The 72,089-nt window shown below is 41.6% G+C and overlaps 2 protein-coding genes across 2 annotated transcripts; both read left to right on the top strand.

Moving 5' to 3' along the window:
* Positions 1 to 13,654: 13,654 nt before the first annotated feature.
* Positions 13,655 to 31,528, top strand: tfr1b (transferrin receptor 1b). Its single transcript, XM_071524747.1, has 19 exons — positions 13,655 to 13,701; positions 17,104 to 17,156; positions 17,977 to 18,190; positions 18,872 to 19,205; positions 20,851 to 20,988; positions 21,630 to 21,714; positions 22,485 to 22,607; positions 23,133 to 23,228; positions 23,662 to 23,801; positions 24,482 to 24,651; positions 24,847 to 24,966; positions 25,114 to 25,199; positions 25,296 to 25,359; positions 25,477 to 25,544; positions 25,633 to 25,700; positions 26,199 to 26,289; positions 26,442 to 26,669; positions 27,106 to 27,246; positions 27,892 to 31,528. The coding sequence occupies exons 2-19, from the start codon at positions 17,124 to 17,126 to the stop codon at positions 28,102 to 28,104; spliced, it is 2,412 nt and encodes an 803-aa protein (XP_071380848.1). The 5' UTR covers positions 13,655 to 13,701; positions 17,104 to 17,123; the 3' UTR covers positions 28,105 to 31,528.
* Positions 31,529 to 41,082: 9,554 nt separating this feature from the next.
* Positions 41,083 to 57,770, top strand: tnk2a (tyrosine kinase, non-receptor, 2a). The gene is given in 21 exon segments (XM_071524749.1): positions 41,083 to 41,245; positions 42,261 to 42,331; positions 42,477 to 42,514; positions 42,516 to 42,681; positions 44,129 to 44,278; positions 44,559 to 44,654; positions 45,440 to 45,621; positions 46,512 to 46,638; positions 46,830 to 46,851; positions 46,854 to 46,975; positions 48,540 to 48,634; positions 49,248 to 49,442; positions 50,261 to 50,352; positions 50,901 to 50,945; positions 51,047 to 51,282; positions 52,896 to 53,099; positions 53,332 to 53,990; positions 55,200 to 55,332; positions 55,458 to 55,553; positions 56,135 to 56,262; positions 57,677 to 57,770. Coding segments are annotated over 21 exon segments (3,027 nt in total). The 3' UTR covers positions 57,684 to 57,770.
* The last annotated feature ends 14,319 nt before the right edge of the window (positions 57,771 to 72,089 follow it).

Below are 72,089 nucleotides of genomic sequence, written 5' to 3'. Positions count from 1 at the left end.
TTCACCTCTGTTCGTTGTCTATCAAAAGCACGTACGCATGGCATGATGGGATAGGTGGCAACGCGAACCATGCCCGCGATGCGACAAGAAATGTTGAAAAAATGTAATATTATGCAAATGAGCACGATACTCAGCAGCAAGGGAAAAGGCTCTTCCTCAATATGCGTTCTTGTGTGTTCTTGTGTCCCCCATGCAGTGGTGGAAAGTAACTAAGTACATTTACTCAAGTACTGTACTTAAGTACAATTGTGAGATACTTGTACTTTACTTGAGTATTTCCATTTGATGCTACTTTATACTTCCACTCCACTACATTTCAGAGGGAAATATTGTACTTTCTACTCCACTACATTTATTTGACAGCTTTAGTTACTTTTCAGATGGAGATTTGACACAATGGATAATATAACAAGCTTTTAAAATACAACACATTGTTAAAGATTAAACCAGTGGTTTCCAATCTTTTTGGCTTTTGACGTCTTACAAAAAGCAGTGTGTAGTCGGTCACATTTCAGATGTCTATGAGTTGTTAACAGTTCCACCAAATAGTGATTTTTCCCTCTAAACCTCACATGGTTTCATTTCAATAAATGTTCAAATGATCCAATATTTCAGCAAAAATCAAAGATTAGAGAAAAAGTCCAAAAACTGAAAACAGATTTGTGTATCAGAACTTTGTTTTTTCTTCTTTCCTCTTCCATTAATCATCTCACGACCCCTCAGATTTATCTGGTGACCCTTTGGAGGGGCCCGACCCCTAGGTTGGGAACCACTGGACTAAACTAGCTAACTGGATATAAAGTAGTTCAAACTAGCTCCACCTCCAGCAGCTACAATAGTAACATGCTGCTTACACACTGATGCTTCAGTATTAATAATCTAATGATGTCATATATAATAAAATATCAGTCAGAGGGACCAAACCACTACTTTTTGCTGCTAAGACTTATGTACTTTTACTTAAGTAGGATTTTTCATGCAGGACTTTTACTTGTAATGGAGTATTTTTAGTTTTATGTAAAACCGCTGAATCACAATTCCACAACAAAAGAATGCATGGAGGATAGATGAAGGATGGATAAAGATCCCGGAGGTTTCCTTGCCAGCTGAGGACGCATCGGACGGTGAGTTGCCAGAGGAGAACGAATGGGAAGCCCCCAAGATTCATTGCGAGAAGGACGCATCAGGTCCGAGCAGCACCGCGGTCTCCAGGACAGAACCGGTCAAAACAGCTGGGAAGAGTAACAGCTGTGCGTCTTAATTGATTGTGCGTGCAACGTCAAGCACACAGTCCATCTCACACTGTAAGGAAGCGTCTCTGTGCTTTACTTTTCATGAGAAGTTTGTTCTCTCCAAGACAACTTGGGAAGACTTTTCTCCACAAGGTCACAAGTATCAATTTCGCATTCCTGGATTTGATTGGTTGTCTTATTCAGGCAAAAATCTGGCTCTCAAATTCTCCCAGTCTTTAAATCTTTGTTCCTAGTTCCACTCTGTCTTTGAATAGAAGACTGTGTCAGGCTTTCCTGAATTGTTTGACCCAGTCTCTGTCAGATTATACAGATCTTGACAAATGAAGTAATGAGTGGAGGAAAGTGACAGAGACTGTTGGTCTTCAGCTGCTAACTTCAGCTCTGGTAGGCTAAACAAGAAATGTTAACTTGCTAGCACCTATCCCATCACATCCAAATAGCTGTAGCCACTTAGCTAGCCAGCTCGCTAAAGTAAAGTGTGGTTTCAAGGCTCCCAGATACATAATTGTGGATTTTATTTGGTCATAATGAAATAAATAAAATGATACAAAGCAAAATAGGCCCACATAAACAAATAATGTTAAACAAACCCGATGCTTGACCCAAAAACGCCAAAGGCCAGTGAAACGGCAAAAAGCGACAACTTTTGATATAAGCAACGCAAAGCGAAGTGGTCGTAGTGGTGTGTGTGAGTGTGTGTGTGTGTGTGTGAGTGAGTGTGTGTAGCCTGTTGGCAGGGTTAAGGATAAAGGGGGGAGGACCTTGAGATGAACCAGACAAGAGAGAGAGAATCTTTCAAAGCCTGCAGACAAAACACACTCCCACTCAAGTGGTCAAGAAAGCACACACACACACACACACACACACACACACACACACACATAGGAATCATAAGATGGATCTCTCCCTACCTCTGTCTGAACAGCTGCAGTGGGTTTAGATAAGGGCAAACCACACACACACACACACACACACACACACGCACACACACACAGGAATACACACACAAACTTTGCAAAGGCGTGTTGACATTTTACTGGTTTACATTGGGCCTGTGTTTGGTTGTGGCTATGTTGTGGTGGTGTTACGGATGATGTCGGGACCAGCTGTGTGTTTCTCTCTGTAAAACATTCAGGCTGGACCGGGGCCCACTGGGAGTCAAACCCACCCACTCTGGTTCAGACTGTGGATCAGATTCAACCAAACTCTCCCACATTAAAGGAAAAGTCCACCTCAGATTCTCTTACGCTGTTCATCAATCTGTGACGATCAACGGATTCCAGGAGTGTCGTAATTTACTTTTTTGTCGTACCCACTTTCCCTCGACCTGCCTCGTCTGCTGCTACTTCAGTTAGCGATTTCCTACGTTTCCCAGAATGCCTTTCGATAACCCCCAGAGAACGGGCGCCAACTTGTTGCTTTCAGTGTGTGTAGTAGGTGGAGAAAGCAATAGTGAGAGTGATAGCACAGTGAGAACAAGAGAGTGAGAGTTTTCCCTGTTGAGAAAAAGCGAGTCACGCCCCTTACTCTAAACGCTACATGTCTTGTGGCTGCATTGCATTCTGGTCTATACTGTCGGTAGAGAAATTGGTCTCTCTGCCTCTTCAATGAATTTCTCCCTGTATGACTGTTGAACATCGGTGCAAAATGGCAGCTCTAAAAAGAAGCTCTCGCTCTTTGATTCTGAGGGACTGACACCAAAATCTGAAGTTTAATGTTGATGTTTCAGACAGCTGAAAATGTTTCTGCTATCAAACTGCATTGTAGCTGCTGGAAATATCTCAACGTGACGTCACATCATCTGAGTTCGGGACAGTTATCGATGGGAATAAGAAAAACACAAAACCAAACAACACACTGGACACAGAAATACAATGCCAAAAGATGTTTTTGTTACCAGTGTGTAAGTGTTTCACGGTGGATTTTTCCTTTAAAGCCTGACCTTCCCAAGCCAAGCTCGACTATCCTCCTCCAAAAACACAGGAATGGCAGAAAAAATTACTGCTCTCTCTCTCTCTCTCTCTCTCTCTCTCTGTCAGTGTCAATTCAGTTCAAACTTCTTCATTGGCATGAATAGGATACAGTAAGATGAAAACAGTCTTGCCAAAGCATCTAAAAAGGCCTACAACTGAATAAATAATCATAATAAATAACTAATAGGCTGCATGGCAATAAACAACTGTTCCACTTGTATGACTGTGTACAACAGTGTGTGTGTGTGTGTGTGTGTGTGTGTGTGTGTGTCTGTGTGTGTGTGTGTGTGTGTGTGTGTGTGTGTCTTCCCCTTGAGGCGAGCCGTGCATTGTTTGTGATGCGCACCGCCGGGCAAATGATGGCGATGATGAGAGAGGCAGAAATAGAAGAATGCCACAGTCAGGCCTACTTCATCCAACATGCAGAGAGAGAGGGAGAGAGAGAGAGAGAGAGAGAGAGAGAGGGAGAGAGAGGTACTGTACAACACAATGGACAGACAGACAGAGAGTGAATGTAAACGTGTCAACATCTGTAACTCATCAATGTGACCGGCTGCTCTCCCCTCTCTTCGCTCGGCCGCGCCGCGCACGCCCACGCGCAGCTTTATAATCATGATAAATAAAGGATCGGAAGCGTTGCAAAAATGAAATGACTGTACCTACCATGACACTGGCCTGCACGGGCCCTTACAAACATGCAGCTATGTAGCGACGTCAGGGGAGGTGGGGTGGAGGAGGTGGAGGTGGAGGAGGTGGTGGAGGAGGGAGGGGGGGCTGAACCGAGCGCATCTGGACCGGGCGTTTTATTCCAGCCTATCCAGATGCGCAAACGGGCTCCAGGCTATTTTTGGGTATTCTCCAAATTAGAAAAAAAAAGAAAAAGGAAAGAAATAGAAAAACGTCACATCTTACCCATTTATGTGTCCCGGTGCGCCGGTAGTGCCGCTGCAGACTGGTTGGTCGGGCTCCTGTGATTGTTTCAGACCGGGGGTTTGAACCGGACCGAGCCCCAGCCTCCTCCTCCTCGTACTGCAGATCCGCTACAGCGCCGAAACGGGAGGAGCGTCGGATGAAACCATATTCCTTCCTCCTTTTTTTCCCCCCGGTGACACGAGAGAAGAGGCAGCGCGAGAAGCCCAGAAAACGGAAAAAGCGCTGATGTACAGATCTCTCTCTCTCTCTCTCTCTCTCTCTCTCTCTCTCTCTCTCTCTCTCGCTCTCTCCCTTGCTGCCTTCAGGTGCTCCTCGTAGGCTCCGACTTCTGAGTTCGTAACGCTGCGTTCACGTCCTAATGCTCCGCTGGTTGGGCGGAGACCGGAAGTCGTTCATTCCAGGGGAGGATGTTTTGACGGACAGTAACGTATTACACTTTGTTTATTTCACATCTTTTGCTGTTGTATTATTGTACTGTCATTCTCAGCGCAATAGTCACTGACACACATAGGCTATAGTCACCATGTTGAGTTTGTGAATGCATGAACAGACACATGTTGAATGCATGAACTGTGTGTTTCCCCCTATGTCAGAATCAGTGGAAAGATAGGCCTACCCTTCATTCAATATGGAAAATGTTCCATTATTGAAAAAGGAAAATATCAAAATAGCCGTTACTGTCTGTCAAAGCATCCTTCATTGGAATGAATGACTTTGGAGCATGAAGATGTAAATGAAGCATCCCCTAGTGCAGTGGTTCTCAACGTGTTGTCCGGGGACCACCAGGGGTCCTTGAGGGCATTCCAGGGGGTCCCCAGCAAATTGATGAATTGTTAAACTTCATTATTTTGTCATTTTAGAATCACTATTTTGATCATAGTTTCACTCTTATCTCTCTACTTACAATACAGATAGTCATGGAACTCTGGACAAAATCATATCTGACAATAAAAATATTCTCAGATTTGGGTCAAAGAGACAAAATCTCATCAAACGGGGGTCCGTGGCCCTAATTTGGACTAAATTAGGGGTTCTTGATATGAAAAAGGTTGAGAACCACTGCCCTAGTGGATGTCAGATAGCCTACTTTTGATTTTTCCTAACTGTGTTGTTAGCAGAGCGTCAAAACAGCTGCATGTGACAAAAAAGATAACTGAGCGCTATTTTATGGGATGGCAAAGTGTAAACAAAAACCAATACAAAAGTCAATAGAAAATATCTTTAGCTCTGTTTTCACAGCAAAAAAGTTTTTTGTTACCATATTGGTTGATAGTGATGATGCTATCATTATATTTTTGCTATTTTCATTTGTTAATAATGAAAATGTAGGAATAAAACATTTTCCCTCTGGAATGAAGGGTGTCTTCCTGCTAAGTCTGACATGATTAGTCAACTTTCCTTGGGGCGACATTAAGTTCATTTCAGTCGATTTCAATTTCGATATTTCCGACAGCAGTTGAACGCCGCATCACTCTGAGCTCACAGCCTCGCACCTATGCAGCGTAAATCTCGCGAGAATCCCTGAAAGTATCCCAAAATAGTGCACTGTGAACACAAACTGAACAAATGTTGTAGTGAACGCCCTGTATGTCTACTGACCGAATCTTTATTACTAATCTATTTTAGCTTATAATACTACATTCATAAAATGAAACTTGCCCATAAAAGCCTCTTTTTATATTACATTGACCTTAGAAATTGTCTAAAAGCCTTATCAAACATACAAAAACTATCTATCACTAATCTATCAGACTTCTTGAGCTTTTCAAATTCATGTGAACGCCTTGCCTTTGTTGACATTTATTTATTTTTTTAATTAATTTTAATGATATATTCTTAATATTTTAAAACTCATAGTAACTAAAACCAATTCCCTCTAAATTGACAATATTTGTAAGATCAATTATTCTATGTAAGAACTACACTTGCAATAAAAAAAAAATAAAAGTTATAAAAAAGGAACACACCACCTTCCGTTTCCTGTTGAGTGGTGGTTCCCAATGGAGGGTCCGGGGTCCACCCAGGTGGACTTTCCAGCAGAATGAGGAATAGTTCAGCTTAATTATTATTTTTATTTGAAGATAGGACAGTGAGAAAAAATGTAGGAATGGCTGTTCTATCCAGGGGCATCAATTCACCAAAATCAAAATCAAAGCAAAATCCCTGCATCTAAAGTCATTTGCTACCAAAACTTTGAAACCTGCTTATATAAACAGACTAAAATGAATTTAAATGACTGAGAAGATGTTAAGTGATAAATTATTAGCCGTAGGTCACCAAAGCTTAGAGGCAACATTGGTCCTGAATGTTCTCCTGATGGGATTTTTTTTTTTTTTTAAAGATATGGCTTTCAAATTAATTTCTTGTGATTTTTGCTTCATCTTCACTCTCCGTTATAATGATGAAAACTAGGTCGACAAGATCACAGTTGGATTCACTGAGGCTGAGCTGTGGCTGGTAAATATAGACGAAGCCGGGTCCCCCAGCCAAATGAGCAGTACTTTAATTTCACTATAATTTAATTCAGTAGAAACAATCCCAATTACAGAATGTATAAGAATGACTGCTTTAATTATAGGTTTGACTCTCACCACTATTATCTTTCCCACGCACACAGAGTAGATGTAGTAGTGTGTGTGTGTGTGTGTGTGTGTGTGTGTGTGTTCCTGATGCTAAGCCCTGTAGTTTTGTTGTCCCCACTGGGCCGAACCGCATGCAGCAGAGAATGTGCTGTAGGCAGCAGAAAGAGGGCAGTGGAAGGATGAAGGGATGCATTCAATTTTTTTTTTTTTTTTGTTATCTACTTTCACTGGGTGGTGTACAGTGAAGGCAGGCTGCTTTAGGTCAGAAGGAAAAGAGAAGTGTGATAAGATAAAACAGAGTAGGCCTACAATTTGTAAATGCCATTCATATGGCCTTGTGCAGGTTAGTCTAGATTTGTGAATGAAAAACAAGGGAGGTGACACTAGACTGACTTTGATTGAACTGTTAACTGATTTTGTGGACTTTATGACAGCATCTAAGGTGTTTTTCCACGAGTAATGATATATTATCTGGTTTAAAACAACCATTAAATAGAGCTCATTTGGGTTTAAAAGCTCAAAAAGTCTCAGATTCAGCCTCCTATTCATTGTCGAAGGAGCAGTTCCACATAGTGTCTCTTGATCACAAATAAATCACAAAACGTCACAACTCAAACTAGAGTTGTGACCGTTGAGTCTGTAGCTTTGGAACATGTTCACACATATTCATTGAACTGACCAAGTTCACAGCAATAATATTTGGGAAATTGTGTTCTTATTTTCCCATTAAAATTGCGTTCAAGAGTGGATTTTCCCTATAAAATGTCAACAGTTTGAAAGAAAATGCTAACTTTAAGCTAAACCTTACTGTTTGGTCCATCCTGTTTGTCATTACTGAGGTCTGTATGCATAATCTTGCACTTCTCACAATGTCTGCATGATGTATGCAGTATTTCTACCCTGCACTCTTTTAGACTGAGGAATTATTTCCCTTCACGGGTAATGCTCAAAAATTATTTTCTTTTCTTTTCATCCTGTACTCAGTATACAGTAGGAAGAAGGCAGTAGGCCTTGCTCAAGGACACTTCAACTGGACTCCTAGCTGTTGTTGGGGATCAAACCTGTGATGTTTTGGTTACTAGACACTCTCTGATCACTCATTCATAACAATAATAATCGTCCCAGTCACATAGTCAGATATCTCTCCAGGCAGATATCTCATCTCTCTAGACCACCATCCATTAGAGAAACAGTCCTGTAACCAAAAGGTTGCAGGTTTGATCCCACAACAGCTGAAATCTGAATGTAACGAATCACACAGATTATATTTCTGTTCCCATGCATAGATGCCATCTGTGGTTTTGTCTGTGATGCGTTTTCCTGGAAAGCAACAGTAATTCTTTTCACATCCACACAACATGAGCAGTGATGGAGCCTCTCTCTGGAGAGGAGCGGTACTTTCAATACAGAGAACTAGGGTGACACCATCTGGGACAATGCTGCTATTGCAGGATGTGCTCCAGTTACATTTTGCCACCTACATGTTTAAACACACACACACACACACACACACGTCTGGTCGGAAGGCTCAGTGGCGCAGACAGACTATTTCCAGCATTCCCGTCCCTCGCTTGCTCACACACACACGGTCTTTGTGCTCCAACTGATGGAATCTGCCATGTTGCATTCAAGTGAGGTCAAGTCAAAATTATTTACAAAGCCCTAAGTCACAGTTACAGCCTCAAATGGCTTCACACTTCCATGTTTTAACGAAAAACAACCTTGGATGCTCAATGAGAACAAGGACAAACTCCCATAAAAAGCTTCCTTACCAAGAGAAATTCCTTGCACATTGTACTACTTGGTGAATAAAAGTTTCTGATTCTGAATGATTAGGAAAAATAAATGGAAGGAACTTTGGGAAAGGCCTCAGAGGGAGGGATCCCCCCCCCCCTTCCAGGATGGTCAGGGGTGCAGCGGGTGAACAAAGATGAAATATTGGTAATGTAAAGGGTTAAAATGTAATTATAGCTCATAGTATATAAAGGCTTAAAAAGACAAAGATAAAACAGTTAATGGAGTATAAAGTTAAAAATTTGATATGCATTATTAATGTGAATTTAAAAAGATAAAGGTTTATAAGAAGATAAATAGACTTTGAAAATTTAGGGATATGTTAAATAGATTATTTAAAAATAATAGATAAAAAAAATAGACACCCCTTAATTTTTGTGGTTTTAGGCTAAGGAAATATAATTTCATTGTACAGTACATTCTGTCATCTATCTCAAGCGTAACTCATTACGTCACTAGGGGGCGCGCGGCGCTTGGGAGGTAAACAAAACCACTGAGACGCACTACCACAGAATAAATCCTGCCGTCAAGTTTACCACAAGCTCCTGATGTGTGTCTCTTGTTTCGTAACTACAGGTGGGTTAGTATTGCTCCACAGGGCTGCCAACCCTCACGCATTGACCGGGTTAGGGTTAGGGTTAGGGTTGAGACTCACGCAATTGACACTTTTCACACGCTCTCACGCCACAAGTCCATTTTCTCACGCAGTGAAAAACAAATTCATACAGACATGTCATACTGACATACATACAGACTTAACCAGAATTGCAAAACACGCCTGTGTTTTTCAGATTTTGCACACAGCTGCACTGCCACAAGAATGAGTCACATGTGCAGGTGACATAAAAAAGGCGCTTTTAATAGATGCATGACATTTTTAAAACTACACAAACTACACTTTTCCATAACACGGGTCAGAATGGCCGGGGTCTGAAACTGTGCATTTCCCTTTGAAGAAGGATGTATTTTTTTTATTTGTACATGCAGATGAACATTATGGCATGTTTTCACGTTCATAGAATTTATTGTTTTTTACATTTGAACTTATTTTATTGCACAAAATTAACAGCTAATCTATTTTCAATATCGAAATCATTAGCTTATCTATCCCTGTCAGTTCATCAGATCACTATATTTAGTGAATTTTCAAATGTGATAAGAAAGAGCAATCTACAGCATATACTGCTAACATTTAGCACTGCAAATATCATAGCAAGATATAGTAGATATTGTGTTACACAGAGAAGACATGATTAGTATATGTCTATCTACTGCATCTTGCTATACAGTATCTTTCTTGCTATGCAATTTCTATCATATCAATATAATCTCTTAACATTTTAAAGATAATTACAAATGTCAAAATGAGTACTGATCATAACAAATTTAATCATACCAAAATCATAACAAAAATCTACTGTTTTCTATTGATGGATGCATTAAGCTAAGTTGAACTTTGTAAGTTGAGTGTAAAGGAAATTGAAAGAAGAAGTTGAACTAAACCAAAGAAAGTGGTTGAGGAATATTGATAGTGTCACAACTAAAACGAAAGGACTAAATATATACTTTCAAGGACCAAATTGAACAAGAGAGTTTATACTGTTTAAGCACTTTGTGTGTTATTTTGATATTTTGTGTTAAAGGGATATTTCAAACAATGAAACAGAAGAAACATAGACATTCATTTTTGATACAATGTTCATACTGATATTGAATGTATTTTCCTGAGTATATGAGTACAGGTTATTGTGTAGTAATGTAAAGAGTGACAAGTTATACCTTATTTGGTTTTGTACTGTGTCATGGAGCATTTGAGTTACAGATCTCTGGGGTCAAAGTCATTAGTCAAGGTCATTGTCATAAGTTTAAAGTCATAGTCAAGAGTTTGATATGATATAAAAGAAATGTTCTTGTGTGCATAATAATTATGCAGAATAAATCATGTGGTCAAGCTTAACACAAGCTCCTGATGTGTGTCTCTTGTTTCCGAACTACAGGGAATTGTGGGATTTATTCTCACACACACCCTCCTGGCCACCACTACTGTAGGTCACGGGGGCAACAGTAACAGATGGGACATAAACAAAATAGACAGAAGCACTGTAACAGAGAGAATATGAATGCAAAGGGTCAGTACTGGTGCGACATGAACAGTGATGTCTGCTCCAGTTTGTACAGACAGAAAGAAGACTGGTTAGAAAACATCTGATGCAGTTAGAGAAGTGGGCGTTTCAGTTCTCCTCCTCCTCAGGAAGAGGCAAGTGGGGGATTATTGATAAAGAGAGAGCATTAGCATTGATTTCTCCTTTCTCACTTTCCACTAACAGAGCAGAATATTTCAGCTGCTGCTGCTCTCGCCCGGCTGTAATCTTGGTTGTTTACAGTTTATTCTCCTGTTTGTTGTCAAAGAGGAAGTCATCTCAGCAGATTATAGGTAAAAGACGCCACCAGAAACAAAAAGAGCATAGGGGATGTAGTGAGCCAAAGCAAACTGAAGCGGATTAGACATTGTGTACAAACGATTTTAGAGTCGTACCTTGAAGGATTAGTGTCAGGAGAAGTCACAAGCATCAACAACTTGTGTCTCCACCTCTACCCACTGAACAAACTGCATTTCTGCGGTCCTATCTCAGTGGGTAGATAGTGGCATTAACACAGCCAACTGTGCCAAGGTTAGAGGCTTGACTGCCAGTGGGGCTTCCCAAGCATGAAACGAATGCACTCACCAAATAGTTTTGTCTGGTTCTGGGTGAGGCAGGTGTTATTTGCTTCCTGGGAGGTCACAGTTGGGAAATTATGTAGGTAATTCTGCTTCAAGGAAATGATTTTGAGTAATGTTTTTAAAGGAGTGCACAGCCTGTGCTGTAGTGGAGATTTCAGTGAATAGAGAAGAGTTGCTCCATTGTCAATATATTACAGCTAATTTCCTGTGACCCATACTATTTAAACACAATTCATTCAAGAGAACAGAGAGACCTTATGAAGACTCTCATGGGTTGAAACATTGTGTTTTAATTAATAAAAGTGATTTTGGAGCATAATGTGCACTTCCAGTTGTACTTTTGCACTTACATAATGTCTGACCTTCTTTCTTCCTCCTGCCCCGTGTTTCTCTCTTTTCCCCTCTTGTTTTATTCACTATTACGTTGTTACTGACCACTACTGCTACTGTTTATGCCATGCAATTTTTTTTGTGCCTTGCTTTATTGACTTACACCTTGTTTTTGTTTGTTTTTATTTAGTTCAACATAGGCTCGTTATTTTTTAGTATAGTTTTTATACTCACTATGTATTTGTACACTGATTTTATTTATGCTAATACTATTTCATGTAAAGTGTCTTTGAGTAGCTGGAAAAGCACAATACAAATAAAATGGATTGTCATTATTATTTACTTCTTAGTGGTCGTAATGGTCTCCTATTCACTGTCAATGGAGCAGCAAAAATGCCCCTTAGGATATTTCATTGTTTTAATTGTCTTGCTTTGGGAAATGACTTGTTAATGTTTAAAAATCTTGACTAGTTCAAAACCACAGGTAATCTCTGTTGGGGTGTTTTTGCTTTAAGTAGCTTTACTCTCTGAAGACTTAACCAGAATTGCAAAAATTATGTCTTCACAAGGAAACACGCCTGTGTTTTTCAGATTTTGCAACAGCTGCACTGCTGCAAGAATGAGTCACATGTGCAGGTGACATAAAAAAGGCGCTATTAATAGATGCATGACATTTTTAAAACTACACAAACTACACTTTTTCATAACACAGGTCAAAATGGCCGGGGTCTGAAACTGTGCATTTCCCTTTGAAGAAGGATGTATTTTTTTTATTTGTACATGCAGATGAACATTATGGCATGTTTTCAAGATCATAGAATTTATTGTTTCTTACATTTGAACTTATTTTATTGCACAAATTGCACAAATTATTACTGCAACAGCTAATCTATTTTCAATATCGAAATCATTAGCTTATCTATCCCTGTCAGTTCATCAGATCACTATATTTAGTGAATTTTCAAATGTGATAAGAAAGAGCAATCTCAAGCTACAGCATATACTGCTAACATTTAGCACTGCAAATATCACAGCAAGATATAGCAGATACTTTGTTACACAGAGAAGACATGATTAGTATATGTCTATCTACTGCATCTTGCTATACAGTATCTTTCTTGCTATACAATTTCTATATCATCTTTATCATATCAATGTAATCTCTTAAAATTTTAAAGATAATCACAAAATTCAAAATGAGTACTGATCATAACAAATTTATTCAGGAATACACGGAATGACAACAGTATGAGTGTATTTGTTGCAGACGTATATAAAAATAAATGTTATGCTAAATGTTATGTTATGCATCTAAGGTTAAAATATAAGGGGGCAAAAGAATTCAAGTTATATGAAGATATTGGTACTTTTAAGGAAACACAGAATGAACCCATGCTTTTCTGAATGTCTAATTGTTTTTTGTTGATATTGGTAGTTGTTAGGCCTGATGAAGAACACTGCTGAAGGTCATATCTAGTGCTGCCTTCAAGCACTCCTCATAAACTACATCCGAATTAAGATGTTGTAATACAACTTGTCGGTGCATTCTTACGCTTTTTGGTCAGAGATTATGACAAAATGGAGACTGTAACAAAAGGAGTTTTTCTTTTACTTTATAAACTAAGTGGCACAGAGCTGCTTTGTGCCTTTGCAGCAAAATGAAGATGAGAAAATATGCACCAGGCTGTATTATTTAAGTTATTGGCCGGAAACTATAATGCATCACTTTTTAGCATCAGTTGTTGACATGGTCTCATGCTGTTTGGCCCCTAATAGTCACATCTCTGCAGCTGGGCTATCACTGAAATGTCATGTAATTATTTCAGACAGCACTTGAATGCAACAATAAAACACCCATCTTCCTATCTGTTGCTGTATCACTGATCTCACATACTTACTTTCACCAGAAATAGGCTAGTATGTGAAATATGTTTTTAATGTGCATGACGTCACTCGTGCTTGGCGCGCTCTCCAGTTGCCTACGTGACTTCACGGTGAAATCACGTGATGCGGAAATACTAGCACAGCCGTATAAGGACACCGGGGGGGCGGTTAATAGGCACAGTAGGGCAGAGCTGCTGGTGGCTGAGCGGTAGCTTCACTGGACCCAAAAGGTGAGATAACGAACAGCTTTTTTTTTTTCCAGCGGTATCATATAAGTCAGGATAAGATAGATATCGAGCTGTATATCCTTGTTGAGCAGTCGTTTCAGAAGAGACCGAAAAGTTATGAAGGAAGAAACGTTTATCTTAGAGATGCTGCTGCTGCTTTCCAGATGGCTGCTAGCTAGCTAGCTACTTATGTCACCTGTCAGCTGCCCTTGTGCCCAAATTGTGCCTAAATTGTGCCTTGTGCATAAATTCCCAGTAAGTCAGCTGTGAATTGACGCGATACTGTGTATATATATGCATTTTTCTTTTTTTACATTTGCGTCCAGCATCATGACAGACTCCACATGTATGTTTCATCAGCCTCATGCTGTGCACATTGGCAACGACCAGGAAATGACAGCAGGGTTTGGCATAGTTATCTCCTTAGTAATCTTGATAATGTTTGTGCATTGTTCCTGCAGCTAAATCATCACAGCTAAATAATGTTTACAGTTTAAATGTGTGTTCTGTGTCCTTATTAACCCCATTAGTCTATCTAGGCCTAATGGGTTGGTAGGTCGATGTGTAGGCTACATTTTTTATTTTTGCTACTTTTATATCCCCAGTGGTCCTGAAACATTTTCTCTGACAGTGAAAATGATTAAGGTTTCTTGGCCCCAGGGCCCCTGAAATCATGCTAGTTCTCTTTTCCTATTGAGGCCCCATCAGGACCAGACTCACAACTCATTTACTGTCTTCATCCATTCAGGAAACACTGCTGTAAGAAGCTGAATCATTTATCCTTCCTTCCCGCCCTAGCTCGCTCTCTCTCTCTCTCTCTCTCTCTCTCTCTCTCTCTCTCTCTCTCTCTCTCTCTCTCTCTCTCTCTCTCTCTCTCTCTCTCTCTCTCTCTCTCTCTCTCTCTCTCTCTCTCTCTCTCTCTCTCTCTCTCTCGATAAGTATTCTCACGCCCTCAAAAGCTTCCCCCTCCCAAAAAATATTGTCAGCCATCCAAAAAGCTCCTTTTATGACTATCACATGATGGAGAGAATAACCGACTTTCTTGATAGACGCACCCTAGTTATCTGAGACATGCACATGCACACTCATATAACCTCCTTTCAGTCTTATTTTCTCCTGCAAAACGGATAATTCGAAAGCATGTAGCTGATGCTCTTATCAGGGGCTCCTTTGTAGGTTAATGGTTCACTGTCTTGCTCAGAGAGACGCTGAAGGTCTCTCTCACCAGTAGGGACCAGATGGACAGAACGACAGGCCGAGATTATGCTCATAGATTTAGATTATAACATAAGGGAAGGGACGGTGACATCAGATCCTGTGTATCGGTGGTAATGTGCCGCCTCGGCCTGCCAGACAGAAGCCTCAGGAGTAATTTGAAGGGGCGTGGCATGACTTTTAGACTCTGTTGTAACGTTCATATTTGTGTATTCCCATCAGTGTTTCCCACCCATCCACAGAACAGGTCAGGCAGGCCATGCAATGTTTTGTTCTGGTATCTACTTAGAGGAAATTCTGAGGAAAACTGACTCTTTGAGCTACTTGAGCCAATGTCTATCCCTCCTGTTGCAGCTGTAAATGTGCGAAATGGTGAACTTTGAGACCGAATGCTTTCTATTTTCAATTATCAAGCTGTTTTCCTTGATTGATTATTGGATGAAATTAGAGCTGCAACCATTAATCGATTAGTTGTCAACTATTAGCTAAATTAATCGCCAACTGTTTTGATAATCGATTAATTGGTTTGAGTAATTTTTTAAGACAAATAAGTCAAAATTCTCTGATTCCAGCTTCTAAAATGTGAATACTTTCTGGTTTCTTTACTCCTCTATGACAGTAAACTAGTCTTTGGGTTGTGGACAAAACAAGACATTTGAGGACGTCATCTTGGGCTTTGGGAAACACTGATCCACATTTTTCACCATTTTTCACCATTTTCTGACATTTTATAGACCAAACAACTAATCGATTAATCGAGAAAATAATTGACAGATTAATCGACAATGAAAATAATCGTTAGTTGCAGCCCTAGATGAAATCTAGATGCTGGAAATATTCGTTATCTTTTTGGGGGGGAGATGATTTGTTAATTATCTGCAGTGCTGTCACTGCTTTCTGCTGCCTGGTCTGTCTCAAACCTCAGCAGAAGACAGAGGAGGAAGAGTGCTGCTGTCTGCTACTCTAATGGATGCTTCTATCAATAATATTTACAGGAGCAACATATTTTTTTTTCCAGTCACCATTTCCTGCTACCGTTCACTGAAGGGCGTGCGGTAATGATTAAAACCGATCAGCTAAGGACACCTCGCAGGTGTCACCTGTAAGGAAATGAAAATGTCTAGAAAATACGAGGAAGTTGCAGATAGTTAGTTGGAACAGACACACCTCTTCTCAAGCCTCAGCCGACACTTGTCTGTGTCTTGAGTGTGTCTGACGTGTTTATAAGTGAAACAAGGCTGAAACAAGGCTATCATTGTTATGATGTGGAAACAGTGTCTTTAAGTCAGGAGTCTAGTTATTGTCTACTTGTGTCCTGTCTCCAGTGAGTATGCAAGATGTGCAAGATGCATATTTTTGCACGTATTGCATTAATAGTATTCTGTTACATCACCACACGGCCATCCTGGTTGGAAAATAACAGGTGATTGTAATTAATTAACAGGTGATAACAATCAAATGACAAGCACAGACAATGAGCTGTGTGTATTGTGAAACACCATATTGGTTGGAAATGCTATGAATTGATTCAGGTTGGATTGCGCAAGTTCCTGCAAGATTAGAGGTGACATTTCAGAAGATAATCTCATTAAATGTCAAGTGTGTGATATCCCTGTCCTTGTCTAATCATCTAGTGAGAGCGTATTGAGACCAGTGAAATTCATCGTTATGTCTGTGGTTCAGTGCGTTTTTAGAAATATAGGTTACGAAGTGTTCTAGTGGCAGGACATTTCTTAACCCTCTAGTTGTGAAAACCCCCTGAGACCACAGAGGGGTTTTCACAACTAGAGGGTTGAGAAAAGGAAATTGCCTCTACCTTCTCCGAAAGAAACCACTTCTGCTACTTAACTGTCAGGTTAATGGTGAATACCCATCGCCTCTGGCTTGGGGACAAGACCTTTAGGGTTTAGCATCCAGTTTGTGCTTCTCTGCTACGGTGAAAAACAGTTAGCCTGTTTACAGTGGAAACACCCTCCACCATCTTGACTTTACAAGGAACCTTTATGTTGGCCTGAACAGCAGCACCGTTACAAAACCTGACTCACCGTACATCCTCTCCCCCTCTTTACTCTCCTTTTTTTGCTCTTTCTCTTTCCTTTCTCTCCTTTTTGCTCTATCTTCTCCTCCTTTTGCTTTTCTTTCGTTTTCACACACTATCTCATCTCCTCCCTCCCCACATTTTCTCTTCAGATTAATTAACGGCAGCAGCAATGGATCGAGTGAGGTCGGTGTTTAACAACATGGTGAGTGTTTTGTGTCTGTTATTTCTTTTTAAGTTACTGTATTACTGTTGCCCATGTGTAGATTTGATGTTTTAGGCATTTTAGTGACACTTTGACCTTTCTAACCACTAGTCCACCTGTCCTCTCATGTAGCTAATGGCTTAAAGGATAAGGCTGGTGTTTTTTAATGCATTGCTTACCACCAACAAATCCTATGAAAATAACAAAATCAGCAATGAATTTGTTTTGCCAACAAGTCTTGTCCATGTAGCCGGTGCCCAATGAAGCCATGTCCCAGCAGCCATAGAACTCCATTGTATTAAAAAAAATGATTAAAAACACGTCAAAGAGCCATGCCGTTGCTCTGGGCAACATATTTCATCATCACGATGCACCGGGCCAGCCGACTTTTTCCTCAAAGAACTTAATAAGCCGGCTGTAAACACTTTGTGATCTCAGGAAAGTAGTTCCGTAGCACCGAAAATAGTCCCCGGCGTAATGAAGAATTTGTTCCCATTTGAATTTGATTTGGTAATAACTACAACAGCCTGACTTTTTGTCGTAACAGTTAGCGATTTTTTAAATTGAAACTAGGTCTTTGTGAGCTGTATTTCAAGGTTTTTAGCTCACAGTTGGAGCCAATGACTTCCGGGTTGATGGCTAAAAACGGTACGTGGGAAGTCAGAAAGTAACGGGAGTAGAGCAAACGCATTGTTGATTTTGTTATTTTCATAGGATTTGTTGACGGTAAGCAATGCATTAAACACCAGCCTTATCCTTTAAGAGCAGAACAGTGGCATAGTTTTGATTTTGATCTTCCTCTTTCTTTGTTCCTCTGCAGGTGAAAGGTGAGCAGTACAGCAGGTTCACCACGCAGCCCGACGAGGAAGGAGGAAGCCAGGTGGAGGTCAAACTGTCCGACCACGGCATCGATGACGCCACCGAGGTCACGCACCAGCCGAGAGGCTCTCCCTGTTTCAGGCCACCCACCAAGAAACAGCGGCAGCGTAAAGCTTGCTATATGGTCCTGGGAGTCCTGCTGCTCGTCAGCCTCGGTACGCCACACTCATCCTCACCTCTTGTTAAGTCTGTTTTTACATCAACCTCTTTCTGTCTCTCTTTCCAACAAGAAAATTTGCAGTGTGTAGCATTTTTAAATATCAATATGCCAGTGTCAAATTAATTGTGAAACCTTGGTATAACAACCTTTTTAAGCGCATGATACCATGGTCTCAACGCCATATGTTCCATAAATCTTCTTGTTTTTTGCTGTGAAGCTGAACCGGTGGCACACGATGTAAAATGCAGTTTAGAGACTGCCATCTTCACGACAATAGTCTTGTTTGTTTATGGTAATCATACTAATGTCTCAAAATTACTGTGGCAATGATTTAATGTTTAAATGCTACATGTAGCACGTTTAAGTCATCAATAGGAGCATCCAGGTGGCTCAGCTGGCTCAACCACATACCTTTTGCTTTCTCTCTTTACTGTCGAGTAAAGGCAAAAATGCCCTATAATAATAGTGATAATAATAAAAGTTCTCAAAAGAAATCAGGTAAAGTTGGATACAGACAAATTTTCCTTCACATGCCGAGAATTTATAGACAAAGAGGGAAGGCTATGCAGATGCATCAGTACTGGTGGTGGTGGTGCGATAAAAGCCACTCCTCACTCTGTTCTAATAATTTTCCACTTTTTTTTAACCATTTCCGGTGTCTCTGTATGTCTTCCAGGCTACGTGTTGGGCTATGTGTCGCACCGTGCGCATCAGCAGGTGCCAGCCACCTGTTCTGCAGAGCAGAAAGAGGAAGAGAAGATGTCCGTTGAAGCTTCAAAAGCATCAGAAGCTCCAAAAGCATCAGAAGCTCCAAAAGCATCAGAAGCCCCAAAAGCTCCAGAAGCCCCAAAAGCTCCAGAAGCTCCAAAAGCATCAGAAGCTCCAAAAGCTCCAGAAGCTCCAAAAGCTTCAGAAGCTCCAGAAGCTCCAGATGCTCCGCTGGACTGGACAGATATCACCCGCCTGCTAACACAGAAACTCACCTCCCAGGCCTTTAACAAGACTCTGAGGTATGCTGTGTGTGCACACACACACACACAATTCACTTAATTGCCATGCCAACCGATGATTGCTTTGAACTTGTGTCATTACGCTGAAGGCAAAGACAAAAAGGTAACAGAAACACATGCACATCTACCCTCTTGTCCACATACAAACACCCAACAATCAAGGAAAACTATTACTAAATCAATGACTGATAAACAAATAATCAGTATTACTAAATCAATGACTAATAAACAAATAATCAGAGAAATAGATAACATGAACACCAACGTATTGCCATCGCATTCCCAAAGAAATCAGGTTATACAAAAAGAACAGATTCCTAAATAAATGGATTAAATCAATGTCACCAGTAAAATAGAGTAAGAAAGAATAGGCCTTTGAGTGTAATTCCTATAATGTATTAATGATTTGTAGAGGCCAGGCCCATCGAGGTCAACACTCCTGCTGCCTCAGGATGGCTGCTGGGATGAAACAGAAGTTTTGGTCTCAATAGCCTGCAGCTTTCTGCGAGAGGGAAAGGGACAGAGACAGAAATATGAGTTAGCTGGGTGAGACGGATCAGAGAACGCCTCATTTTTAGAGTGTTAAATTGCAAACGGGTGGAGAATACAGAGGTCTGATTGCAATGTGAGTGTGCGGTCCTTTTAAATTGAATAAAAAAAAAAATATTTTTTATTAAAATATTTATTTTTTGGCAACTGTCAAAGGAATTATAGTCTGTATTATGATGTTGGTGCTTAACTCCCATTACTTTGACATTTATTTCCCTTACCTGCCACCTTAAATGTAAAGTAACATAATATATGCCATTTTGTGGATGATTTTATCCGAAATACCTTGCAGCACCACGCATACTTTTTTTCAGCATGGGTGGCCTCAGTCGAACGTCTATCCTTGGCAACTTTAGTTATGTTCTACCCATTGACCCACAGAACCACATTCAGCACGTTCTAGCATTGAACCTGTACTTGTGGTTTTAAGGGCAATATACTGTAACCATGTATTCCTTATCAACCTCAGCTAAATTGAAACATTTGTTGCCTGACACACAAATGTCCTCAACTACCGCAGTATTGCATTCAGTAGTCATCTTGTAAGGATACATTTCCTGTAGGTTTGTGACTATGCAGAGAAGTGTGTATCTACTGCAGCTATTTAGAGACAAACATATCTTCCTTCTTGTAGATACTGCATTTGAATAGTCTTCTTGTAACTTCGAGATACAATTATATCTCATAGGAACCTTTTTATCTTAAAATGAATATGAACAGAAGGTAGCGGCTATTGATTCAGTACTGAAACAAAGGTTTGAATGTGTTCCCTCTGCAACAAAGACGAGAGCTGATAAGAGCTGAAAAGTAACAGTGTTTCCAGTCCAACGTTGCGTCGTTGTGAAAAGACGTAGGTGAATAGATGTGACGACTTTCGTTCCAAAACTTGATATCAATCATTTTGAAAGAATGCACACCTCCTCTTCTAGAACAACTGCTGGCATGAAAGTGAAGCACATAATGGGTTCCTAAGAAAGTTATGAGTCACCTTTAGGCCTTTCGTAGGAAAATAGTTGAACGGTTCCTGTAAGGGTTATTTGGAAATCCTGAACTGAGACAAGTTTAACGGGCAAACTCTTCACGTCTGTCTCTGCAGCGACTTTGATCTACGCAGCCGTTCAGCAGGTAGTGATGAAGACCTGCTTCTGGCAAACAAGATCTTCAAAACGTTCAAGACACAGGAGATGGATCCCTGGAATGACATCCACTACGTTCAGCTGCAGACACCAGACAGGTAAATACACACACACACACACACACACACACACACACACACACACACACACACACACACACACACACACACAAATCAGGAACTTGGGGCAAAGCACAAGATTAGACACCAAGTCATTCGGTACCAGCTGGTTTCAGATGATTTGAAATGAAACTTTAATAGTTACTTAGGTCATGAGGACAAACTGGCATGAATTTACTGTACTTGACAAATTGATTCTGATTCTTGATTCTGATTTTTACACTGATTGGCCAGATGGGGGTGCTATAATTATAATAACTGTCAAAAATTCAAACTTTTGAAAGGCCGTAACTGCTAAATCACTGGTCCGATTTTGTGAATCTTGGAGTTGCATGTTGTAACTGGTTGGCCTAAGGGGAGCTTAGCATCATTCTTGGGAGATGACATGTTAACTTGTCTTTTTATTTTCTGTTTCTTTTCCTAGCAATTCTTTATCTCACATGATCGTCTTAGAGTCACAGGGATATTTTGTCACATCTATTTTCAGGGTGCTGTGGCTCTGACCCTTGCACTCGTTAGTATTGGTTACCTGTAGCTGCTGTTGTTGTTGGCGCTGATTGACTGTAAAACGAAACAGAAAAGAATGATATTGTAACTAGCCTTTACTCTCTCATCGGCAGTAAGCATCCAAACCGTGTCCAGTTTGGTTCAGATGAGTTCCAGCCCAAGGGATATCTTGCCTACAGCGCTACTGGAACAGCTGAGGTGAGCTGACATAAATCTGTGAAGAAATCTGTGTGAAAGTAGCATGAGTTCCTTGCTTTGAAAAATTGTTTTGATATAGATATTAGAGATATTTGTTGCTGTGAAGAATAATTTTCAGCTGTAGAATTCAGTGGCTTGTCTGTCATATAAACGAGCTACGATCAGCGATCATCAAACAGCACAGACCAAAATCTTAATATCCAGTCAAGAAATGAAGGTCAGGGAAGTTTAATACTGACCACTTAGATTTTTTTTTTTCACTAACTATATGGCAACACCATTCAATTCAAGCCCCATAAAGAGAATTTGGTTTGCTGACAGGGCTTAAAAAAAGAAACACACACACACACACACACACACACACTAAATCACCACCTCATATACCATAGATCTTTGCACCATATCCAACGAATCATACAAGTGACAGCTGATAAGAACAGTGTAGGAGTCGGTAGGTTGAAAGTGCAAAAAAGTCACTCATCTGGGCATAAGGTGCACAGGAGGCTGCATCTTTATTTTAGTCTAGTCATCTCTAGTTTAATTGCAGTGGGACTCTGAAACTTCCTGCTCAGTGTCATTTTTCTGTTGTATGCCTGATGATAATTTCAGATTCACTACCTAGACTTATCACTTCAATGCTCAGGCTGAGCTCGATAGCACAAAAACTAGCAGATGCACTGTAATTCAAATGATCTTTGTTGTGTGTGTGTGTGTGTGTGTGTGTGTGTGTGTGTGTGTGTGTGTGTGTGTGTGTGTGTGTGTGTGTGTAGGGCAAGGTTGTGTATGGCAACTACGGGCGTCAAGAGGATCTGAAAGTGCTGCAGACAAACAGCATTGAGCTGAAAGGCTGTGTGATGCTTCTCCGAGCCGGACGCATCAGTTTTGCACAGCAGGTATGTGTGTGTGTGTGTGTGTGTGTGTGTGAGAGGGCAGCTGATTTGATGCAGCCCTCCCATCTGGTGAACCACTGGTTTTAGTTTTATATCAATAGAGATGGAAAACATGTGGTAAAATACAGTGATTTTTAAAAAAAACAACAAGAAATGCAATTTATTAATTTGTGCAGGTGAAGTGAATAAAAAAAAATAAAAAAAAAACACCCTAGGGCTTATTGAAAAGTTTCACCTCAAAACTAACATTTTCATCCATGGTTTACACTAATATTATTTGCTATTTTACCAGATAACTAGATTGTCAGAGTAAAAATTGACCTCCAAATTGATGTTTTTTTTACCCACTAAAGTGGCGTAGTAGACAAACTTGACCAGCCACAGGCAAAAATGTACTAAACAAAATTAGTATCTACACTCCTCCATAATGGTTTGATCCAAGTGTAAAAAAAGATTAAAACTAGCAGCCTTAACTTAAAGGGTTTTTTTTTTTTCTTTTGTAAATACCGACTCACGTTGTTTTCATAGGTGGCTAATGCTGCTGAGAAGGGAGCCGCTGCTGTTCTGATCTACCCCGACACTGAAGACTACAAATACGAAACCAAAACGGAACTCTACGGACACGTAAGTTTGAACTCACACCTGTGTCGTGTCGTGTCGTGTCGTGTCGTGTCGTTACGGGTTCCAAATGCGCTCGCTTCCTCTTACATTTTTAATTTATCTCATAGCAAGATTTTTATTAAGCTAACTGGAGTAAGGTAGCAAGAATTCCCTCAAGCCAGTGTGAGTTCTGTATTAGCATGACGAAGTTTCTGTATGTTCAATATGATTTATTTATCGTATTATCGTTATTATGTTTTTGTTGTATTATCTCCAGTTTGTCCTCATGACCTAAGTAACCATTAAAGTTTCATTTCAAATAATCTGAAACCAGCTGGTGTCGAATGGTTTGGTGTCTAATCATCTGAAACCAGCTGGTGTCGAATGGTTTGGTATCTAATCTTGTGCTTTGCCCCAAGTTCCTGATTGTGTGTGTGTGTGTGTGTGTTCCCTTCAGGTCCATCTGGGTTCTGGCGATCCCTACACCCCTGGGTTCCCCTCCTTCAACCACACCCAGTTCCTCCCGACTCAGTCGTCTGGCCTCCCCACCATCCCAGCCCAGACTATCACTGGCCAGATGGCTGCAACGATCCTACAGTAAGGCCACACACACACACACACACACACACACACACACACACACACATACACGGCAGAACAAACAATCCTGTACAGCTTCACACTGGCGCCATCTATGATTTTAAAAATGCGTGCACTCATGTTACTGTAAGATGATGATAGTATCCACCTAGATGCATATGTTTATGTAATTATTTTAATAGAATTGGCTGGAAAATATAAAGTTAACATGATTATCAGGGCAGAGAGACTTTAAGATTGTTTAGAATTAAAACTTTGCAAACAATTACTGTATCATTAACAGCAAGTAGAGATAAAGAACCTTTTTATTTATCCAATGGAATTGTTACACTGTAAGGCACTACTAATGAAATGTCTATATAAAGAGATTGACTCCAAAACGCTATATATTCATTTTGGAAAGGTTTTGCTACCTGATATTCTCCACACAGCTGATTATATCCCCAAAAACATAACTGCTTTGAAAGAAAAGGTATGAAGATGACTCTGAAAAACATTATTGCTCGCATCCGTTTAAGTTCAAACGGTGGATAACTCCTTTTGGAATGAACTTTATTTGAGGTGACTGAAAGGAAGACGTACAAATTGGCCACAACAACAAACTCTCATGCATTTTTCAGTGGCACTCAGCTCTACTTCCTCCCTCTCTCTCTCTCTCTTCCCTCTCCCCTATCCAGGAAGATCGGAGGCCCTGAACCAGAGGCTAGCAGCGGTTTCAAAGGCGGCATTCCCTCGGTGCCTTACACCCTGGGAGGCAGTGTGAACATCAAGGTTGAGGTGAACAACGTGCTCGTCAACACGGAGGTCCACAACGTGTTCGGAGTCATCAAGGGATTCACGGATCCTGGTAGGACTTGCCGCATACTTGTAATTTGCATGGACGTTCATTCATGGACAAATAATATAACTGTAGTTCTAAAATATCTGTGGCTGTAGATTTTTTTTTTTTTTCCATCTACAGTAGGATTGTTTTGTTTATACATTGTGCATGTAAGAGATGGGATACTAAAGTGTGCGCCTGTGTCTGTGCATGTATCTGCAGATCGCTATGTTGTACTGGGAGCTCAGAGAGACGCCTGGGGTCGAGGTTATGCCAGAGCCAATGTTGGCACCACTATACTGACGGAGCTGGCCAAGGCTGTCCATGAGATGGTGGAGAAAGGTAACAAAATGTACTACTACTGCTCTGTGCATGCATATAATATCCACAATAAATAGTGAAGTATATTGTCGTTGTCCTGGAGAAAAATTGTGTTAGTTTGTTTTTCTGGAGGACACCAACGCTATGCACCGTGTGTGTGATTTTTAGATGGGTTCAGGCCCAGGAGAAGCCTGGTGTTTGCCAGCTGGGCTGCCGGGGAGTACGGAAATGTCGGCGCCACCGAGTGGTTGGAGGTAAGAAGTTCGAGTCGCCGGATCAGGAAATACAGTTTTTAGTTTAGTGAGACTGTTTTTATATGTGTTCCTCATAATGTTTGTGTTCGTTTTTAGGGTTACATGTCATCTCTTGACAAAAAGGTTCTCACCTATATCAGCCTGGATGGAGCGGTCATGGGTTAGTACAGAATACACACACACACACACACACACACACACACACACACACACCTCAATACTCAAATAGGATAGGTAGGATTGTCAGTTGACTAATGAGTCCATATTTTGTCACTAGGTCGCGGGGGTTTCATGGCCTCATCGAGTCCTTTGCTGCACAGCCTCCTTGAGAGCACGATGAAAGAGGTAACCACACATCACCGCTTCCATGGTAATCCAGTCCTGATCCTGCCAATGTGATTTGCATGGATTCTAATCTGACTTGTCCATACAGGTAAAGAGTCCTCTTGATTCCGGCAGTATGTACGATATGGCTGGGGGAGCCAACTGGGAGATTAATTCGTAAGTAGAATACCAGTATACAAAGCCAGGTCACTGCGTTGTTGTTGTTGTCTGGTTAACCACCATCACACATGTGATTTCACTGAGATGAAGAAATCTCTTATCTTATCATCACTGGTTAGCCTCTCTGGCCATGAAGAGTTGTATTACAAAATGCCATTTTGGTCTTAAGTTCATCATCTAGTGTCTCTGAAATATAGAGGGTCTAGGTCGTAAAAGTGTTATTCAGCTTGGTGTCAGTTAACCAAGGGCTGAAGTGCCTACTGTTCTTTCAAAAATATTATATGCCTAAATTCTTGCCTGTCAATCATTTTGTAAGAACAATTTTCACATGGTCGATGTAGCGTTTGGAATGAAACTCCTCAAGTATACTGTTCTCAGTAAATTTAAATGCCACAGAAATCTCCCTGCACCTAATGTCTGTTGCTCTAGAAAGAGGAATCGAGCGGTCTATTTCCAGCCATGTATGTTAACGCATTTACATTCTAATGTTTCCAGGATGAGGCCCATGGCGATGGAGGACCCTGCCTACCCCTTCCTGGCCTCCTCTGGAATCCCCTCCGTCTCCTTCCACTTTATCACTCCCAAAGTGAGTGAAATAATACTTCTAGAAACAGAAAATATCGGGGACACTCCAATAAGCTCTCAGCTTGACATTGACAATGCATTGTACTGAAAAGGAGGCGTGCCAATTTAGCATCAGCAGACCTAACATCTCCCTGTGTGTGTTTATGTCTAAAGGTTGAGGCGTACCCTTACTATGGCACCAACCTGGACAACATGGATCACCTGGGTTACGGAACCAACCATCACACCTCTGAAATGGCTGCGGTGGCAGGACAGTTTGCCGGCCAGATGGCTCTCCGGCTGGCCCACGACCATCTGCTCCGCCTGGATGTACAGCGATACAGCGGCGTCATCACCAAGGCTGTGGCCAAGCTCAGCAAGCACATCAGCAAGCTCTCAAAGGTCTCTCTCTCTCTCTCTTTTTTTTATGCTCTGTTCTCGTTCAGAGTCATTACTCACTTGAAAATGCATCTCTGGGTGATGAGCTGAGTCATTGCTCCAGGGTTTTATGGCACATTTAAACAGATGAACATCCATATTTCTCCCTGGTAAGTTGCAGAGCTGATAGTTCATAATAGATACAAATGGCAAACTAGTTTGATGCTCCCACTTTTAACGTTTGACTGATGTTTCGCCTCTTGTGTTGTAAAACAAGGCGTCCGAAACACATGAATCAACAATAAACTGATAAGTTTATAAGTGAAACAAGCACCCGAATGTGTTTACTAGCCAAATTAACTGGTGTATTTTCATTCTTTGCAATTTGTTTATTCTGAAGCCGATGTGTGATTTGACTGTATTTTTTTTTTTTTACATATTTATTTATTTTGTCCCATAGTCTGCTGGCCTGAATCCCAACTGGCTCTTCAGTGCACGGGGCTCCTTCATGCGAGCTGCCGCCGGCATCAATATCGCCATCGCCAACACCGACATCAACGACAAGGAGGCCTGCCGCATCCTCAACGACAGGATCATAATGGTGAGACAAATCCACTTTTTTTTTTATTTATTTTTTTTTTATTGTGTTTTAATGCACGTAGTCCAACAAACGGGGTTACAGTTTTTAAAGGGGCATTAAGTAATGAATGACTGAGCAACCAGTAGAATTGCAACAACATTGATATAACTTATCTCATCTTACACAAGTCTCTGGCACGCTCCACCCACCCACATCCCCACCCATCCACATCCCTCCCACCCACCCACATCCCCACCCATCCACATCCCCACCCATCCACATCCCTCCCATCCCATTCCAAACTGTAAAGTCACATTTTCACAATGGAGACTAGTAAGCTATCTAATAGCTTACTATTAGAGATCCAAAGGAAATGTCTAGTGAAGAGGTAATATATGACCATGCAAAATACTGTAATAATGATGTGAAAAGCAGTTGATTGGGGATTGTGAGGGTCTTAAATTTCAGTTGGTAGGGACTTTTTGTTCCGAAACGGCATACTCATTCCCGTAGACACAACAAGTTTTGAAAGCCAGACAAACTGGCAAAGTAATTGTTAAGCCACTGGTATTGATCAACCACAGACATATTATGGTAATTTTGTGCTACGGGGCAGTAAAAACCTCACTTGTTTCCCCGTTAAAGATTCTCCTCTCTGCTTCCCAGGTCGAACGCGCCCTCCTGTCTCCGTACGTGTCCCCCACAGACGCTCCGTTCCGTCACCTCCTGCTGGGCCGGGGCTCCCACACTTTGGCCGCCATCTCTGAGACCACCGACATGAAGCAGCTCCGCACCCAGCTGGCCCTGGCCACCTGGACCCTGCAGGGATGTGCCAACGCCATGGTCGGAGAAATCTGGGAAATCGACAACCAGATCTAAGGGGGCGGGGAATGTGTGTGTGTGTGTGTGTGTGTGTGTGAGATTGAGAGGGTGTGAGTATCAGTAGGTGTGAATGACTATGTGAGAGGAGGAAAAAAGAGAAACTTGGAGCGATGTCGATGAATGTTTGTGCGTGAGGGCATTTCTTCTGCCAGAGGAAGGAGCTCCAATAGCAGCACTTAAGCACAAGCTGTCAATCAGAGGTCTAAGCCCCGCCCCTTTATATACAGGTTTAGCTTGTATTCAGATTTTGGTGGGGGGGGGGATCCGCCTCATTCCCTCAGAGACCTGGGATGAGATGGAGAAGCCATTACAGAAATTGAAGATAACACACACTATACATGCTGTGAAATGTAAGTTGGCATCAAGTACAAATACTACCTGAAAGTCAAAACTCTGTCTTCTCCTCCCAGGTCCAAGCCCCACCCCCCTCCCCAAATTGAACCAATCTAAGCCTTGGCTGCGACCTCTTGCCACCTTAGCACTGAGAACCTTATTTATACTTTATTTTTTTTATCAGTGGCAGTGCCCACTATAAATGTTGTTTGTTTGTCTTTTTATACGACATTATCGGAAGCAGTGCCTTCCATAATTATGACGGTTATACTGTCTCATCCTACAGCAGCATCTGCTACAGAAATGACTCCTCTACTGTTGCTGACAAAATGGGGCCATACTAGTTTGATTTGTGAGGTTTCTGGCCTTCATTCCTCCTCTACTTGTGGAGTTTCCTGAATATTAAAGGGGAATGCCGCCCAAACTTCGATCACAGGCACAAAGAAGAATTGGTTCCGGAGCTGGAAATGCCAGATTGGGCAATTTATGTAGCTTGGATGCTAATTTGGCCTCTTCTCAGTACAATGCACAGTACAGTGTCCTGATCCACTTCAGATAATTCTGAAGTGTTGCCTGTTTTGTTACAGAAAATATTGGTGAGACACGATTACCTTTTCTTCAAGTATTTCACTTGCAAAAACGGAGACAATTTATTTTTCTTTTATAAAACAAATGGGACTTCATCGGTTTTTTTTTGGCTCATTCAGATGGAGACACTCTAGTAAGCTCTGTTTGCTTTCAAATCGCTAGGTTCATGTCTTGGATCCCAGCTTCCACTGACATTGCATTGTACTGAAAAGCGGGAGTGACAAATTAGCATCAGAGATACATAAGCTGCTCATGTGACAGAGACTTAGTTGGGCCTGGCAATTTGATTTTTTTGCCTAAGATCACAGTACTCACTGAAGGGTAGAGAAACGCATATGTTACTACTAAAAATGGGCAGCATTCCTCCTTTAACAGCACCCATGAAAAAAATTTGTCGAAGAATCACTCAGCAAACAGCAGTCGATGAGAACATGTGCCGCTGAAATTACCTCTAGACAAGCAGGATAGACCAGTGGTGCTGTCACCGAGATTCAGTTATTTCTCAAAAAAAATTGAAAGGTAGAAAGTGAGTTTTTCCCCAGATCACAGATGCAGTGTCAGGCACTATATCAGGAGGAGGGAGAGAAACTGTCTGGATATTTGGGGGGAAGTTTCTACCACAAGCCTCAAGATCACTTGATGAAAACACGTGGCTTGAATGATGCTGCGCTTTATTGAAAAACACGCTCTTGCCACAAAAATGGTAAGATGAATGCTGAATTTAATTTAAAAAAAAAAAAAATGCATACACTGAAAAAATTGAGAAGCATTGAATGCCGATACAATGTTAAATACTCTTTGACCGAAACAAACACCTGAGCTGATTGTTTGGTTACATAAGTTGCAAAGAAAGCCATTTACGTTGCACAGTCTACTTTGGAGCAGTTTATATTTCTAATATGACAAATTATCGGGAGCAGTGTCTTCCATAATTAAACCCATTATCGGGAGCAGTGCCTTCCATAATGACAAGCAGTGATGGTAGTTTTTGCCTACCAGTGAGTGTGTGTGTGTACAAGTGTTTTACGTGTGTATCGGGAGCAGTGTCTCCCATATTTCACTTGGAAGGGTGGAACAACTTATCGGGAACAGTGTTTCCCAGAGTTTTATACTTGATGTATTTATTTTGTTTGTCTTTATTTTTGGATTGTGTGTGTGTGTGTGTGTAGACACAGCCCTCCTGACCTCCAGTGTGTGTGTATGTGGGTGTGTGGATACAGTTTTCCATTTTGCTTGTGCTTGTTTTTGTCAGATCTCATTTTTTTTTGTTTGCTTTCAACATAAAATACGAAGGAGTACTTTAATTCAGACGGAGTAAATGATAGGTAGCAACAAACCTAGTCTCAGCCTTGCTAGTTAAAGGTACTTGTTGAATCCTGTCTTGTGTTTCTTTGTGTCAGTGAATTGTGAAGATACCGCAGATAGTACTACTTCTGGATTCTCTCATAACTCGACTCTCACGGCTCTCTTGCATGTGTTTCAGCGCCATAATCCTGCACTGCATGTGATTGTATTGCTTTACTGAAATGTAGTTCAACAGACTTGGGTCAAATATGAATCTAATAAATTTTTCAAATGTTCAGATTAGGGTTCGGCCGATATGGGTTTACGAAGGCCGAAAACAATACAGATATACTTGTATGGAAGCTGCTGATAGCTGATACTTTGTGCAGATATTCAGTATCTTTAAATTTGACCACTTTCATTGCAAAAAATGGACATGGATTTTGTGTTTTCCCCAGTATTTTATACTTGTCAGGCCTCTGAAACTCCATTTAGACCATCATGGGACACTAAAACCCTGCATCTCTAAGATGTTACTGCCTTTAAATGAATGATTAGTTTACAAAAGACATTATTGGGGAAATGAATAAATGTAATGTGCAAGGAAGATAAAGCTTCATTGCAGGTTTTACAGGCCGTTTTTATGTAGCTGTGGTCAAAGACAAACCTCCATTGGCTGATACCCGATATTTAATAAAAGGAAAATATCGGCAAACTGATAGATATCGGTCTAACCCTAGTTCAAACCCATTTGCTTTATCTTAACATGCATTCCAGAGCCAAGGAGATTTGCATGTTTCAACATTAAAATTGGCTGATGTGTGAACTCATTTCAGAAAGGTTTTCCCCTCATGTCTGCTTGGTAAAAAGTCTCTTCTGCTTGAAAACACCCTTAACTGGCACTTACAGCCTGTTTTGAGTTTCTTACCTTCCCACACCTGTTTTAAGAATTGAAATGAAATTCATTCAGTCCTGAGGGGAGATTGAGTAGTTGGGGAAATGGATTTATCACTCGATATGCGTCATTTAAAAAACACGAGAAGAAATTGTTACAGCTAAATGTATTTTCAGTGCAAATCGAAACCTGTTCAGTGTGGTTTGATTCACATAGTTTAGACAGTTGCTGTCAGTTGACCTATGGTTTTTGGAATGACATTTGCCTGTTGTTTTTTCCATGTTCACCAGAAAACTGAAATAAACCCTTTGGCTTAGCATCCATCCGTTTCTATATGTGTGGTTATTTTGTACGGCCGCTGTAGACCATGACTGTAAACAAACACCAACTCTTAGAGTAAACTGCATGGGAAACAATACAGATTTCTCTTTGAATGGGGGGGTGTAGAAAGCATATATATTTAAAATGAATGCACAATGATTTCATAAAAGACCATTTGTTATACAGAAAAGTTATTGTGATTAGGCTATGATGAGCAGTTCATGCCAGGTTTTTATTGATCATCCAATATTTCTCATTCAGCTATTCGACAGCATCAGAATTTACTTGTTGCTGCATAATCCAAAACCCATCCTTAGCTTAAGTGAGTCCAAATTTCATCTTGTAGTTTTTATCATTGATAATAATAAAGGAGAGTAAAGATCAAGCAAAAATGGGCAGAAAGAGTTAATGGGATCTCTGTGGGTCAGACAGGTTGAGACCGGTTCTGTCCTTGTTTTGATTTAGATTCCTTATTAATTCTTTCCAGTCTTACGTAAGATACCATTAATTACATCGTGATATCCACTTCTACCAGATTTACAAAATGTTTTTCATAGCAATGTGACTCCTGTCTCCATTTTAATATTTATATTTGTCTTTCAGCACATCAAGGACAAATTCAAGGGTTTGGATCCTTCCTCTATCAAAATGGTCATGGCATATAAATTAATAGTAATTAGATGATGCCACCCAATTCAGATAATGAAGAACAATGAATGGGAAACAGTGGGGAAACCTATTGGATCCCCATTACAGTCCCATAGTTCATGGGTGACGAATCATAAAGGGATTCCCATTTCCAAATACATTTATTTGGAAGCTATAGATAAAAACACATTAGGGGAGCATAAACTGTTACCTCTAAACTGTTTGCTGCTGTGTAAGATAGTTTGGTGACCTACATCTAATAATTCATCACATTAATCTTTGTCAGTCACCATACACACACACACACACACACACACACACACACACACAATACCACACTCTCACTTTTATCCTTAATTTCATTTTTGAATAAGGCTTATTTTAATTCATTTTTCTTATGTTCAATGGTATGTTTTTATTGTTATACTGTTTCTTTTTTTGATCAAGTTGTGTTGGCATTTAGTTGTCACCTTGATTTCTTTTCTTTTTTTTAGGTGAGATGCCTTTGTAAACTCTTTTTTTTTTTTTATCTCACCTGCACAATCTGTAAATTTAAATGTATTTTCTTGCTTCTTCTGTATTTATTATTTTATAGGCGCAAATGAACTAAACTAAATTTGTGGAAATAAGAGGGTATCAAAGTTTGGCTGGCTAAAAACATTAGATACATCCAGGGACTTGATGCCCCAGTTCAGCATCCAACCAGCTACATTCCGCCACAAAGAACAAGAATGAGACTTCCGGTCTGTTCTTTTCAGAATAAAGGCATAATTTGTACAAATCCACAGCACTAGATATTAACGATAAACATGTCACGTGTGTTGTTAGAGAGCAGGTGCAGAGTACAGTAGCTTACAGTTTTTTGTTACAAAACGGAGCCCTTCTCCTCGTTTGAAACTCCTTTTAATTCATGAAGTTATAGGCATTTTGACAACAAATAGCCTACCGCTATGTTTTATGTTTTGATTAACCAGCATAGCAGCAAACGTAAATTTGTATATTTTGTTTCAGTCTGTCTGACGAAGTGAGAAAGCCGAAACGAAACCTACGCACTGAAATCTTCATTTTACGTTTCAACATTCGCGCTTTTATTTTGAAAGCTGAGTGCTCAAACCGGAAGTCTTTTTTTTTGTTATTCTTCTCGCCAGCCAGCCGGCCAGCCTGAAAGTGCGCTCTACTTGCGCTTTAAGGTTACGCACATAGTGACGCTCGTAATCCCGGCAGGCGCACTGGGGAGCGCCCCGGAATTACCGGAGGAGAGGAGAGAGGGGGAGAGAGAGAGAGAGAGAGAGAGAGAGAGAGAGATAACGGATCCGGTGAATTCAACCAGTTCCCGTTACAGTGCGGGTTTCTATCCCGCTACGACCGCTGATTAAAGCGGATAAAACGGGGATCGATTAGATCGTCTTTACAGGTTAGTAGCATACTGCCGAGGTTATCATAATAATAACCTTTCCCCCGTGCAGCTCGTTCGTTCCTCGGACTAACCGGGTTATTATAACCGGCAGGCGTTTGCGTAATTATGACAGAGATGCGACATGTTTTCTCCTTTGCAGCAGCGGAAAGGAGACTCTTGTGGTTCAGGATAAAGCTGCTGAAGTAGTGAGAAGTGTCTCGGGGTTTGTTTTGCTCACTGACACTCAGGCAGGTGAGCAGGTGGACTAATCAGCTTGAGAGAGAGAGAGAGAGAGAGAGAGAGAGAGAGAGAGAGAGAGAGAGATAGAGAGATAGAGAGAGAGATGACCGGCTGGTGAAGCAACAGCTTGGTCAGTCAGATCTCGTCTTTCTAAGAAATGTGTGATTGCTTCTCTGTTTCTCTCTCTCTCTCTCTCGCTCTACCCCCCCCCCCCTCTCTCTCTCTCTCTCTCCCCCAGTTTTCTCCCTCTGTTTATCCGTTTCTGTCTCTCTCTTTTGCCCCTGTTTCAGTTCAAACAAATCAGTTAAAATCAGCTAAGTTCAGTTCAATTCAATGGGTGTTTTATTGGCATGACATGTCTGTTTCTGTCTCTCTATCTCCCTCTGTGTCTCTCTCTCCATGTCTCTCTCTCCATGTCTCTCTCCCTTTGTCTTTCTCTCTCCCTTTCTTTCTCCCTCCTCTCTCTCTCTCTGTCTCTCTCTTTGTCCCTGTTTCAGTTTGATTCGCTTCCATTCAGTTCAGTGGGTACTTTATTGACATCTCTATATGATATAGAGATTCCTTGATTAACTGATAAACTTTATTGCCCCCAAAGGAGACATTCTTTTTGCCGTACAGAGTTAAAAATACAATAAGAAGCAGAAGGGGTTAAAACATATATGGATGGATGGCCGCAAACATCGATCAACAGTCATTACAATTCAAGTCAATATGAGTCCCACAGTCATTATCATCTCATCTGGTCTGAGTCCAGCCAATCAACACTCATCATAGTAAAGTTACAGCGATCACAAGAAGAAATAGCTCTATACTGTACAATTAGTCTTCATTCAGTGATAATGCTTCTTTCCTTGTGTGTGTATGTGTGTGTGTGTGAGAGAGAGAGAGTGAGAGAGAGAGAGAGAGAGAGTGAGAGAGTGTGTGGCAGCAGTTAAGGAATTTTGCAGTTGCCTATGTTTTTTTGCAGGGGTGCGATCAAGTCAGCTTCGCTCAAGTCCCAAGTCAGTCTCAAGTCTTGAGGCACAAGTCTCAAGTCAAGTCTTAAGTCTAAATGTTTAACACCAAGTCAAGTCAGAACAAATCCAGAGTTCAGTATCAATTTAATATCTTAAAGAAAACTAAATATCTAGGACTTTTCAATGCAATATGGTTTTAATAGGATAAAAACTTGGTAAGAGCATCATGAGTTTGATTTCTATAATCAGTTTCAACATCAATAAACTGAATCATTCCATACAAATTCAGAAAACAGAATTTAAATTCAGTCGTCAGGTGGAACAAATCTCATCACTTTCAATCTAAGTCATTTACACAAGATCTTTTGTCGAGACTTTAGAAAAGTCACCAAGTCAAGTCTCAAACAATTGCAGAGTCACAGTCATGTGACTCGAGTCCCCACCTCTGTGTTTTTTTGGGTCGGGGATATTGTTACATATATTTCTTTGTATCTCACACAGTGAAGTGAGATTCGGTCTCAGTCTCCTCATGGTGACATCGGCCTGTTTCTACTGCCAGGCTTAGTGTCTTTCTCACTTTTCTCTCTCTCACGGCTGTAAGATATTATTCTGCTATCATGTCGTCTCTGTTTAGGGCCGAATAGAGTTCAAGTTACTTTGAGTAATCTGTCTTAACTTTGTTAGTGTGTTTATTGTGTCATTTCTGTGTTTTCTAATTAAAATAATCTAGTTTAAACTCTCTACTCTCATCCTTTTAGAATTGCATGGAAACGATCACAGCTAACAGCGCTCTCTCTCTCTCTCTCTCTCTCTCTCTCTCTCTCTCTGTCTCTCTCTCTTTCTCTCTCTCTCTGTAGGTGTTGTGGATCAGTCCGTCCGTCCATGGCGTCCTCCAGGTGACCTCCAGTGACTCCTGACCACAGCTCCACTCTCTGTTCCCCCAGCAGCGCTCTGCAGGGTGAGACCAGTCTCATTTGTTTACAGTAATTATACCAAAGTATCACAATTAATTTTACAATGGTATGTTGATGTTTAAGCACCTGTAACAGCAAATGACTATCCGTTGTCTGGAAGTTTTTTTCTGTTCTAAAATTCTAATTTGACTGGTAAAATAGTGGAAGCGGCTGTGAATTTTGGCATCCATCACTCACTGTGATTGGTGGATTTGAGAAGTTAGTTCCTCGTCCCGCCTACAACCTTTGTTCATTCACCCGAAATACTCAAACCAGGGGATGATTTGATGGAGGATTGAAGTGATGGCATCCCCGTAATGTGATGGTAATGGATTACATCTAATGAAATCACAGTAAACTGAAGTTACTGTAAAAATATACAGCACTCTCAAACCGAACTGTGTGCTGTTTTTGATGAATTTCCCCCAGCCTTGCACCTGTACTGGAAGCGCATATGAATAGTGAAGTAGACAAAACAACCTTTTACCTCCTGACTATCCTCCTTAGTAAATTTGAAGAAATCCACCACTGTTCCAATGGGCTCCGTCTACAACTTGCAGTTTGGCTTCCAAAACCCTGACCGTCAATTTAAATCCGGATCTCAGAAAACTCATCTCTTAACTGCACTTCAGCCTGTCTGCTCATAAGGAAAAGGGCAGGACACAAACTCTTTTAGCCCTCTGGCCACAGTGACTAGTGGGATCCAAAAATTCCCCAGACGCTTCCTTTCATTATTTTACCAGACAGATTGTTTTTTAGAGGATGAAGGAAGCGCCAAACAACTGAGGGGACGGATAGATTTCAAGATTCAATTTTCTGCACCGTAATATCCACCTATTTTAACATTTCATGCCAAAAACAAAACAAAATTATCCATTATCTTGTGTTTTTATATCAAAACCCCATTACTTTTCCTTCTTGGAAAACAGTGTATTTGTAGTTTTGCCCCAATCATGTATCAGTAGGTGTAAATTCAATTTCAAACCAATAACAACATGGCAGACTCCCTCACTCACACACACACACACACACACACACACACACCCCTTCCATCATATAAAACTGCCCTTCTCTCTGGATGCTGCTATCCCATCGATTTACACATCGACTTCTTTTGAATGATCCCTCCATTAGAGCTGCAACGATTAATCGATTAATTGATTAGTTGTCAACTATTAAATTAATCGCCAACTATTTTTATAATCGATTAATTGGTTCGAGTAATTTTTTAAGAAAAATAAATCTAAATTCTCTGATTCCAGCTTCTTAAATGTGAATATTTTCTGGTTTCTTTTCTCCTCTATGACAGTAAACTGAATATCTTTGGGTTGTGGACAAAACAAGACATTTGAGGACGTCATCTTGGGCTTTGGGAAACACTGATCCACATTTTTTCACCATTTTCTGACATTTTATAGACCAAACAACTAATCGATTAATCGAGAAAATAATCGACAGATTAATCGACAATGAAAATAATCGTTAGTTGCAGCCCTACCCTCCATACGGTTTCCCCCTTCTAACATCCCGTTTCAACCGGAAATGCGTCAAATGACCAAGTTGCTCTCAAAATGCTGCTTCACGGCGTCTGTAATTTCAGCATGAACACAGTAGTCAAGGCTGAGCGGCAGGGACAGTGAACCCGCATCAGTTGGCTGCCGCATGGAGACGCTGGACATGGGGACGGCGGTGTGTGTGTGTGTGTGTGTGTGTGTGTGTGTGTGTGTGTGTCTCTCAGGTGTGTGATGCGGTGATGAGAGCAGCGTGCAGCAGCAGCCTGGTTCACACACTCCACACCGCTCGCCACGCCGGTGGATGCAGCCTAAATTTAGTGTCACTATATTTAGAGCGCCGCCCTTGATACGACACGTGCACACGGAGAGATGAAAGCTCTGATTTTACGCTCATTTAGGCCACTGGCATGCGCACACACACACACACACACACACACACACACACACACACACACACACACACAGTGATTTTGTCACCACCTCCCAGTCTCTCTACCAGTCAGACTGTCTTCGTCATCAAATCTTGCTGATGGTGGCAGCTCTCTTTCACTCTCTCTCTCTCTCTCTCTCTCTCTCTCTCTCTCTCTCTCTCTCTCTCTCTCTCTCTCTCTCTCTCTCTCTCTCTCTCTCTCTCTCTCTCTCTCTTTATCTGTCTGTCAGTCTGTTAGGGCTGCATAATAAGACCTTAAATCTGTATATATTGTCACATTTACCTCCTAAATACTGCATTTACCACTAGTGTCATGGCTCAAATAGAAGCTAAAAACGCTAAAAATGAACATCTCACATCTCCTTATAATTCAAAATAATGGTTTTGAATGAAGCACTAGGCTGTATGTGGATCAGATGTGACTGTATGCTGTAGTTTTTTTTTCTCAAAAGCACAGCGCAGGCGGTGGGGAAAGCTTTTACCGAGCATATCGGCACGAGCAAAATTAGGTCGGGGAGAGATTCATAATGTATCTGTGGATTTTTTTTGTGCCCAGGCCGACTATCTCTATATCTCTCTCATGTTGTCGTGGTTACTCAGTCATAGATGTTGATTCGGCCCGCACCGACGTTGAAAATCAATGTAAATACACTGAATGTCCAAAATATTAGGGATACTTAGTCTTTTGTGCACTGATGAGTTGAATCCAGGTAAAATTCATTATCCCTTATTGATTTCCCTTATTAAATCTACACCAATCACAAATGAGGAGATGTAGATGAAGAGAAGCAGATGAGTTGGAGAAGGATTTTGAAGCTTTGAGACAATTGAGATGTGGATTGTGCAAAATGGGGCTGCAACTCAATATCAGGAAGATGTCTTTAATGTTTTCTACATTTGGTGTACAGTATAGCGGCAAAATGAAAGTTGCAGCGACCTCTATAGTTGTCCACTGCTGCTACCTGCATCATTTTGCGAAATCCGGACCTAAATATCTTCCTGATATCAGTTCTAAACAGTTTCCCAAGCTCTTTTGATATGATTTTTTTTTTTTTTTTTTTTACCATGCCATAATATCATGCTGTTCTGCTTGTTTGGGTTGATGGGAAGCTTGGCCACCATCTGCACGTCGCCGTCCGTCAGATGCTCGCTGGAAACTGTCTGCCTGTCTTCCTCTGGGGCCGGACCATCCATCCATTTGCCCATCCATCTGGCCACATATCTCTGTCTGTGTTTTTTTCTTCTCCATTCCTCTCTCCAAGATCTCTCCCTCTGTCTCTCTCTCTCTCCCACTTTCTCTCTCTCTCTCTCTCTCCCTCTCATCCTCTTGTCGGGGATGCTGAATTATTTAAAAATCAGACAGTAGGCTAGGATGCTGAGCCAGAACAAGGTGGAGAGAGAGGGAGAGCGATAGAGAGAGAGAGAGAGAGAGAGAGAGAGAGAGGGAGAGAGAGAGAGAGAGAGAGAGAGAGAGAGAGGGAGGGAGAGAGAGATAGAGAGAGGGAGAGGGGAAGTGTGGAGGTGTCCTGTGCTGTAGGAAGTCGTGAGTCAGCAGGGCGAGAAAGAGAGAGAGAGAGAGAAACAGAGAGGGAAGAGAGAGAGAGAGTTTATACATAGCTTAGGTGATACAAGGGGACGGTGGCGGTGTCAAATGCCTCCTGGTGTGCGTGTGCATGCGTGCGTGCGTGTGTGTGTGTGTGTGTGTATCGATTGAGCAGAGAAGGTCGTGGAGCCGAGAGGAGATTAGCAAACTAGACTCGGAGCCAGGGGAACGCGGCGGCGCAGCTAACGCCTCCTCCGAATAACACTCTTGACGCTAGACGAGGAAAAAGGGAAGAGCGAAAGAGAGACCAGAGAGAGAGAGAGAGAGAGAGAGAGAGAGAAAAGGGAAGAGAAGAGGGGTGAAGAAGACGCGGTGAAGGACGAGGAAAGGTTGAGCCGTTGATGACAGTATGGGAGAGAGCTACATGTACCAGCGCCTCCCCTACGCCAGAGGAGAGGAGGAGGAGGAGGAGGAGGAGGAGGAGGGAGAGGAGAGGGAGAGGGGGAGCAGAGAGAGAGACGGAGGACAAATGGTAAAGTCTGAAGTTGGATTCAGCGTGGGCAGAGTGGGTGGAAATGCAGTGATTATTCTTTTGTGACTAACTGTGTGTAACAGTGTGTGTGTCTGTGTTTGTGTGTGTGTGTGTGTGTGTTTATGTGTGTGTGTGTGTGTGTGTAGATGCTGTTCTTTTGTGATTGTGAATGTGTGTGTTTGCGTCAGTAGATGCTGTGACTGGGCTGTTTGTGTGTGTGTGTAATTGTCTGCATGTGAGGGTTTACATGCGTAGATAGGATGGGTATTTTGAGACTGTGTGTTTGTGTGTGTGTGTGTGTGTGTGTGTGTGTGTGTGTGTGTGTGTGTGTGTAAAGATGCAATTAGAATTCTTTTGTGGCTTCTTCTGTGCCTGTGTTTGTATGTGTTCTTTTGTTTCTGTACTTATGAGGATCAGCTGTCCTCACAAGGATAGAAAGATGAAGAAAATCCTCCCAAGTGAAGACATTTTGTCGCTCCTCTCTTCTTTAATGGGCTATTTTGGGGGTTAGGACTTGGGTTAAAGGAAAAGTCCACCCTAAAACACTGTAACACTGTCTAAAAAACAGCTATTGGTGATCATCTCTGGGTCCATTCTGTTGTTTGGAGGTGTATTTTTCTTATTCTCATGCATAACTGGCCAAACGTAGACGATGTGACGTTACGTTGAGATATTTCCGGTGCAGCTACAATGGAGTTTGATAGCAAAAAAATGTTTTCAGCATCTATAACATCAACGGTAAATGTCAGGTTTTGGTGTCAGTCCCTCAGAATCAAGGGTTTCTTTCTAGAGCCGCCACAGTCAGACAGGGAGAAATCCATCGTAGAAGAGGCAGAGAGATCAATTTCTCCACCGACAAACCAGAATACAACGCAGCAACAATACATGTTGTGTTTTGAGTAAGGGACATGAGTCTCGCTTTTTCTCGACTGGAAACTCTCGCTCTTTTGCTCACACTACGCTATCGTTATCGCTCTCTCCACCTACACATACAACTCAGCTGAATACAAGTTCAGGCACTTTCTCTGAGGGATGTCAAATGGCATCTTGGGAAATGTAGGAAATCACTAACTGCAGTAGAAGAAGACGAGGCAGGTTGAGAGAAAACAGGTACACCAAAACAGTAAATTAGAACACTTCATCACAAAATAACTCCTGGAATTCATTGACCATCACAGAACATCATATATAACAGTGTAAGAGGATCCAAGGGTGGATTTTTCCATAAAGAGTAGAATTAGAATTAGTTTTAGGTTAGGAAATAAATATAGCAAATGAAGGTCCTCACAAGTATAGTGATACAAATGCGTGTGTGTGTGTGTGTGTGTGTGTGTGTGTGTAGATGCAGTGTGAGGAGGGGACAGAGTGGCTGGCGGAGCTGCTGACAGATGTCCAGTTGCAGCAGTACTTCCTGCGGATCCGTGATGAGCTCAACGTCACGCGCCTCTCCCACTTTGACTACGTCAAGAATGAAGACCTGGAGAAAATCGGCATGGGACGTCCCGGTAGGTCCCACTACTCCCATTTACTCCCCACAGTGTTTTGCAGCATTGTGTAGTACATATTGGGAATGCACCAATAATAAAAAATATAAAAATTGAGATATTGGTGACTGTAATTTCCATTGTTGTTTTTTCCCCTTTACAATTTTGGGAATATTTTTTAATCACAGCAACAGAAATGATGCCCACAATGTGGTGCAATACACCATATAAAAATATCAATATTTTGTTAATATCATGCAACCCTAGTACAGATGAAATAGAGCAAACCTTGAGACATTGTAAGCCTGAATATCTGGTTAAAAAGAGAAGAACCTTGTGCACAATTTAAAATGTTCTCATAAATTAAATATGAACTACGCTCAGTGTTTCAGATCAGATGTCAGTCAAATCAGCAGCATTAGAGGCAATGTTCAGCATTTCCTCTTTTCATTCATTGTGGAGTAATGCTACTACAGTACATCTACTTCTATTCTACTTCAAGTTCCCATACTATTTAAAGTGTAAAGTCATACTGAAATGAAAAATGACTTGTTTGCCTTTTTAGCTCATTCTATCATACAATACACCTGTTTGACAATTAAATCCAAAAAAATGCCCAAAAAAAAATACATATTTTATTTTTTATATCACAATCTCATTACTTTTACGTCCTGGAAAACTGAACGTCTTTAGTGGTGACTTCATCGAGCATCATCCCTCCTAGTTTCTTCAAAACAGACATCATGTTTGAATTAAAAATTTAGTCCATAACCCTTTTAACCTTTGCTCATTTTAGCACATATTTCTTTTTTTACGTAGTGTTTCTCCTATCATACATAATAATTATTGGGACACATGAATATTTGTTGCATCTGTTATCCTGGCTCCGTGGCTTTGACCCTTGCTCTCCTTGCTGTCCTACTATTGTTGATCTAGGAATTCAAGCTTATTCTACCTTTGTGCTTATTGTATGAGAATGTCAGCTAAATGAAAATGGAAATGGGAACTGTCTTCAAGGTTTGTGATGTGTGTTCAGGTCAGAGGAGGCTGTGGGAGGCAGTCAAGAGGAGGAGGGCTCTCTATAAACGCAAGTCCTGGATGAGCAAGGTACATTGGTCTGTCTTGTACACGCACACACACACACACACACACACACACACACACACACACACATTGCCTCTCCATCTGCTTGTTGCCTATGCGTCTGAGGTGGAATCACTCTCAGCTGTAGTCTCTGCGTCTGGGCCAGCAGGTGTTTCCGGGGAAACGACCCGACGCCGACCCCAGCAGCCCCTCCCCAGGGGGCGTCGGCCAGCCAAGTCTCGGCCAATAGCGAGCCGGGAGCCTCGCTCACCTGCCTGATCAGGGAGGCGGAGCTGCAGCTGTTTGAGCGGCTGGGAGACGGGACGTTCGGCGTGGTGCGGAGAGGAGAGTGGACCGGTCCCAACGGCAGAGTGGTGAGACGCAGAGAGAGACAGTACAGAGGGAATAAAATTGTATTTCTTTTTATTATATATATTAAGGCAGGGCGATATGGTTGAAATCAAATATCATGATAATCATAAGGATTTTTCTCAATATCAATGTATATCACGATATGGTTCATGTATGCAAAATCATGTTAAATAATCAAATTAATGTTCATCTCATTGAACCGAATGGTAATGTTAGGTGTGATGTCAAACAAAACAGAAATATTCAAATAATATTCCTACCATACCTCATTTTATCAGAGTTAAAGTAAAATTTGCTTGTCATCATCAATTTAGACAGCAGAAATGTGTGTCACGATATCAAAATATCTTCATATCATCACGATATGATTCCACTGAAAGACGATAAACGATAATATTGAATTATCGCCCAAGCCTAATATATATCTTTTGTTTTAACAAAGTATTAACTTGTGCGCACGATATGATATAGCGTGTGCACAATATATAAAAGATGTGCTTGGGTTGCATAAAAATCGTGCAAATTAATAGAATAGAAAATGTGATGCAAGTAATAAGTTGAAGGTGAAGCAAGTAAGATTTTTACTGCCACACAGCACAAATTGACCATAATATACTGCATCTGTGGGGGGTTGATAGGAAGAAAAGTTGATCAACACCAATGACTCAATGATTACTTCACCAGCTGGCTTGCAAAACTCCTGGCCGGAGTTTCGGAAGAAAACCCCCCACCCATCACATGACACTTCTGCTACAAAGGCTAAAAAGTCTTCTTCTCCAGGCAAAAAGCAAAAGACAAAGCAGTACCATTATTACAGTATTTTGCATGGTGATATATTATTGCCTCTTCACCAGACTTACTGCTTACTGCTCCTTGCTTACTCGTCTCTATTGTAAAATCTATGTCTATGTCTATGTGTGGCAGGCCTGATCCAACTAAATATATCTTTAAGTGGGTGAAATTCAGCAAGTTCAAACTTGCTGAATAAGCTAAATTCAGCACAATGTACATACATTTTAATAAATTGTAGCCATGTGGTTTAATAATTTGTTTGCAAGAATTATGAATATGTGACGTCACATGTGATATCTCAAGTGATAACTCAGACACCCTGGTCTGATTTTGATGGAATTTGGATCGATGATGGTATTTTGGCTCTGTGTTCTCGTGTTTGAAAACTTACACGGATTGGCCTGATGGGGGCGCTATAATTAAAGGTAAAAATTTCAAACTCTGAAAGACCATAACTGCTACAGCACCAGTCAGATTTTGATGAAACTTGGAGGGATCATGGATGTTGTTACGGCATCATTCGGAGGAAATAGGGTGTTTCACTTCATTTTTTCTCTAACTCTCTCTCTCTCTCTCTCTGTCTCTCTCTCTCTCTCTCTCTCCCTCTCTCCCTCTCTCTCTCTCTCTCCCTTTCTCTCTCTCTCTCTCTCTCTCCAGCTGTCCGTAGCGGTAAAGTGTCTGAAGGGGGGAGTCTTGGACTCGGAGGGTCTGGACGACTTCATCAGAGAGGTGAACGCCATGCACTCCCTCAGCCACCAGAACCTCATCCGCCTCTACGGGATCGTCCTCACACAGCCCATGAAGATGGTGAGAGTCGCACGCACACGCACACACACACACACACACACACACACACACACACACACACACACACACGCATACGCATACGCACACATAGACCAACTACATACCAGTACACACTTTTAGCTTACTTTTAGCTTCCTTCCTATATTATGGACATCGACGCTCATTTAGGCCACACAAACCCACACAAATAATATATATTTACTGAGCTCAGTGCATAATTTTATCTTCATATGTGTGTGTGTGTGTGTGTGTGTGTGTGTGTGTGTGTGTGTGTGTGCAGGTGACAGAGCTTGCTCCTCTGGGCTCTCTGTTGGATCGTTTGAGGAAGCGTCAGGGTCACATCCTCATCTCCTCTCTGTGTGGCTACGCTGTACAGGTCAGTACAACAAACAGAAGTACACACAGTGTGGGTGGGACTGTAACAACGCATTATGTAATAACACTGCATTATGTAATAACTCGACAAAATGTAATAAATTTTCACTTCATTATGTAATAACACCCGCAATATATGTAAATTTCCCCGCATTTTGTAATAAATCATTACATATTGCAGGCTGTGTATTACAAAATGCGGCAGATTATTACAAAATGTGGGTGTTATTACATAATGAAGTGAAAATGTATTACATTTTGTCGAGTTATTACATAATGCAGTGTTATTGTGACGTCTTTTTCCTTAAAACTGCCCAGTTCTTCTTCTGTTTATTCCAAACAAACCAGAAAGGTAAAATGCATCACTGCATCACACCAGACACCGGGGGTTTAGAACAGCAAATGTAAAGGTTTCATGAACTGGATTTAGGTTGAATCACTATTGTGTTACTACTGTATATCAATCAGGGGTAAAAGAGCAGGAAAATGGAAATTTATTTATATGAAAATGTTGCAGATTGTTATTTTAAGTCAAGATTCACTTAGCATGCATGAAAGTTTCAATCCAAAAATTGTTGGAAGATTCCTAAAGGACTGTACTTTACTTTCAGCTGCTATCAGAAGAATAGGTGGTATAATTTTTTTTTTCCAGTGGTGAATATTTTGTTTTGGAGATAATGCATGTCATCATCTCTCTCTGTCTCCCATCTTTCCTATCACGCCTCTCTACATACAATGTAATTTACTGTGTATTTCATTATTGTGTGTGTGTGTGTGTGTGTGCAGGTGGCGTGCGGCATGGCCTACCTGGAGCAGCGGCGTTTCCTCCACAGAGACCTGGCGGCCCGGAACGTTCTGCTGTCCACCAATGAGACGGTGAAGATCGGAGACTTCGGCCTGATGCGGGCGCTGCCCACACACACCGACCACTACGTCATGGAGGAGAGCCACAAGATCCCCTTCGCATGGTGAGGGGGGGGGGGGTTCGCAGTCTAGTGGTTAGAAGGGACCGTCCCGTAACTGAAAGGTCACAAGGCTGATCCCCACAACAGAACAATGCGTCATTTCCCCTGACCCTCATTTTAAATGATGATGATAAATTGAAAGATTCACACCTGTTACGTATTACTGGTAACTCAAAATTGATATTCACGTCTATTAGCGTCATTACGGTAGGCTAGTGGAGTTTTCGCTTGGTATTGGTGGTACTTTGTGTTGGTTTTTTATCTCTTTGTTTTTATGCATTGTCTATAAACTTCCTTTTTAATCAGACCTTTTTCCTTTGTGTTGCTTTTAATGATCTTTGCTGTTGTTCATTTTTATCGTTTTTTTATGCTCTTGCTTTTTTTACTCTGTAGCACTTTAATTTACTTGTAACGAATTGTGCATTACAAATTAAATGTATTATTATCATCATCATCATTATTACTATTATTATTATTATTATTATTATTTATTATTATTATTATTATTATTATTATTATTGTTAGCACTAAATTGGACTCCCAGCTGAAATGCTGTAGCCTGTCAGCAGTGTTGGGGAAAGTTACTTTTAAAAGGAATTAGTTACTTTACTTTGTTACTTACCTTTAAACGTAATTAGTTCCATTATACAAAGTTTATATATTTTTCAGAAGTAACTTGTTAAACTTCTTTATTTTCTTTGTTCGATTTGCACAAAAAAGAAAGATTTAAAGTAACAAGATTTCATTTAAAAAAGTAAAAACGGATCTTTCTTTCTTTGATTTTGTTTCTGTGCTCTCTCTCTCTCTCTCTCTCTCTCTCTCTCTCTCTCTCTCTCTCTCTCTCTCTCTCTCTCTCTCTCTCTCTCCCCCCCTCTTTCTCTCTCTCTCTCTAGGTGTGCTCCAGAGTCTCTGAAGTCTCGTACCTTCTCTCATGCGTCTGACACCTGGATGTTTGGAGTCACTCTGTGGGAGATGTTCACACACGGACAGGAGCCGTGGCTGGGCCTCAACGGGAGCCAGGTACACAAACACACACACACACACACACACACACACACAGACACACACACAAAAACGTGAAACACCTTAAACCACTCTGAATACAGTTGCAGCATCTTGCGATTTGAAAAATGTACCAGTCGGTCAGTAATGCATTTTCAGTATTTCATTATTATTGTATGTGTGTGTGTGTGGTGTGTGTGTGTTTGCAGATCCTCCACAAGGTGGACGTGGAGCTGAGCGGCTGTGTAAACCAGACGACTGTCCTCAGGACATCTACAACGTCATGCTGCAGTGCTGGAGCCCCAAACCAGAGGACAGACCCACCTTCATCGCCCTCAGAGACTTCCTGCTGGAGGTAGCACGCTTTATTCAGTTAAAACTACAGGGAATAAAGGCTTTGTAGTTGTATCACAGGTCTCCTAGCAACCACATCTAGCTCCATCATGGTGGTTCATTTGCTGTGTAACAACTAAATATGTGAACCAGGCAAGAAAAAGAGGGAATGTTGATGTGGTGTGTGGGTCAGCTGAGTAACTATATAAGTTAACATGAATAATCTAATAAGATAGATTTGTTTACAGATTTGGTAACTGTAACACTGTAAACTGTCTTGCCCTCAGCACTAGTTTATACTCCAAAACAGAACAAGTTGTAGCTTGAGAAAAGTCAGCTCAGGTAACATAAACAAACAGCTGGTTTTAAACTTTATTTGTATAGCACCTTTCATATAAGAAATGCAGCTCAAAGTGCTTTACAACAAAGAAATTACATGCACCAAGTGCTTCACATAAAACTTGATAATAATAGTGAAAATAAGATAAAGATGAGAATAGAATACATAGAACGCATCTTCACATGAAAATAGACATAGGATGAGCATAAAAACAGGGATAGAATGCCATAATTAATGTAAAATAAGATGGAGAATAAAACCCACTTGATGATAATAGTAAAAATAAGGTAGAAATGAGGAATGCATAACATAAGATGGAAAATAAAACCCACTGAATAATAATAATACAAATAAAGTTAAAAAAAGTAGAGTACATAGAATGCATAAAATCAAGTAAAATCCAACATTTTAAAAGAAGTGCAGCAGTGCATAAGTGCGAAGCAAAGTGCAAAAAAGAGTTTCAGGCCTGTATCAGGAAAGTCAGAGCTAGTGAAAGGCTAAAGTGAAGAGATACATTTTTAGCTTTCTTTTAAAAATATTTAGCGAGCTGGCTTCCCTGATATCTATAGGTAGTGTGTCCCATAGCTTTGGGGCGTAATTGATAATGGCTGCATCCCCGATTTTTTTTTTCGGCTGTTGCTGGGAACCTCCAATAAACCAGCAGCAGATGATCTAGTCAGCAGGCTAATTTAGCAAAGTAACTGATGTTAATAACGTTAGCTTTTACTACATTAGTGTGTAAAAGATGTGTTTGTCATAAGCAGACCAGATACTGTGGTTAGCTAGCTAACAAGCTGAGATTCTCTAAACACAAAATCAATCAGAATCACTTAGCCATGTCTGTTCAGCTCCTTTGAGACGGCCAAGTCGTACCCTATGTTTAGAAAGGCATTCAGCTCTTCTCAGCCACTGTTGCCCAAAAGATGAGGACCTCCAATACGGCTATAATTTCTGTATTGACAGATCGAAATATTGTACATCAACAGATTTAACCTCAAAAGTGGCTGATTTGCCCATTAACTGCCATCAAGTCAAATCAAATTTGTTCATAAGCGGTAGTTAGTCACAAAGTCTTGCACCGGGCAAATACAGGACACAAGTGATTGAATCGAAAGCAGGTTATTATATGATATGACATGAGGTGTGTGTCTGTCTCTGTCTTCAGTCTCATGCTAAATGATGATGGTGATAATTCATGGGACTTTCACAGTGCTTTGCTCATGCTGTGAGTGTATGTCTTGTCTAGACCATGCCGACAGACATGAGAGCGCTGCAGGACTTCGAGGAGGAAGACAAACTGCAGATTAACATGAGCGACGTCATCACCATCATCGAGGGAAGGTCAGTGTGTGTGTGTGTGTGTGTGTGTGTGTGTGGCTGTCTGTCGGTGCTTATTAGTGGGCGCAGACTGAAGGTCAATCCTACAAGACAACAAATGCATCTTTTGTTGACATAGGATTCCTCGCATTGTGGAAAATTACTGTAATTACTCTTAGTCTTGTTACTGGCTCATTATAGAAATACTGTGGTTTCTGGCGCTGGGACAAACAAACATCCGTTTAGTCTTGTGCGTGCCTGTGTGTGTGTGTGTGTGTGTGTGTGTGTGTGTGTGTGTGTGTGTGTGTATGCCTGCCAAAGGCAAGAGACAGCTAACAAGATATTGCTTCATTTCCACTGTAATTTATAGTGTAGTCATGTGAGATAGACAACGTTTTATGCACTCATGGGAGTCCCAACATTGTTGAATCGCATTTTGTACTAGTTTGATGGGTGGTTTTAAATATGGTGTTCAAAATATAGAGAAAAATATAGTCTTAGATTATACCAAACTAATTAAATCAGCAGTGTACACAACGGTAGGTATTTACTGGGTTGTGAGCAGAGTAAATATCATGTATGCTTATATTTACATCTGTGTTGGTATGTGTCTGCGTGCGTCTACATGTGTTTTCAGGGCAGAGCACTACTGGTGGCGAGGCCAGAACAGGCGCACGCTGCGTGTCGGTCAGTTCCCTCGCCACGTGGTGACGTCAGTGGCCGGCCTGTCCGCCCACGACATCAGCAGGCCGCTCAAACACTCCTTCATCCACACCGGACACGGAGACACCGACCCACACCGGAGCTGGGGGCACGCAGACCGCATAGACAGGTGAACACACACTTGCCCAACGCGCCTCATGGGTTTTATTCATGTAACAATTGGTGTAAGGTTTTATTCACAGCTCTTTAGGGGTGTGCTCACCGCCTCAACAGCCTTTTATGTTGATAATTTGCAAATGTGCGCCATGCAACACACACTTTTTTCCAGCTGCCACTATCAGCAAACAGAAATGCTTACTGTGGCTGTGTTAATGTCGTGCTCCTTGAGCTATACAAGGCAACAATGTAGATTTATCGTTCCTGAGGATTTAAGTGATTCTCATACTGATCATATAAACCTTTGAACCTGTTTAACACAACACTACAGATTTATAAATTTAAATTTGCCCCTGATAGAGTGGAAACTTATAATCTGACAGCAGCTGATCTTCAGCAAAGCCCTGTTACCTCCTTAAATCCTCAAACTTAAATCATCTAAGTCCGTCTATTGTCCCTGTTTTAGGGCTGCTTTTACTGTCATTCACCACTGGAGTGCAGCAGTGAACCACATCTGTCTCTTCAACTGAGATTTACCTTTTAGCCGTTCACCTGCTCATATCCAGAGTGACTTACAAGCAGTGCAATTTGAATAAACTTGAGTTGCTAGATCACCAAATTTAAAGTCAACTGATAGCAAGGTGTGTAAGTGTCAGTAACAAATATTCAATGGCTGTAACAAATACTCCTCTGTTCCTGTAAGGAGCGATGTACAGTGTAATAGAGAAGAGCCAGAGAGAAAAGATAGAAAGGTTTAGTTGTTGTTTGGTTCTATCTTGCTATCAGCATCAGTCCATTAACTCCGCTCCACCTCTTCTCTACTCCCCCCAGTCTGTATTTGGGGAACCCCATGGACCCGCCTGATATTCTTGGAGCGGATCCCAGCATAGCCAGGCCGACCAAACTCCCCAACCGCGCCAAGAGTACGTTTCCCCACACACTGAAACACACAAACTCAAGACCTACATCATTAATTTTTCAGTGTCTGTCAGTGTACTTTTTCCTTTTACCTACTTGGAATGATGGTGATGTAGGAAACTGAGTGTATTCTGCTGTTTCAGTCATTGTAGAGATGGGACAATATATATATCGAAATTGAATATATTGCAATACAACAATGTGACAATACGTATTGTGGGGCAGAAAAATGAATCACGATATTAGCTACATTTTATTCTGCTGTAGTAATCACAAATGAGACGGCTTGCCCATCACAATTTCGCAAGCTCTCCATCCAAATTATATCATTTGCACTTTGTAATGACATTTTTTAAATTGTTGTTTACATTCTAGCAAGCCAATGCCATCGCTAGAAAGATTTGTGGCCCAGAAATAAACATAATTTTGCACAGTCAGACTTTGTTGTCATTGAACTTTTATTGTAAATCAGTATATGAGTGCAAGCTAAATGCCTAAAATGTAAAATGTCAATGTAATATCACTGAAGCTCTCTCTCCTCTCGGTTTATCAGAGCAACCTCCCCCTCGTCCTCCGCAGCCTGCTGTTCTGCTGAAGAGTAAGTATTTCTCTCTTCTATCTATCTATCTGAACTTTCAATGCATCTGCTGTTACTTCCTGACTGTGGTGTGTGTGTGTGTGTGTGTGTGTGTAATCTAGAGCCGTTCTACGACTCCGTGATGGACGACTACGACGACGACGACGACGGCAGCGCCTCGTCGGGGCTGAAGAGGCTGGGCGTGTCCCTGGGCCTCAAGCTCCGCCCCTGGGAGGGGCCCGGCGTGCGCTCCGCCAAGAGCGAGGTGTCGCTCATCGACTTCACCGACGACAGCTTCAGCTCGGCCACGCCCTCGCCGCTCACCGAGACGCGGCAGCTGGATCAGGACACGCTGCAGGTACAGTAAGACAGAGACAGTTAGTGGGAGGGCTTTGTATGGCTCCCAGACATTAGAACAGTGATTCTCAACCTTTTTCATATCAAGGACCCTAATTTAGTCCACATTAGGGCCACGGACCCCCATTTGATGAGATTTTGTCTCTTGGATCCAAATCTGAGAATATTTTTATTGTTTGATATGATTTTGTCCAGAATTCCATGACTATCTGTACTGTAGGTAGAGAGATAACAGTGAAACTATGACCAAAAAAGGCATTCTTCTACATTCTCTGATTGTGTTAACTTCTTGTAAATAAAATAATGCTGAAGTTTAACAATTCATCAATTTGCTGGGACCCCCTGGAACCCACTCAAGGACCCCTGGTGGTCCCTGGACCCCACGTTGAGAACCACTGCATTAGAAGACTGTAAGAATAGACTAAAAGTTCTCCTCTATGCCATGATGGAGGGTGGGGTCTAGTCTGATTTTGACAAAACTTGGAGGGTGATGCAGTGTGCTGGCGCGTTCTGGCAATTAAAATTTTACACCGATTGGCCTAATGCAAATGCTATAATTAAAGGTCAAAAATTTTTTAATATATATTTTAATATTTAATATCTCCACTGGTCCAATTATGACGAAACTTGGCAGGATGATGAATTTTTTCTAACTTTGAAAGGCCATAACTGCTATATCACTAGTGCGATTTTGTCAAAAACTGGAGGGATGATGCTTTCTGGCACAGTGTTGTGGCCTTTAAAGGATTACTACACCTTAAGTCAGACAGTTCTTATCAAATTGAACAAGTCTGGAAGCCGTGTGAGTGTCAAAGAGCATGCTGGGAAGGCTTTGAGTGCTTTGCGGACCGTGTGACACCACCGGAACAACAGTGGGTGAAGGGCACAGACTCTCCGCAGGCGCTGGCCTAGGCTTTGGCCTGGAAATGTTATGAATAGCCTCTTCTCCATGGCTGCACTCAAGGCGGGCGTAATGTGGTGAAGCAGTGCTTATTGATTGCTCAGGCTTCAGTGGGGTTTACTTTGGGGTTTCACAGTGCTCACACCTCCAGCCTCCAGCTCCCTTCTGCCATCTGGCCTTTTTCAAGCAAAGGGATTTTTTTGTGCATGCAGTAATGATGATCGCCAGTCTCATCCACTTTCACCCAGTGGATGAGATGCAGCATAGAGAATTGGGGTTATTTAATCAATCAGGGTCACCTGCCACACCTAATGCCTAACTTTTTGAGATAAAAAAAAAACATTTGAATGCCTTTGTTACAGTCTTTGGTAAGAGCCTGTTCTCAAACTTTGAAACTACGCTTCAGATGCTTTCTTGTAATTTGAATTCTGCTGCACTTTATGATGAATTACGATGAATTATTGATCCATTGTATATGGAGTATGCATGAATTGGCATTGAAAACAGGTACAGTGGCATATATCTTTGAAAATGTTCTTGGTGAGTAAATTATTTTAGTTTACCATCAACTAAAAGACATCAAGACATCAAGCTTGAACTCCAGAATCATTGCTTTTGTCATTTACACTGCTTTTGTGTGCTGTATTCTTTACTATATCTCGAGTTAACCTGTCCCTGCGTCATGTCTCTCTGTCTCTCTCCCTCCCTCTCAGGACACTCCCTCCATCTTGGACTGGCCCCTCCCGCTGCCAGCTTACGATGAGGTCGCTACGGAGCTCGAGGACCAATCAGAGGACCTAGAGGTGCGTTCCATCAACAGGGGATTGGCTGACGACGTCTCGGCCCCGCCCGCTTCCTCACTGGAGGGCAGGAGCGAGTCCCAGTCAGCTGACCTCTTCCAAGAACTACAGAGAGAGGTAGAGAGCACAATGCACACACATGAATGCACTTAACATACTTGCATCCACATAAATGTCATTCCAGATTGATTTTTGTTTCTGGTGAATGCACATGAACATAGAGGCGAACACAAACAGACCTTTCAGTCCATAGCTAAAGTACATAGAAGGTTATATACACACAATACAGCACACAAGCACACACATTTCATTCTGTATCGATGTTTCTCTCTGTCCCTGTCTTGACCAGGTGATGGTGAAGCTGCAGGTTCCCATGGCGACAGGCCGCTCCCTCCCCTCCTCCCCCCTCCCTCTCTCCCTGCCACCCCCCTCGGGCCCCCACAGGCAGATCTACCTGCCGACCCCTTCCTCCGCCGCCGCCTCCTTCTCCTCCTCCTTTGAAGACCGGCCGGTGCTGCCGCCCCGCAGCCCCGTCCCGCCTCTGCGTCCCTCCAAGCAGGCGCTGCCCGCCCGCCCGCCGCGCCCGCACGCCCGCTCCAGCTCCATCTCCCTGGGCGACGAGGAGGACACGCCCCCTCAGATCCCGCCCAGAGACCACGCCTTCTCCCAGCCGGGCTCCCGCTCCTCCTCCCCGCTCCCTCTGGTGCCGCCCCTCTCCTCCTCGCCCCTGGCCCTGCCCCCTCCGCCCCTGTCCGTCTCCCCGCGCCGGGCGTCAGGCCTCCTGGGCTCCTTCCTGTCCTCCTCCAACTCCCCCTCCTCCTCCACCTCCTCTCCTCCCAACGCCTCCCATCCTTCACGGCTCGCACCTCCAGGCTCCTCCTCCTCCTCGTCCGGCTCCTTGCTGGATCCGCTCTCCTTCCCCGAGAGGCGTGGCCTGTCCTCGCTGATTGACAGCGCCCAGAGTTCTGCTCCCGCCCCCCTGCCTGAGCGCCCAGCTTTTCTGGAAAGGTGCGTTGCTGACATCAAACACTCATCCCTCATTCCTGTCCTCCATACATGATCACTGGTCTCGCATGATGTCAATGGACTGCCGAATGCTTTAAACCTTGATAGTTAGGAAGGAAATAAGAAATTCAGGTAACACTTTATAATAACCGTCCTTAATAAATGGTGAATTTATCATTATTTAACATTTTATGTTACTATTTTATAACATATAATTTTATAATAAATAAATACAAAAATTTGTCTTTTAACAGTTTATTAAAGATTAGTAAATCGTATGAATAATGTTATTTGATCATTGTATCATAAGTGATAAGAGACAATAGTAGTTTTCTAATTGTGTTAATTAACTGGTTTTTAACAGTTTGTTAGTATCTTGGTTAAAAACTGCTACAATGCTACATTAAGTATTAGTTAATGATTATCAAATTATTTTTAAAACAATAAATTGTTTTTGGGTCACTATTATAAAGTTACAACTGATGTGTACTGTAGTTAGTAAATGTTAATAAGTGGCTTGTAAAGCATCAATATACACTATTTTGACACCCATTTGACATCCCATGTTAATTTTTTGAGTCTATATAGGTATTTAAGTCTTTGTTGTGGAAATTATTTGACTAAACCTGTATCTTTCAAACGCCAAAGAATTGATGATTCTCAGTACACATTATCTTGTAAAAGCTTGTCTAATTATAATAGCACCTTGATTTCAGTTTTCAGTACATCTACACGGGTAGAACACACCCAACCTTGTTACTTGTTAAAAAATACAGATGGTCACTTTTAGCTTGTTCCTCCAAACTCCACAGCACACTCTGCTAAATCCCATCCTAATCCTTGCATTATGATTGGCTGGAGGATGGGAGTTAGCAGAGTGTGCTGTGGAGTTTGGAGGAACTGGAGGAAGAGAGATGCAGTGTTAGATTGGTAAAGGGATTAACATACTGAATTGTAAAATAGGTTATCCACTTGTCATTCCTTACAAATTCAGCTGAATAAAACACATCATTTCCTGTGAGACAGAGGATTTTTCCAGGGAAAGATCTACCAGACACCAGGTGTTTGGAACAGCGGATGTAAAAGCTTTCAAGAATGCTGTTTTAGCACTAAAACAGCATTATTAAAATACATTTCCATAGTTAAATACGATAGAATAAGGCTACTGTAAAGTTAAGTGTTATCATATTTTGTGTTCATGATCTTAATCAGATACGGAGCCAACATGGCTGCAGTCAAACCCATGATGCAGCAGCCTGGCGGAGCCAAACCAAACACCTCCTACAACAACAACAATGGACGAACTGCAGCTCCCAGCATGCAACAGGAGCACAGCGTCACACAGGTGAGTGAGAGGAAAAGGTATTGATGATGGATGGAATTGCTCAGAAGGACTACAATGACTACAAATGGAACTGGAGGCATGACTTCTATAACATATTCACTATGAGCTGACGGCATGATTGACAGGTCCAGGGAGCGGTTCACGGTGTCACAGTGGAGGAGTGTCAGGCCGCTCTGCACAGCCACAACTGGAACATTCCTGAGGCCGTACGCCATTTGAAGGTTATCTATCTATCTATCTATCTATCTATCTATCTATCTATCTATCTAAAACTGGGCTTATCCCCTCCCAAGCATGACATTCGGGCCAAATAACGGATTCCAGATCAAGTCTTTGATTTACTTTTATGTCCAACACTAATATTGACTATTTTCGCATTTTGAGAGTTCCTTCATTATGAAATTTTAATTTGACTGTATTTGTTGAAGTGGATTCTTATGGGTTTTGAAGCTGCAGAGAAAAGAATAAAAAATCACAAGCCGTACTTAGCTTAGCATTCCAGCATTTTGTGGCTTTGTGTAGCGAGGACAACATAAACCATAAGGAGCATAATGCAACTTCTGGCCCATGGTTGTTTTAAATATTTTTGAAAAATTTGTTTGTCATTTCTACTTACATTATTTCACCCATTTTAAGAACAGAACAATTAGCAAACCTGATCCAAAAATCCTATTCATTTTCACCATAAGCGGAAGAAAACTGAATCTGGATGTAATCCAAAAGCCCCGAAATGAGAGGACTATAAGTGTGACCCTCTGTGTGTGTGTGTGTGTGTGTGTGTGTGTGTGTGTCTATATTGTAGGTGGAGCAGTTGTTTCGGCTGGGCCTGCGGTCCAGAGCCGAGTGCCAGGAGGTTCTGCGGCGCTGCGAGTGGAACCTGGAACAGGCCAGCACACTCATGCTGGACACATACGGACCGCACCGCAACAGGTACAGATACACGTCCACTCTGTCCGGGCTCTTATGTGCGTCTTAGAAGTCTGGAAACGTGGAAAACGGCCACGCGACCAGGCCTTGGAAAGTTTTGGAATTACGCAAAAAGTCTGGAAAAATATGGTAAAAAATGACAGAGGGATTTCAGGTGATGCCAGTCACCCTGTGGCGGCCATAGTGGACGTCCAAAACAAATGACATCTGATTGTGTTTCGACACATACAATCTTGGAACTCATCGTCTATCGGTCTGACAACGATTAGACTCTGGGGGCGACAGCCAATATTTCAGGGTTTCCGGTGTGGCCAGCGGACATCTGGGCCAAGACTTACAGTCCGATTAGCAACTTGAGACGCGAGAATGGAGTTGGAGTTGAGAGACGACGTCTCATATGCAGATATCTGTTTATAGAGATTAGCCGAAATGACGTCTGGACCTAAAACACCTAGAGAAAGTATCGATGTTTGTGTATTGTGTGGAGAAACGTTCGGCTCTCGCGTCTCAAGTTGCTAATCGGACTGTAAACAATGACCGGCGCACGGAAGAGGAAGTCTTGGCCCGGATGTCCGCTGGCTACACCGGAAACCCCAAAATATTGGCCGTCGCCCCCAGAGTCTAATCGTCGTCAGACCGATAGACGATGGGCTCCGAGATTGCTACACATACAACTCAGCCATGTGAAAAAACGGCACAGAATTCAATAGACATAGTTAATTTCTGTGCCGTTTTTCATGACGTACTGATCATTTTCCCACGATCACTGATCGCACAGTAGCAATTGGTACAAAGAACAGCACTGACATACATGCAGAGATACATATCATTCGTTAATTCATCCAATCATATGTAGAACCACATCTGCGTTTCATTCCCCATTGATTTTTCCATCACTCTGTGAAGGTGAAGCTGTGGGGTAGTATGACGACAGGACCCCCCTCCACCCCATTGTAGCAATCACAATTAAGTGCTGATCAGTAAGGAGCAAGCATCACAGCCAGCCAGTGAAAGCTCAACAACATAAGATGCAACCCAATATACTGTAATATGCCCTTCGTACACGCATGGCCCCATTGCTCTTTGCCGTAATTTACCTTCATACCAGTTCAAGAACACATGAAGAAATAGCTGAATACGAGCATCAGGCCAGACTGCGGTTTGCCCTCGGTTCTTTGTGTTACGCTTGGCTTTCCTCTGAGTAACTGCTGGCTATCAGGTGTCAACATCTGAACCGCAATGCAGCTCACTCGCTTGGAAGAGTACCAAGACTTTGTGGGGTTATTTGTTGCACACCCGAGTTCGAATGGCTTTATTTTCGTGTGCCCAAATGAACCGGTACTAGGTTCAGGTTGGATGAAGGCAGAAATAACGATCTGAGAAGCTGTTTCGTTTCTCTCCTTCTCTCTCTCTCCAGGAAGTGATAACAGGAGGGTGGAGGTAGCGGCGAGCTCCAGCACTACTGACGTCATCCGGACCTTCACACCAACATTCAGTCAGAATGACTCATCGCTCAACACTGATGTGTTCTATATAATGAATGGGGGGATCATGAGGTCATACATGTTTCTCACTTTTAGTACTGTGAATACCAGACTCTGCTACTACCTGTGTCATACACATGCATGCTCATTATTAGCTAATAGAGCAGCCTGTTGAATGAGCCACACTATTTACTTGAACAATTGATATTTATGCGTTTTTAACATGGATAATGAAAATTTATGTTGCCGCTGACAGCTAATGCAGACTTCTACTGGGTGTGTGTATCCGCTGTATGTGTGTGTGTGTGTGTGTGTGTGTGTGTGTGTGTATGTGTGCGTGCTTATATTTATGTATAGATACTGTAAATGCCCTCGCCTTCCGCTGTTAATGAAGTGATTCAACATCAGGGAAATGTGTGCTAATAACGCGCTTTTACTCATATGTTATGTTTATGTAAAACTGTACAGATATGATGCTGTATTGTGGACTTCCCTTTACCGAGTGTGTTGATACACAAGCAGGTATTTTTGAAGACATCAACTGCTGGGCAGAAGAAGAATAATGATTTATCTAGTCAATGAAGTGAGTAAGAGCATTGATATGGTGTGATAGCATATTAAAGTATAATTAATGTATCCTTTGTGTCTTAAACAAAGTCGTTCAGGCTTTATATAGACACGCACTCGATTGTTTGGACCAGAAGTTTACTTGTGATGTTCTTGTCAAATGAAGAGGATATTAAGTAACAGGGATAATTGTACTGTAGGTAATAAGATGTCAAAACAAATGAAGAGTTTCTTTCCAAAAAGAGATATTCACCATTTGGGAAAAAACAGCATCTATCCTTACAAAGTTAACGAGTGAAGAATATTAAAACAAATTGTTATATTTTTGAAAGGATAGTAGGGATTTAAGTCCTTTGTTGACAATTTACAGATATTTATTACTATTTAAACTTGAGGTATCTTTTGTTATATTTTGGAAATGAACTCTTCATTTGTTTAAAATGACTCTGTATGATAATCATAAACACATGCTGACGCACTCAATTGCCAGATATTATAGACCTCTAGCTCAAGCAGGTCAGGCTACTGCTGTGGTGTGTGTGTGTGTGTGTGTGTGTGTGTGTGTGTGTGTGTGTGTGTGTGTGTGTGTTAGCATTGCAGGTGCTGGGTCTTTAGGATAATGGCGGAAATCCAACTTCATAGTGTGTGTGTGCATGTTGAGCATGTGTGTCAGAGTGGCAAATTAACAACAGCCATGGACCAAATGCTGTTAAATTTGTCTTTGGCTGCTCTTACAGACACTTTGGCCAGTAACCAGGCTTCATTTACAGGTTCCTCTCTGTTCCAAAAAACTGAAAGTTTAACTGATAAAATTTAAAAGATTCAATTAGCGGGTGAATTTTAGAACACACACTGTGGCAGATGGGCAAACATGTTTCCTATTTGTTTATCTCTGTGTGTGTGTGTGTGTGTGTGTGTGTGTGCGGACGTGAGTGTGAGACATCTCTGGCTCAGCTGTAAGCTCTTGTAGTCAGGCAGTTGTATGCGATGCTGAGCGCATGACAACACTAAAGCAGCTTACAAAAAAACGCAAAATGCAAACATGCAACACTCCACTGTTTTATAATAAAGTGAGATTTGGATCATTCTCATCTCATAACTACTGGTGATCTGTGGTTATTTCATAAATGTCTTGAATACAAACACAAGTCTCTCTCTCTGTCACTCTCAGGACTTGAAATGTAGGAAACCTTTTTTTTTGGTCTTTTTAAGTCGCAGTATTTTGATGGTGTTTTGCTTCAGTAATTCGACGTGTTATAGTAACCACTGAAAATGCGCCATTTTTCCAGGAAGTAAACATAATGGTATTTTGATATAAACATGCGAAAAGAGTTCCAGAGTTCAAATAAACCGCTCCAAACAAACATGCTTGGTGTGAACACGCTCTTATGGTAGATTCAGATCTGGCGTCCCAAGCTACATTGTCGCATTTGTCTCATTTTTTACTTTATTTGGCAAATAATCATTCTTGTTAATTAAAATAATTCATCAAGTAATTAGTAAACATAACTACCTATACGCTACCTTCCCTCTACTCTGATTGGTTTGATCATCAGAGAGTGGAAAATAGTTGAAGCCGGCTGAGCTTCAGTTTGTAGCTGTGTTTGTCCGACATGCCATATGGTCTGAATGTACCATTAGTCAACTAGTGCAGTGATTACCAACCTTTTTCATATCAAGGACCTCTAATTTAATACACATTAGGGCCACGGACCCCCATTTGATGAGATTTTGTCTCTTGGACCCAAATCTAAGAAAATAGATCAATCGATACGGTTTTGTCTGGAATTCTATGACTATCCGTATTGTAATTAGAGAGATAACAGTCAAACTATGACCAAAATTCTTCAACATTGTGTTAACTTCTTGAAAATGAAATAATGGTGAAGTTTAATAACCCTGGAACCCCCTCAAGGACCCCTGGTGGTCCCCGGACCCCACGTTGAGCACCACTGACCTGGAGGGAAACATCTCCAACACAGCCGAGCTGAGGCTGTGAATGAACAGGAGCCCAGGACTACAACTCCAACAGCCAAAATGTGCAGGAGTCTTGTCTCTTGTCTTCCCCGCTGGGATCAAACCTGTGACCTTTCCATTATGGGACCGCTGGGCCATCACACGCCGCCCCGCCCCGCCCCGCCTCCCACACTCACTCAGACACCCGCTCGCTCGGAAATTGACTGGAACTGCATTGCACTGTGGTCCGGCCGCTCGGTGTGATCCCTAGGCAGCAGAGTTCAGCAGCCTGATTCCCCTGGATGCTCAGCCTGCACTTCTCTGCTGCTGGAGTAAGCACTCTGTCACACTCACGCTCACTGATTATGCATGGGACACACACACACACACACACACACACACATACATGCACCCTCTGTCTCTTGTTTGCCTCTCTCTCTCTCACACACACACACATACATGATACATCAAGAGGGATTTAGAAATTGGGATGTTGTGAGCAGGAGGTGTCACTGAATTCCTGCCAGATATAACCACAAATCGCTTGACATGTTTGCATGTGGTGTTTCTGTGTGTGTGTGTGTGTGTGTACCGTGTACATGAAACAGGTTACTAAGAGAGGTTACCACGGACGTGACAATTCGTCTGGTGACACGTCAAACATCGCAAGTGACACAAATGACACACTTTGATGGAAAATGCTGTGTTTGCTCTGTTTGTGTGTGTTTATGTCTGAATGTGTGAGCTTATGTAGTTTGGTGTGTGCATCTGGTGTATGCATTGATTGTTTTTTATAAGGTGTGATAGCATAATCACACCATATAAGGTAGATGTGGAGGCGAAAACCTTGCAAAACAGGCTTTTCACCTGACAAACCCAAACCCTACAAACTTATCAGGAACTGAGAAAAACAGCCTTGTTTTTAGCTTGATGCCAAGATATTTTTGACGTTATCCAACATGTTGTGAAAGGGTTTCGTAAGGCCAAGAGTTCGGAGAATTTTCTCACAAACAGAGGATCATGTAATCCCTCAACTGAAGTGAAAAGATGGAAAAAAAATTCTGAGGTGTTCACATGATAACAGTTATATGAAAGTATAATTAATTATGAAGGATCCAAGGTGCAGGCACGTGAATGTCTGTCTCTGAACGTGGTTTTATTTAACGTCTGTGTGTTTGTGTTGGAGTCAGCATTGATTTTCCCAGGACTTTCTTTTCCTGGTTCAGCTCAACATCGGACTCGCTCAGCCAATCGACTACCAGCTGGAGGCTGCAGCTGCGATAGGTGCGTATCGATCGCTCAGGTCTCACCTGGCAGAGCGGTGATCAAGAGGATGACGAGTCGATAAGTCAATCAACAGCATGGATTGTCTAATTGGACAATTGGCCCGCTGATATATTTCACTGCTTTTTCAAGCCCCTGGACTGCGGTGGCTCTGCATAAACACTCGAAAAAAAAAAAAGTTGATTTCCAAAATAGATGTTATGTCATCGTTTGCCATTACTAAACTGTACTATTTAATGTCTTTTCTCTCTCTCTTTCTCTGTGTGTTTGAATGTGAGCACGTGACCACTTCATTAGCATAATGATATATACCCATTCAGGAATAATCAACAAACCTGATGTTCATCAATCAGTCTGTAAATAAATATTCTATCAGTAAAGATGTTTTCATTTTCTTAACCAAGGACAAGTACCGTGAGGAAAGTATTTCCTTTCGAGCTTTCCATAAGTCGCTTTCATTTTGTGCTACTAATCATTTTGAAAGAGTAGGTGTCACCTTTTTCACATGCCAGATATCTAATTTTGGAGGAAACCTCCTCATTGGCCCGTCAATATCTGCATATATGTGTGTGTGTGTGAGAAAGTAATAGGATCAGAGCGGGGGAAGGGGAAATGGGGGGGGGGGGCAAGAAAGAAACAAGTAGGAACAAATGTCGCTTTTATAAACGACAACACATCTTTCCTGCTACACTTGACAGCTCCTGTTTATATTTTTCAAGCTCTGACCTCTGTGGTTTCTGATTGACAGCCTCTAATTGACGCAAGATAGATTGCCATGGTGACATATTACACCACAATTAAAATAGATTTCCAATAGGCAGGTGTTGACGCTTATTGAATATAATATAGTACATGCTCTTTTCAAATATGCTCAGGGCATATTTGTATGTGTGACTGTGTGTGTGTGTGTGTGTGTGTGCATGTACATGTGTGTTCACTCAGTCCATGCACTAACATAATAAACAGTCTTGTCTGAATGTGTTTGTATGCGTAGGAGTGAGTGTATTTGTGTGTGTGCATTTGGATGTGATTGTATGTGCAAGTGTCTGTTTTCCATGTGCGTGTGCGTGTGTGTGTGTGTGTGTGTGTGTGTGTGTGTACTCATTGTACTGAAGTCACCGGGCCTCTGTGACGCAGATCTGGTCCTGGGATCACGTCGTCCCGTCTTTGCTTTTGGGGTTTGTTGTTGTGTTTTTGCTGAACTGTGACTTTGAGGTCAGACAACTTGAAATGGGTTGCCAGGTTGTTTGTGCTCCTGCCCAAGTCTGACCAAACGTAATCTGGCAACCATGCCTGACCAGAGCTCTAATGAGTGTACTTGAAATGGTCAACAGCTCTGAGACAATGAGTGACCCAGAGATCCAAACACACACACACACACACACAAACACACACAGGCACAAAAAGTTGAATAATTGCACATTTTTGGAATCTCAAAAACTCATAGCGCACACAGAAACAGACAACAGCACTTAACACAAACACACACAATGAAATATCCCAAATTCAAAACCTCATACACTCCCTCTAGAGAAACAAACATAAAACACACACACACACACACACACAGACACAAGTGAGGCCCCTGAGCACAGAATGGATCATTAGGCAGTGTGGACTCAGCGCAGCACCGGCACACCGTCCTTGAGCCAAAAATCACTGTCAAACCACACCAGCAGAGGGTGGGGGGGGGGGGGGGCTTTCATTTGTAACATAACAAATATTTAACAAGCAATGACCGTATAATTAATGAGAGCAAACGCTTTAACAGACTTTCACGGCATGCATCCTTGAAATAAACAAAAGAAAAGCCAAGAGTTGAGGCTCCTGAGACGGCCGGCGAGGTTCCACCTCCACAACTGGACCAGAGACAGAAGGGAAGGAGAGGAGAGGAGGAAAAAAAAAGAGAAGATGATGCCGCTGACAGCGGGAGCCAAGGTTGCAGAGGGACACAACGGGATCTGCAGCGAGAAAAGCTCTGGAAGACAAGGAGGGAGAGCGAGAATGAGAAGAGAGAATAGAGGTTACAGACAGAGGCAGGAAGTGTGTGTCCCGGCCTGAACTGGCTTCCTCCTCCTCCTCCTCCTCCTGGCCACCTGCCCTGCTTTTGTCAAGATGTAATTAACAACATAATGCTAATAGCTTCGACCCTGTCACTTTGATTTCTTTTATGTGGATCTCTCCGTTTCCTCTCCATGCCAAAAAAATGATCCATGCCTAGGACAGATGCAGAATGCACTTTGAAATTTGATTTAATTTGATCTGATTTGAGTGCGGGGAGGAAATAATGGGGATATCTTATATAAATATTTACAGAGAGAGAGGAGGAGGAGGAGAGAGAGAAAGAGGGACAGAGAGAAAGTGGGAATGACTCATCCTTGAACCGGGGAGGAATCGATTGTGTCAAACGGAGGGGAAAATGTGTTCTCCCCAAGGAGCGGAGGGAAAAAGAGGAGAGGACAGAGAGGAGGTGAGATGGAGAAAGACAAGAGGAATAAAGTAAATGGGTTCTCCAAAAAAAAAAAACACAATTCTGGACAGTGTCCCAATACACACACACACCCACAACACAACAAAGAAACACACATTCTACGCACACAAGTAGCATGTGTGTGTATGGATCGGTTTTATTGTGAGCGGTGACATAAGCTCTCACGCTCTCAGCCTCATGGTACCTACTGCGCAGAGACAAGACTCCTCTCCTGGCTCCGGCTCGTCTTTCAGCTCCTCTTCCTCAGGCTCCTTTTTAGAAGTTGTTTTAGGGTGTTCATGTTTGCCTCTTTGTTTTTACCTGAGATTACATCTGAAAGGCTGTGTCGGAGATGCTTCCCTCCAGGAGACCAAAAGACAAAGCAGAGGGTGGCCTGGTGCTTTCTGTATAAGTCATTCTGCATACGTGTGTTTTCCAAATGCTTCGAATTCTCCTTCCTTCTTCTCAGATCCACAAACTCACAACACTGATGTGGTTCATGCACCGTTGATTTGAAGTGGGGTATTTGGCCATAAGAACCACATGGCGTTCTATTTTGAAACATAATGAGCTTTTTGAGGCCTGATGATTTCGAATGACAGCACTCTGAGCCTTGCTGCAAGGTTTAAATTACACACCGCTAACACAACTCATGCCTGCTGCTCTTTCAACAGATGCTTTCTAAACTAACCTTTTCCCTAAATCTGAAAAATGCTCCTCTAAACTTTAGTTGCATGGCTATTGATGTCTCTGTACATCTCTCACTATAGCGAGAGAGAGAAGTGAATACCATTTGTCATGTTGTTTGTTTTTGGCATCCAGCTGACGCTCTTATCCAGAGCCACTTGCAATGTCATCCATCAAAAAAGTTTCCAATCCTGAATCTGTCCTGCAGCTGTTGTCCACTGTACTGGAACAGCCACTGCGGCCTGTAAGGACACTGAAACACGGAATAAAAATCTTTTAAACTTCTGCTTGCCTGGCTATTCTTGCCGCTTTTTGATGGCTTACAATGGAACAAAATTTGAATTTTCCTCTCAGAGGTACAGGTGCAACACAGCAGCAAGCACGCAGTAAAATGTGAGTCAACATCTATGCAGTCAGTAAGTAGTTAAAGGTTCAGAGTCTTGCTTAAAACTGCAATATACAACTTTTTTTTTCACATTAACATAACAATAAATAAATAGGATATATTATGGCTGTGACAATATGCACATGCCTAAATCTCTTGAAATCTCCAGAAATTGGCTTTTCACAGAGCAGGGAACTCACAGCAAGAACAGTAGTAGAAAGCAGTAAGAAAAACGTACAGTGAAGCTAAGTGTGCAGCACACAAGACCCATTCAAAAACACTGTAAACAGTTTTTTTTATTGCCTATAGTGGCTTTACGGATGCAGGTTCCCTCCGTTATTGGAACACTTTGCTGACTCAAGGTGAACCAAACAGACATTTGGACACATGGCTGTTGATGGAAATGCTTTGGTTGTTGCTGGAATCAAGAGATCAAATTCATCATTCTTTTCATAATGTCTTTATCGGCAGACATGTTTCTATAAGAATATAGAATAAAGTCATTATGAAAAGAATGGTTCCATCTCCTTCCTCAGTCACTGTGTCCTGAGAGTGCCCGGCCTCTGCTTGATATTCTGGAAAATGTCGGCCTGATTGTGTGAGCAGACGCACCATTAGAGACTAACAAAGAAGATAAAGCACGAGGTAGAAGCTCCCATTTTGCCATAAGTGAAAGGTCAAACCTGTGACCTTTCACTTACATGGAACATTGTCCCTTGACACCACTCCACCCTGCTGCACGTCATAATATCCTCAAAGCGCCGTGTTTGAGTCATTTTGGAGTAATAACTTTGGTCCTCGTGACTATTGATTGGCAGAACAAGCATCAGACTAATGCTGTTTGCCGGTCTGTTCTTTCCTTCCGCTGGAAGAGGAGAGCGATATCATCGGCTAAATCCACGTCCTCAGGGAGGCCAGGGGCTTTATTTATCTTCTGTTAAGCCTTATATCTGTTTGCTCCTTCACTTGACGATTCTCATGACCCAGTCAGCGTCAATGAAGAGCAGGACCGCTGATATGATGCAGCCGTGGCTCACATACATGGACTGGCCTTTTAATGATCCTTAGCGATATGACAGCCGTTTATCATTCTCTCCCTCATGGACAGGACAAGTCAGGCGGGAGAGGTCGAGTGGGATACGACAGACAAAACCCGGCTCCTTATCCTCTGCATCAGGTGTGATTTTAGGAAGCTTGGCTGGCAGGAGGGCCTAGGGGATAGAGAGGCTGTCGTGTGTCATGCGTCCTGTCAAAGTGTCCCTGAGCAAGACGCTGAATTTTATTCTAAGACTTTCTGGATAAGAGCATCAGCTATGTAGACGCCCTGTCACTACATCACGCAGCGTGGCATGCAGCAGGTTGCAGCCGTGGGTGAGAGTCCAGCAGTGCAGTAGAAAGACCTGGCTGCAAATAACTTCTAAGAGCTTGTAACTCCAATTTTGCTGATTTTCGAAAAAAAAATTCTGCAACCCTTTGTTTTATGAGACCTTTTCAAAAACCAATTAGATAAACTAAACAATCCATGGTTGTCGAGTTAAAAAACACGGCTGTTTTTCCTAGTTTTTGAATTGACATTTTGGAGATACGAGATCAGACAACCACGATATGTGAGTCCAGCCAAGAGGAACCTGGCCATGAACCAACATGTGGGCTTTCAAATCAAGACAAAAGCCAAATGAGATACAGGCAGTGTACTGTAATGGTGGCAGTGTGCAGCTTAGTGATGAATCCCTGTTTCAACCCCACAACAGTCCATCAACAACCACAAGCCCTGTCAAAGTAAAGACACTGAACCCAGTTTCCAACCTGCTAACTGATTGAAAGTCTTTGAACATAATAAGAACATCAACTAAATGCCTAAAATATAAATGATTTAGCATCATTCAGGTTAAGTTTAATCATTCCTAAAAACAAACTCCCTCCTCAAATGGCTGGTCTCTAAATAAAAATGTGAACAGGGTTAAAGGGAAAAAGAGGGTATTCCTTCTTCCATCTTTTGCCAGCTCACTTTTAATTTCACAGGCATTTCATGAACTTTTATGGACATTTGTGCCCCGGGCCATTGTTAATTTCTGACTCTGATGTCAAGCCCCACTAAAATTTAATTGGCTGTAAGATGAAGAACTTGCAGATTCCACTTGGAAAAGTTGAACCGCTTTAGACTTTTTGACCCTCCGCACCACAGCTGAGGGAATTTCTTGTTTCTGGATTTCACTGACTGCACTCCTCATCTGGCAGATTAGCCCAACAAACATTGGCCTTGTATTCGCTGAAAGGGAATGGCAGCTAGTGAATCTGCAGCTGCGTTGGAAAGCTCCTTGAACTGTCACACACACACACACACACACACACAGAAACCTGTTCATCTTTAACAGGCAATCTGTCAACATTTGTCAGTCGGGTGAAAACCTCATAACTTCAATTTTGGTGATTTTCATGTTGAAGAATGAGGCTACATGCTCCTCTGTACCACTGGTTCTCAGACATTTCGGCTTGTGAAACAGCCCTTAAACCGAAGCAACACCGTACCTGTGTCCCATCACAGGCTGAATATGAAGAGAGGTGAACAGTTCACCCAAAAAATGATTTCCCTTTTCAGGTTGTTTCATTTGATTATCAGAGGAGGCCTAGAGGCTGAAAACGATTCAGTATTTCACAAGAAAAAAAAATCTGAAAAATTGCATATGATAATACATTTGTATCATAGAAATATGTTTCTTTCCTATCCTATAAATTATATTTCGACACCCTGAGGGGTCCTGAACCTTTTCAAAGCCAGTTGGATAAACTGAAAAATGACTGTCAAGCTAAAAACAAGGCTATTTTTCTTTGTTCCTGAAAAGTTGACATTTTGGAGATACAAGGTTCTCACCTGACAACAGTGCATTGTGGGTCTGTCTCCAGTCCTTTGGTCTTTCGTAATGTCATGCCAACACTGGCTAAAGGTCATAGTGTCATGTTGTGGACGCTCAGATTGGAGTCTGAAAGGAATGTGTGTGTGTGTGTGTGTGTGTGTGTGTGTGTGTGTGTGTGTGTGTTAGATGGAGATAGATGTGGGTAATGGTGTGGATAAATGGATATTGATGCTTTTCCCAGCTCAGGCGCTCGCTCACGGCCAAGCGACGGTCCCCAGGCAGAGAGACTGAGAAGGACAGAGAGAGAGAGAGAGAGAGAGAGGGAGAGAGAATGCAGAAAAAAACAAACACTCCCTCCATTTCATCTCCCTCTGTCAATTCCACCTCTCCATGAAAATTAATCAAACAAACCTTTGATTGGAGGAAATTTAATTCACCCGCGTCCCCCGGTGCAGCCTCTCTCTCCCTCACTGGCTCTCCTTTGCTCTCCTTTTCCTATTCAGTCGTCAATTTAATGGCCTGACAGCTAAAAATAAATAAATAAAAATCACCCAAACAGATCTTTTTGATCTCGTCAATGAAAAACTTTCTTTGGTCATTCTAGGTTTGATGCTGCACTGATTTGATAAAGCAGTGAGCCAGAATACACCTGATATGATTCATACCCTAAGGAGGTAACTCTCAAATCTTTGAATTTGAATTGTTGAATTTTACATTAGTTATTGTGTTTTTAAATAAGGAAATAAACATTATGACTTTAAAAACAAGGAGTTTTTCAAAACTGTACTGTCTTTGTACAGAAGTCAAAAAGGTTTAAAGGAATATTTTGGAAGAGCTGTCAATTGTTTTTCCCCACCTGGGGTGAAACAAACCATTTTTGCAGCCCAAACTGCAGCCAAAACATTATTTTGACTGTTGCCTTTTATGAGGTTCTTACACCGGGACACTCTTCCTCAAAGGCAAATCCTCCAAACAACCTGTACACTGGGTGGCTGATATTTTGTATTACTGCGTTGATATTTTCATTTTTATTTGTGTCCTGCATCTTGTGAATGTTTATTACAGCTGCACTAAGCGATTTTCCGACCACTAGAGGGCGACAGAAACCACAACACACTTGTAAATAAAGCACAGCAAAACTACTGGAATGAGCCTAAGGACAAACCTCACAAAGGACCGTGCATTAAGGCTAATGGCTAAAATAAAACCTATGGAGAAGTGTCGCCGATTACCAGTCTCACTTTGCCAGATTTTCCTCACGCTGAAGGTTACATGTCCCACAAAAAGTGAAGAGGCAGGTAGCAAGTTAACTCGTTTAACAAGGTTACTCGCTCACTTCATCAGAACTGAAAAGCTACTGAATGGAGCGGGAGGAGCTTCCTTCCAGAGCAGATTTTGACAACAAGCTTTATCGTTTCATTGGGAAAAAAAGTTGCATATTGTCGCTTTCATTTGAAAAGGACCAAGGCTGAATCTACATCTCACTCTCTTTCTTCTCTCATGCAGTCTCTTTGTGTGTCTCTTTCAACACACAAGTGCACACACACACACACACACACACACGTGTTGCTCAGAGTATTAACTTTTCAGCTCCGTGCAGAAAAGTGGCTCTTTCATACTCCGTACCCTGGAGTTACAGCAGAAACAACGGCGCGGTTCCCACCTCCTGCTCGCTCTTGCCCACGCAGAATAAACAGCTCTTCGCTCCCTCTGCCCTCTCCTTGGCTGTCCACCTCTGCAGCCCACCTCTCCTTTGCCCTCCACGCTGTATGCTATACAAATACTTTCCCAGTAACTATAGAAACTGACAAAGGTGCAAACGGTTTCAACTGGCCACGACAGCCTTCACTTTTCAGCTGTATCAGTGCGAGCACACACAAGCTAACACACAGGCGTTCATATTATAATAGATGCGTTAACTCTTCGATGAATGGCTGACCCCGGCCAAGGCCGGCTTCCTATGTTGCCATGTTAATCTATTCACTATCTGTCCACAGTTGCAATCAATTTCTCTTTCTGTACCAATTGTTCACTTCCCATCTCACTCTCTGCATCTCGCCGTCTCACTTCCTAAACAGGAGTCGATGCGCTTTAATGACACGATTTTTACGGTTAATGAACAGTATTGGCAAAGCGTCTAAATGCAGCTGGATTTCTTCAAAACAATTAACTAACTGACGAACTAACTAAATGAATATGTAAGCAGCGGACAGGACCAGACAAACGTTGTGTAACAGTGTATGTGTGTGTGTGCTGCTTGCATATCTGTTTCTGCCTTCATATGCATGCGTCAAAACCTTATAAAATGTATTACATCCTTTATAAATGTTATATATCCATCATATTCACTGTAACCCTAGGTCCACTGCCTTGCTCAAGGACACTTTGACAGGATACACTGCGGGAATCAAACCTGTGACCTGCAGGTTACAGGACGGTCTCTGCAGCCACTAGGCCATCCCTCCACAGCCACAGTAATACCAATAAATGCAATTTCTTGAATGTGTTTTTTTACCAAAGCGGTTTACGATTTCATGAGGGGATACACTTGAATTGAGATAAGATGAAACTTTATTGATCCTGGTGAGCAATTTGGGTCGTTGCAGCAGCAAAAGTCATACGATACAGAAGGGAAAAAGAGAGAAATAGAATATTAACACTAAAATAGAATAGAAAATAAGAATTAAAAACAATAAGAGCAATGAGAAATATTAAAAATATGAACAACTGCGGGGTTAAACATATGCAGGCGACAACAAACATGTTAACATTTTATGAGTGGGAAGTATGGGAAAGAGTATGGATGAACTCAAACCACACTCAAAACACACACACACACACACACACACACACACACACACACACACACACACACACACACACACACACACACACCTCTTCTTTAGGATGTTGTGACTTCTGTTTTATGTTTTTTCACTTCAATAAATGTTACTTTGGGGTGTTATACTGTGGAAGGTTTGAGACTTGCGCCTCAAGACTTGAGACTGACTTGAGACCCGAGCAAAGTTGACTTGGTCACACCTCTGCTGATGTTACTGTAAAATCAGTTTTGTGAGAAATCTGAAATCCACGTTAAAGCAAAAAGTGTCACAACCAGCCCCGGTCTCCCCTAGGAGACAGTGGGAACCGTTTTGGAAAGTATCATTAAAATAGGAATAGTATAGAAAACAATATTATAGAAATAGTATAATCAGTAACATCATTAAATTTACAGTAGTGGGAACTGAACCCCTAAGCCTGGCAGTGTGTCTGTGTCTCTGAGCTGCACAGGAAAACACACATGAATACTGGAATAGGGCCTTGGGTTATATTGCTAAACACTGCAGTGATTTGGAAAATTACAATTTCTTGGCAATGACAAAGATATTAGGCCTTTATGATGCAAGAAAATGTATTCCTCACTTACAGTCTTTTACAATTGGTTACAAACTTTTCTCAATACTGAGTCCACTTTTTCAAAACTCTTCACACTGTTGTCTGTACCAACACGCAGCTTGGCACAACAATTAATTTCACACCCAAAATGCACCAAAACTACCAAAACACCAGCACTAATTTTCTCCAACAGCAAGCCTTTGTCACTCATAACACAATTACCTAAAAAACACTAACAACAGGTAGCATTACAGTAGATGCGTCATTTTATGGCAATCTTTGATGTAGTAAATCATTTTGTGCTCTCTAGTTTTTTGTTGTGTGTATATATATTTTTTGTTGTTATTGTTAATTGTATAAGAAATGTGTCTTATTTTACAGTAAACAAAGTTCCCATTACAAAATACAGTAAGAATGGTACCTCTTTATAGAATGTACTACAGTATCCTACAGGAACAAGTCATAGGAATGCAACAGGAAAACAGGAAAAGCTTCAATGTGCTTTTTTTTTTTGCCATAAAGTCATTCAAAAATAAACTAGAGTAAATGAAAATTGCTGTAAGGAAAACAAAAGTCAATACTGCAATAGTTTACTCAAAAAACAAAACAAAAATCAAAACATACAAATCATGTTAGTCCACCCGGTCTCCTGCGCTTGGCCACATGTTTTTGTTCACATCACACCTAATGTTCTCCCTCACCAAACACCAGGGAAAGAATCTTCTGGCATGCCGGATCCAAGCTTG

This window comes from Centroberyx affinis, unplaced genomic scaffold (assembly GCF_046629955.1).
Source record: "Centroberyx affinis isolate AG114_WGS23_722 - 3 ecotype Tasmania unplaced genomic scaffold, CSIRO-AGI_Caff_v1 ptg001229l_1, whole genome shotgun sequence".
Lineage (NCBI taxonomy): Eukaryota > Metazoa > Chordata > Actinopteri > Beryciformes > Berycidae > Centroberyx > Centroberyx affinis.
The sequence above is the reverse complement of the archived record's forward strand: the minus strand, read 5'-3'. Positions and strand labels throughout refer to the sequence as shown.

Coding starts and splice junctions, on each gene's coding strand:
- tfr1b (XM_071524747.1), top strand. CDS start 17,124: ATGGATCGAGTGAGGTCGGTGTTTAACAACATG. Junction 20,989..21,629: donor CAGCTGCAGACACCAGACAG/GTAAATACACAC, acceptor TCTCATCGGCAG/TAAGCATCCAAACCGTGTCC. Junction 24,652..24,846: donor CAAGGGATTCACGGATCCTG/GTAGGACTTGCC, acceptor ATGTATCTGCAG/ATCGCTATGTTGTACTGGGA.